Raw genomic sequence first — 70374 nt, 5'->3', positions numbered from 1 at the left:
CCACAACTAGAGAAAGCTCAAGCACCACAGCAAAGACCCCGTGCAGCCAAAAATAAAAAAGAATGCTGCCATTTGCAACAACGCGGATGGGCCTCGACAGTATTATGCTAAGTGAACTAACTCAGAGAAAGACAAATATTGTACGATTTCACTTGTGTATAGAATGTAAAAAACCAAAACAAACAAACATAACAAAGTGGAAACAAAAGTCACAAGTACAGAGGACAAGCATGGGATTGTTGGTGGGGATCGGGAAATAGATGAGGGAGGCTAATAGGTACAAACTCCCAATTACAAAATAAATGAATCACAACTATGAAATGTGCAGTGTGGGGAACATAGTCAATAATTATATAATATCTTTGTATAGCAACACATGGTAGCTAGACTTATCATGGTGATCATTTTGAAATGTATAGAAATATTGAATCATTATGTTGTGTACCAGGAACTAACCTAGTGTTGTAAGTCAATTATACTTCAAAAACAAACTCATAGAAGAAGAGATCAGAAGTAGTTACCGGAAATGGTTGAAAGGTACAGACTTCCAGTGATAAGCTAAACAATGCTAGGGATATAAAGTACAACATAATAAACATAATTAACACTGCAGTATGTTATACATGAAAGTTAACAGAGTAAATCCTAAGAGTTCTCACCACAAGGAAGAAAAATTCTCTATTTCTTTAATTTTGTATCTATATGAGATGATGGATGGTCACTAAACTTAATGTGATAACCACTTCATGAGGTTTGTATGTCAAAACATTATGCTGTATACCTTAAACAAATATTAATACAGTGTCGTGCACAAATTATATCTCAATAAAACTGGAAGACAAAAGGCATTCCCAGTTTTCCAGCTCCTCCTGACAATCCCCACAGAAAATTCCCATCACTTTGTCTGCATCTACAGAAATGAAGGAAAACAAGGGATTTCAGCTGGCAGTCGTGATAGCTTCTACCTGGGTGGGAAGGTAGGGAAGGATTGCAGAACGGTGGTAGGAAGACTGGGTGAGTGTGGAGCCAGTAGGGAACGGGCACTGGCCTCCCAGGCAGGTAGCTTACTGGATTAGATAGTTTTTCCCCATCAGACCAGTAATAAAAGTAAGAGGAGAGGGAATTCCTTAGTGTTCCAGTAGTTAGGACTCTGCTTTCACTGCCAAGGGCGAGGTTTCAGAACTGAGATTCTGGAAGCTGTGAGGCCAAAAAAAAAAAAAAGAGAGAGAGAGAAATATTTTTCTAAATCACAGATTATTAAGTAGGGAGTTCTAGGAAAGCAATATAACCTCAGAGTGAACCAACATTCATTGAAAACCTAATTTGTGGCTGGCATTAAGCTAAGCACGTCTGCATACAGCATTTTCTCATTTAATCTTATTTAAGGTTGCCATGTGTGCTCCAGATTTTGCTCTTTATTATTAGATACACTGTCTATGCCTTTGTTGGTTTTGTTTTTTTCCCCCCTCAGGAAAATATTATGACGCTCCTATAACTCTGCCTTTACCCTGGATGGAAAATCAGAAAGCCATATTGCTTGACAGTATTTTCCATTGCCCAGTGGGGCCAGAATAAATCAGCTCTATCTACTTGCCATTTTTCAGTGACTGAATTTCAAATTTCTGAACAAGATTGCTGTTTGGAGTAACTAACAAGTGCTTTGTCATCTCCCTGTTTCTCCTCTTCCCCATAATATTTATTTACCAACAGGTGGCAATGAATAAATATGCCCAAGCAGGCAAACATTAGAGAGAATCTAATAAATTATCATGACATTCCAAAGAAAGTTATGAAAATAAATGCTCATCTTAACATTCTACGAGTTAAATTAACATAGAGCCAGTTTCTTGTAAAGGGCACATAATTAAGTTTCAGAAGAGCTGGGCTTGATTTTACTTCTGTCATTCTCTCAACATGCAACATTGGATTAAATCTCCTCCTCGCTTTCAACCTCAGCGTGTACAATTTAATAATAAATACCCGGCAAGTTTGTGAATTTTGGACCAGGCAATATACATAAAAATATTTTGTCCATTGCTGAGGCCTGCATGTTAGTTATTTAGGAAAACAAGCACAACCCGCAAATGAGGACGAAGACAAAACAGAAGAAACAAAATGCAAACTCAAGTTTTCTACTGTTGTCCTTTTCTGAAGGGAAACCTGTTTTCACAACCTTCCTGTTGCAATGCCTTTCTTCATTAAAAAAATAAATAAATAAATGAAAAGCCTTTTATGCTTCTTACTAAAGAACAAATCTCAAATCTTGCACGATCTTCTTTGTAAGGTTCTGAAACTGCTGCTTTCCCTCAGAACATTCAGCAGCCCCTGCTTCATCCGAGGCTTCCTAAGGGGTCTCTCTCGTGGAATGGGCATCAAAGACTCGGACAAACTCTCCTCAAAGTTCTCTGCCAGTCTGAGAGTCCCTGTTCCTGACTCTTCTCTCTCTTTCCCAGTCACTGTGGGAGAACTTTAGACCTCTTTCTTTTCCATCAGTCTCTCTGAGAAAATGTCCAACTTCACCCTCTCTCCAAGAAACGCCTTACAGTGACTCATCAGCACCAATATGCACAAGGAAGATACCTCATTAATCCAAAAATCAACCTGATAATAACAAATTCTGCTCATATTCTGAATCTGATACGTGGGGAGAGTGGGGCAAACTCCTGGAAATCATGAAGGTGCTGCCTTTGTTAGAAGGACAGGAAAGAGGACTTCCCTGGTGCTACAGTAGATGGGAATTGACCTGCCAATGCGGAGTACACGGGTTTGAGCCCTGGTCTGGGAAGATCCCACGTGCCCAGGAGCAACTAAGCCTGAGAGCCACGACTACCGAGCCTGCGTGCTGCAACTGCTGAAGTCCATGCGCCCAAGAGCCTATGCTCTGCAGTGAGAGAAGCCACGGCAATGAGAAGGCTGCACGCTGTGACGAAGAGCACCCCTCTTGCCACAATTAGAGAAAGCCTGCACACAGCAACGACCTACCACAGCCAAAAATCAATATATAAAGTCATTTAAAAAAAAAAAAAAGAAGGACAGGTAAGAGCAGCTGATCCAGAGGAGGGCTGTCTTTCCGGAGATGGAGGGGAAGCCATGGTTCTGCATTTTCCCAGTGAACAAGAATCAGCTCTGACCCAGGCTGGGGGTTCCCTGGGAAGAAGAAAAAGTGGAACGGAAAGAGCCATCCTGCAGAGAAGTCACACTTCACACCCCAGCCAACCTGTGAGGGTTGTTCAAGCTAAATGAAGTTCCAATGTGTCTCAGTTTATTTGGTGGTTCCATTCTTAGAAATCATCATACACTAAAATTGTGCAAAAATTGATTTGTGTTTATATGCAGTGGAGTTAAGTTTTTGGCTCAGATGTTTTTCACCAACAAGGCTGTGACAGGACACCCAGAATCCTTGATGGATGGGGAAAATCATGTGTCAACTTGAACCTCAGTTGAAGTGACTTGGGGATTTATCTTTCTGGGAAAAACTGTTCTGACATGTGCACAAGACTGAAAATATAAGGATTCTCTTTACTACTTTGTTTATAATAGCAAAAACATAGAGGAAAAAATAAAAGCATAAATGTCTCCATTAAATGACTGGAGATGTTTAGGAAATTTATGCAGGCGTTGACTGTCATGATCTTTGGGGTTACTATTGGTACGGATTGGTTGGGGGCCACAACATATCTCATGCAATGAAGAATTTTCCCCATCCATCATGGATTCTGGGTGTCCTGTCACAGCCTTGTTGGTGAAAAACATCTGAGCCAAAAACTTAACTCCACTACATATAAACACAAATCAATTTTTGCACAATTTTAATAGATGATGATTTCTAAGAATGGAACCACCAAATAAACTGAGACACACTGGAACTTTGTTTAGCTTGAATCTTTACCATGAGTTGTTCACCATCTCAGAAAAATCATGAAGTCATTGGCAATGTCATCCAGGGTATTTAATTTAGCATCAAATCACACCCAAATCTGTCTGCACTCGGGACTGTAGCACTCACTTGAGTCTATAAAGAGGTACAGCATCTGTCTACTTGATGATGTCATCTGCTTCAGTGTGCCAAAGTCATTTGTATATCAAAGTAGATGTTAATTTATTATACATTGTTTTTCTTTGTATCCTTTTATTACAGTTAGAACATTATATTGCTTTTTAATCATATATTATATAACATATTACTTATGAATTTCATTTCAGGACAATACGGAGGTATTCTCCAATATTTTTATAAAAAGGGAGCATTGGTTCAGAGTATCCTTAATATGATATATTATGGAATACTCTGCAACAGTTAAGAGAATTACCACTCTAATGGCAGAGAGTGAAGAGGAGCTAAAGAGTCTTGATGACGGTAAAAGAGAGTGAAAAGGCTGGCTTGAAACTCAACATTCAAAGAACTAAGATCACGGCATCTGGTCCCACCACTTCATGGCAAATAGAAGGGGAAAAAGTGGAAGCAATGACAGATTTGCTTTTCTTGGGTTCCAAAGTCACTGCAGACGGTGATTGCAGCCATGAAATCAAAAGACGACTGCTCCTTGGAAGGAAAGCTATGACAAAATTAGACAATGTGTTATAAAGAAGAGATATCACTTTGTCGACAAAATTCTGTATAGCTGAAGCTATGGTTTTTCCAGTTGTCATGTATGGATGTGTTGTTCTTATTGTTCAGTTGCTCAGTCGTGTCTAATTCTTTGCAACCCCATGGACTGCTGCACGCCAAGCTTCCCTGTCCTTCACCATCTCCTCCTGGACAATAAAGAAGGTTGAGCACCAAATAACTGATGCTTTCAAACTGTGGCGCTGGAGAACACTCTTGAGAGTCCCTTGGACATCAAGAAGATCAAACCAGTCAATCTTAAAGGAAATCAACCCTGAATATTCATTGGAAAGACTGATGCTGAAGCTGAAGATTCAATATTTTGGCCACTTGATGTGAAAAGCCAATTCAATCGAAAAGACCCTGATGCTGGGAAAGATTCAAGGCAAAAGGAGCAGATAGTGGCAGAGGATGAGACGGTTAGTGTCACTGACTCAGTGGACATGCATTTGAGCAAACTCTGGGAGATAGTGAAGGACAGGGAAGGCTGGCATGCTGCAGTCCATGGCTTTGCAAAGAGTTGGACATGACTCCGCGACTAAACATACATATACTGATTGGAAAAACTGCTAAGGTAGTTGAGTAAAGAAAGTGTTTCAAAGAAGTTTATACAGCATGTACAGCTGATACCAATTACACAACCACACTGTGTGGGATGATATATGTATATATAGAGAAAAAATGCAAGGAGGAAACATCTGAAAGTCTATAAAACCAACTGATAATGAGGAGATGGAATCAGGAATGGTAGTCAAGGTGGATTTCCACTTTGTGAAGCTTAAAAGTGTACAGAGAGTGTATGCAGGAGTCCATTACATAATTTAAAACAGCTAAAATTAAAATTTTGTAAAGAATTTCTGGGGAAAAAGCCATGCTTGAGTTCTCAGTGTTGTCAGCCCCATGTGGTTGGCCTGAACTTCGGGAAGGCCAACAGCAGGAGTAGCCTTGGCACAGCTGGGCCATCACCCCAGGAGCCAGCCTCTAGTGTGGAGGAACTTCACCCGTGCCAGGAAATATGAAGGCTCTGTGGGTCCCTTGGCAACAGGTGGCCACATCTAGATACCTACATCTTGCACCGAAGACTGGAAGAGAAGACATTTGTCCTGGGTCCCACTCCTAGCCCAGGAGAAGCCCTCCACTGAGCCCAGCACCAGTGGGAAATGGGTGTTTCAATCCAAAGGCTTCCCCTCCAGGAAGCATCACTGCATGATCACCATCAGCCACGAAGGAGGCCCTGGCACAGGCCTCTTGGCTTTGTGGCTTTCCACACCAGAGAGTAAGGCCAACTTCATGCAGTCATCAAGAAAGGACTGAGCCAAACTGGGTTCCCTCCCTCTGTTGCAGACCAAAACTCAATGAAGCATCAGGAGATCCCAGTCGCACGACAGGAAGGGGACAAGAGCATCAGAGAAGGGTTGCAACGAACCCCCGGGCCTTCTGCCATCACCAGAGGGTCAAGGACTCAATGTCCTCTGAGAAAGAAAATGTGTACCTGATCCCACAGTTAAGTCGCTCAGTCATGTCTGACTCTGTGACCCCATGGACTGCAGCACGCCAGGCCTCCCTGTCCATCACCAACTTCCGGAGTCTACTCAAACTCATGTCCATCGAGTCAGTGATGCCATCCAGCCATCTCATCCTCTGTCATCCCCTTCTCCTCAAACCTCCAATCTTTCCCAACATCAGGGTCTTTTCAAATGAGTCAGTTCTTCGCATCAGGTGGCCAAAGTATTGGAGTCTCAGCCTCAACATCAGTCCCTCCAATGCCACGTGACTGAGTCATAATGCTTGGTGGTTATGGTCAGCACAAAGGGCCCCCTCTCTAAAGTTCACTGGGCTCACTGCCCATCCTAAACACAACGGAAAACTTGGAACTCACATTGGAAAGGCAGCTACAGCAGTAGAAGAGTACACTTAGATAGCCCATTGGGAGGAAGATGTTCTAAACATAACAGATCCATCTGCATGCAGGGTAACAGTCATTTCCCCAAGTCCTAGCCACCTGGAGCATAGATGACACATCGCAATGGCACTAGGCTCTGTGTGCCCTGCCAGCCTGCTCTGCGGATCTCCACGCCCGGCCCCTCGGGCCTCCACGCCCCCAGACAGCTGTGCAGGGTTCTGCCCCCACAGCTGTCAGGCTCCCTGCTGCTGCCGTCCATCCGGCCGCTGCTCTGCCTGCCCGTGTCCTCACCTCACCACCACACCCTGCAGTTCCCAGAGGAACGGTCCTGCCTCCAAGGAGCACGCTCTTAATTTCAACCTTCAACCTTAGACATGCTTTAAAAAGATAGCTCAGGACCAGAACACCTGAGAAAGCTTTCCTGATGGCAAGACCAGAGTGCTACGAGAGCTCACACACCTCCACCCTCTCCAAACCCCTCTGCCCTCCAAGCATCCAGTTAGGTGACATTCTTTACGGATTCTTAATTTTTTATGCATGAGTTCCCAGAACCTAGCCATCACTAACAGACTCTTCCCATAAATAAGATTCCTGGTGTCTACACAGAAAGACAAGCATTAAATGTGATTTAGAGTATGAGCGCTGGTGTCAGATCAACTGAGTTTGAAGGTCCTCTTTACCATTACTTAGCTTGAGTTAGTTAATTTCCTGGATTTCAGCTTCCTCATTTCTAAATGTGCACACCATGCAAGTTTCGTCGAAACATTAAATGGCAACATACATGGAGTGGTTAGCACAGTCCTGGTTCATATAAGACTTCTGTCCCAGGGTCACCTGGAAAAAGAGCTATGAAGCCCCCACTGCAACTATCCAACGCAGTGATGCACATTTTAGAGACCTGTATTCTGATGTATGGGCTTCTCTGATGGCTCAGTGGTAAAGAACCCACCCGGCAATGCAGGAGATGAAGGCTGGATCCCTGGGTTGGAAAGATCCCCTGGAAGAGGAAATGACAACCCTCTTCAGTATTCTTGCCTGGGAAATCCCATGGACAGAGATGCATGGTGGGCTACAGTTCGTGGGGTCACAGAGTCAGACACGACTGAGTGACTAAACAATAATAACATTCAGATATATTATCTCATTTCTTTTAACACTGTTTTCTTATCTCATAAGGCTTCCTTGGAGAGTGGGAATTCTGAAATTCTGCTGGACTTTTACTTTGTTTTGGGGACATTTGAATAAAGAATATTCATAGAATTGTGGATTTTAGTACTCCGAAAGTGTTAGAGTGGTATTTATTCCCATAGCACCTCACAGTCTAAATGGCTCTGAGGGGCCTTCAGAGATCACGTGGTCCTGCTGCTGACATCAGGTGCATGCATGCTAAGTCCCTTCAGTTGTGTCTGACTTTTTATGACCCCATGGACTGTAGCCTGCCAGTCTCCTCTGTCCATGGGATTCTTCAGGCAAAGAGTACTGGAGTGGGTTTCCATGCCCTCTTCCAGGGGATTTTCCTGGCCCGGGGATCAAATATTGGTCTCTTATGTCTCCTGCATCGACAGGTGGGTTCTTTACCACTAGCGCCAAATGGGAAGCCCCTGACTTCAGATAAGATCTCATTATCCCTACTTGAAGCCAAGAGAGCTCAAGAGACAGACCTAGAGTCTCAGAGTAAAAGATGGGGGAATTAAAGACCAAAAGAAGTCAGGATCAACCCCCCAAAATTAGGACATTTGTTCACTTCCATTGTATATGAGTGTCCATGGTTCTTGGTATCAAACCCTTAAGGCTCTAAGAAAAAAGTGGAAGTCGCTCAGTCATGTCCGCAACCCCGTGGACTGCAGCTCACCAGTCTCCTCTGTCCATGGAATTCTCTAGGCAATAATCTTGGATTGGGTAGCCATTCCCTTCTCCATGGGATCTTCCCAACCCAGGGATCAAATCTGGATCTCCCTCATTGCAGGCAGATTCTTTACCATCTGAGCCACTGGGGAAGCCCAAGAACCAAAGGCATTTCTGTATGAAAACTGTGCCTGTTCACTGCTGTCACCACAGGCCAGTTAATACAATTAGATGCTTCCTCAAGGGAATGACAATTACAATAATAACAGGTTAATGCCATTTTCCTATTTTCCTATTGGCTTTCTTTCTAATTTTGAGAATCGCAAAATGACAGTGAGGTATGTATTTCAATCTGGAAAGGTGACAAAGGAAGAGGGAACAAAAACAAATCCTCACCAGGAAGCAAAAGACAAGTGAAGGACTGAGTAAACTGTGGTGCCTCTCAGGACAAATCCCTGCTTTAGGCAGAAGGCCAGACCTATAGGGAGACTACGGAGAACCCAGTCCTAGGGAGCAAGCTGGAGGACAAAGGAGCAGGAAGACTAACTTTTGTTTTCGGCCCAGCTGGATGGCTGAGGGACGTAGAGCCACAGCCTCATAGCAGAGCAGAAGCAGGAACAGGATACATTAGCGAAAATACCAAAATGTGGCTGCAATATCCACTCACTTCATTCTCCTACCAGGATCCTGGCAGCAGAGCAAACAAAAGGCAGGTCTGCTCCTGGGCACCTGCCCTTGGCACCCTCTCCTCTGAGAAAACTAAGGTCTGAAACCAAAGCCCCATAAGACAGCTTTACTTCCACAGAGCCTCTCTGGGGAGACAGAGGAGGCGGCTGCAATCCCCACCACAGCTCACTGCACAGCCTCACAAGTGCCCACTTGAAGTATCTGGGCCGTTTTTAACCAGCGTTCTGCCCCAGAAAGGTCACTGGCACAGCCCATTAACAATTCCCAGGGGAAATAAATAGACTCTGGGTAATAAGATAAAACCTAACCTTTTTTTCCCCCTTTGTGCTTAGTCTGGTTTCACGTGCTCACAGAGGGCCAAGTGCAGAGGCCTGCAGACCAGAGTTCCTCCTGCAGAATGGCTATTGCAACACCTCAGCTAGGTGGTTTCAAAGTCCAAGATGGCAGCTGGGGCCCGTGTACAGTCTGCTCACAGCACTGCAATCCAAGATGGAGGCTGGGGGGCGTGTGCAGAGAAGCAATTCACAGCACTGCAATCCAAGATGGAGGCTGGGGGCCGTGTACAGAGTCTGCTCACGGCCCTGCAATCCAAGGTGGCGGCTGGGGCCCACGTACAGAGTCTGCTCAGGGCACTGCAATCCAAGATGGCAGCTGGGGTCCGTGTACAGAGAGGCTGCTCAGAGTTGGAGCCCTGAGCAGTACCACTACACTGGGCGGAGAACTCTGCCCGCTTCCCTCCCTTCTCTTCCCCAATGAGGAAACCCATATAAAGCAGCTCCACCCACCAGCCTGTAAGGGGAGCATGTGTACTCTAAAGCGGAACTCACATCTTTCCATTTTTGATCGGAAACTAAACTTTCCTTTGCTTCGGAACCAAACTTGGCCTCATTTTGTCAGCTCAAGAGACACCAGAGAAGAGAAACCTTGTTGGGAATGACGCAGGAGGGTAACAGAAGGTGCCTGCCACATCTCTGCTTGCTCTTTTGTTCTCCATCAAGCCACCTTTTCCCAAGACTTCTCTGGTTCCCCTTGCCACCGCCAGTCCCGTTTTTTGGTTTCTCCCGCTAGCATACCCCACTCAGCCAAACAAAATCCCACTCAATGACTCTTGGTCCAGCTATAGTTCTGCACCCAATTCCTATGTGTTTTTTTCCCACACCACCAAATGACCGCTCAACTCTGGCTAAATGTCCTACAATTCAGCTAAATGTGGACACTATCCAGCCAGGGCCAGCATCAGATTCCACAGGGTAAGGGCTCATTCCCTCCAGACCGCACCCCCCAACCCACTTCAAACAGTCGTAGCAAGTCTATAGAGCAGAGGCTTCCACAACCCCCTCCTCAGGGCAGATTAATTTGCTAGAACAGCTCAGAGACTCGGGGAAAGAATTTATTAATTAGTTTCCTGGTTTATTATCAGATCAGATCAGTCGCTCAGTCGTGTCCCACTCTTTGCGACCCCATGAATCTCAGCATGCCAGGCCTCCCTGTCCATCACCAACTCCCGGAATTCACCCAGACTCACTCCATCAAGTCAGTGATGCCATCCAGCCATCTCATCCTCTGTCGTCCCCTTCTCCTCTTGCCCCCAATCCCTCCCAGCATCAGAGTCTTTTCCAATGAGTCAACTCTTCGCATGAGGTGGCCAAAGTACTGGAGTTTCAGCTTCAGCATCATTCCTTCCAAAGAAATTCCAGGGCTGATCTCCTTCAGAATGGACTGGGTGGATCTTCTTGCAGTCCAAGGGACTCTCAAGAGTCTTCTCCAACACCACAGTTCAAAAGCATCAATTCTTCGGTGCTCAGCCTTCTTCACAGTCCAACTCTCACATCCATACATGACCACAGGAAAAACCATAGCCTTGACTAGACGGACCTTTGTTGGCAAAGGAATGTCTCTGCTTTTTAATATGCTATCTAGGTTGGTCATAACTTTCCTTCCAAGGAGTAAGCATCTTTTAATTTCATGGCTGCAGTCACCATCTGCAGTGATTTTGGAGCCCAAAAAAGTAAAGTCTGACACTGTTTCCACTGTTTCCCTATCTATTTCCCATGAAGTGATGGGACCAGATGCCATGATCTTCATTTTCTGAATGTTGAGCTTTAAGCCAACTTTTTCACTCTCCATTTTCACTTTCATCAAGAGGCTTTTGAGTTCCTCTTCACTTTCTACCATAAGGGTGGTGTCATCTACATATCTGAGGTTATTGAGATTTCTCCCGGCAATCTTGATTCCAGCCTGTGTTTCTTCCAGTCCAGCGTTTCTCATGATGTACTCTGCATATAAGTTAAATAAATAGGGTGACAATATACAGCCTTGACGTACTCCTTTTCCTATTTGGAACCAGTCTCTTGTTCCATGTCCAGTTCTAACTGTTGCTTCCTGACCTGCATACAAATTTCTCAAGAGGCAAATCAGGTGGTCTGGTATTCCCATCTCTTTCAGAATTTTCCACAGTTGATTGTGATCCACACAGTCAAAGGCTTTGGCATAGTCCATAAAGCAGAAATAGATGCTTTTCTGGAACTCTCTTGCTCTTTCCATGATCCAGCGGATGTTGGCAATTTGACCTCTGGTTCCTCTGCCTTTTCTAAAACCATGATTTTCTAAAACCGTGAACATCAGAAAGTTCACGGTTCACATATTGCTGAAGCCTGGCTTGGAGAATTTTGAGCATTACTTTACTAGCGTGTGAGATGAGTGCAATTGTGTGGTAGTTTGCAAATTTGGAAAACTCAGCAGTGGCCACAGGACTGGTTTATTATAAAAGGATACAATTCAAGAAAAGAAATCAGCATTTCCATTACCTCTCCAGGCACATTACATAGGCTCGATAAAGGACAGATATGGTATGGACCTAAGAGAAGCAGAAGATATTAAGAAGTGGCAAGAATACACAAAAGAACTGTACAAAAAAGATCTTCATGCCCCAGATAATCACAATGGGGTGATCACTCACCTAGAGCCAGACATCCTGGAATTTGAAGTCAAGTAGGCCTTAGGAAGCATCACTATGAACAAAGCTAGTGGAAGTGATGGAATTCCAGTTGAGCTATTTTAAATCTTCAAAAATGATGTTGTCATTCAGTGCTGCACTAAATATGCCAGCAAATTTGGAAAACTCAGCAGTGGCCACAGGATTGGAAAAGGTCAGTTTTCATTCCAATCCCAAAGAAAGGCAATGCCAAAGAATGCTCAAACTGCTGCACAACTGCACTCATCTCACACACTAGTAAAGTAATGCTCAAAATTCTCCAAGCCAGGCTTTAAGAGTACATGAACCGTGAACTTCCAGGTGTTCAAGATGAACTTAGAAAAGGCAAAGGAACCAGAGATAAAATTGCCAACATCCACTGGATCATCAAAAAAGCAAGAGAAGTTCCAGAAAAACATCTATTTCTGCTTTATTGACTATAACAAAGCCTTTGACTGTGTGGATTACAACAAACTGTGGACAATTCTTCAAGAGATGGGAATACCAGACCACCTGACCTGCCTCTTGAGAAACCTATATGCAGGTCAGGAAGCAACAGTTAGAACTGTACCTGAAACAACAGACCGGTTCCAAACAGGAAAAGGAGTATGTCAAGGCTGTATATTGTCACCCTGCTTATTTAAATTTACATGCAGTGTACATCATGAGAAACTCTGGACTGGATGAAGCACAAGCTGGAATCAAGATTGCTGGGAGAAATACCAATAACAGATATGCAGATGACACCATCCGTATGGCAGAGAGAAAAGAACTAAAGAGCCTCTTGAAGAAAGTGAAAAGAGGAGATAAAAAAGTTGGCTTAAAACTCAGAAACGGAAAACTAAGATTATGGCATCTGATCTCATCACTTCATGGGAAATAAATGGGGAAACAGTGGAAACAGTGACAGACTTTATTTTGGGGGGGCTCCAAAATCACCGATGGTGACTGCAGCCATAAAATTAAAAGATGCTTATTCCTTGGAAGGAAAGTTATGACCAACCTAGACAGCATATTAAAAAGCAGAGACGTAACTTTGCCAACAAAGGTCCATTTAGTTAAAGCTATGGTTTTTCTAGTAGTCATGTATGGATGTGAGAGTTGGGTTATAAAGAAAGCTGAGCGCCAAAGAACTGATTCTTTTGAACTGTGGTGTTGAATAAGACTCTTGAGAGTCCCTTGGACTGCAAGGAGATCCAACCAGTCCATCCTAAAGGAAATCAGTCCTGAACATTCATTGGAAGGACTAATGTTGAAGCTGAAGCTCCAATACTTTGGCCCCCTGATGTGAAGAACTGATTGATTTGAAAAGACCCTGATGCTGGGAAAGACTGAAGGCAGGAGGAGAAGGGGACGACAGAGGATGAGACGGTTGGTTGGCATCACTGACTCAATGGACATGAGTTTGTATAAACTGTGGGAGTTGGTGATGGATAGGGAGGCTTGGCATGCTGCGGTTCATAGGGTCGAAAAGAGTCGGACAGGACTGAGTGACTAAACTGACTAACTACTGATTGATTAAATTGTGGGCTATCAATGACTGATCCATTGACCAGCCCCTCCCTTCTCCCCACAGACTGGGGTGGGACTGTAAATTCCAACCTTCTGATCACTAGATGGGTTCTCCTGGCAACCACCCCCTCCCCCACCATGAGACTACCCTAGGGGCTTTTCACCAATTGCCTCATCAACATAACAAAAGACATTTAAATCACCCTCTGCGTAAGAAATTCCAAGAGTTTAGAAGCTTGCCAGAAGCAGGGACAAAGACCAAATGTATATTTCTTATTAAATTACAATATCACCCTGATTTATCCCCATTATCTCTAAAGCATTTAACCTGGATGGGGGGCAGAAGGAGGAGAAGAGCAGGCATTCATTCTAGCACACCTACTTCCACACTGAGATATGTTTTTTTAATCAAAAATATGCCCCTATCAATGATTATACAGTTGACCCTTAAATAATCTGAGTTTGAAGTGCCCAGATGCACTTACATGTTGATTTCTTTTTTACACTGAATATGTACTACAGTTGCAAACAGTCGGACACGACTGAGCAACTTTCACTTTCACAGTACTACACCATCTGAGGTTGGTGGAATTCTCGGGTGCAGAATCACAGGTATGCAGATCCAATCTGAAGTTATATTTGGACTTTTTGAGTGCACGGTGGGTTGGTGCCACCTAACCCCCTTGTTGTCCAAGGGTCAACTGTAAATCAGTTGGTTAACTTCCCTCACTTTGCTGTTGTTCCACTGGTGAAACATCACTCAGTCTGAACCTTATTCTTCCTAGGACCATTGTCTCTAATTCTCTGCTCCCTCTGTAGTCTTATCTCCATTAGCCACCAGAGCTCAAAACCCTGTCTGATGACGTGGCTCTTATGTACAGAACTTTGCTGCCTCCATTTTATACAGAGAAGAAAGTTCAAACTCTATAAGCTGTTCACCAAGCCAACACCATCCTGCCTTCCTGAGCTTGTCTCCCGTTTCTCCCTCCTCATCCCAGCCCAGTCCATCACAATGCATCGCGGGCCATTTCCTGGACAGAATATCATTTTCCCATACTGTACACTTACCCAGCTGCTGCCTGCCTGGACCTGAAACACCCTTGCTACACACCTGACTCTCCCCAGCACCCGAACCACCCATCAACACCCTGTCTCAAGCCCTCCCATCTCTTCCGAGAACTAAGACCAAGCCTCCTAACTTGACCCTGATTCTGCCTTTGGCCCTCCTCCTGAACCACACCCTAATCTATTCTCTGCACACGGCCCAGAGTGACTCCTTGAAGAGGTGAGCCACAGTGTTTATCTCCCTTAAAGGGAACCCTCCCATACTGATGGTGAGAATGCAAACTGCTACAACAATTATGGAGAACAGTGTGAAGGTTTCTTTAAAAACTAAAAACAGAGCTACCATATGATCCGGGCTTCCCAGGTGGCGCTAGTGGTAAAGAACTCGCCTGCCAATGCAGGAGACTTAAGAGATGCAGGTTTGATCCCTGGTTCATGCCCTGGAGAAGGGCACGGCAACCCACTCCAGTATTCTTGCCTAGAGAATTCTATGGACAGAGGAGCCTGGTGGGCTACAGTCCATAGGGTCGCAAAGAGTCGGACACAATGGAAGTGACTTAGCACAGCACTGTATGATCCAGCAATCCCACTCCTAGGCATCAGATCAGATCAGTTGCTCAGTCGTGTCCCACTCTTTGCGACCCCATGAATCGCAGCACGCCAGGCCTCCCTGGCCATCACCAACTCCCAGAGTTCACTGAGACTCATGTCCATCGAGTCAGTGATGCCATCCAGCCATCTCATCCTCTGTCGTCCCCTTCTCCTCCTGCCCCCAATCCCTCCCAGCATCAGGGTCTTTTCTAATGAGTCAACTCTTCTCATGAGGTGGCCAAAGTACTGGAGTTTCAGCTTTAGCATCATTCCTTCCAAAGAAATCCCAGGGCTGATCTCCTTCAGAATGGACTGGGTGGATCTTCTTGCAGTCCAAGGGACTCTCAAGAGTCTTCTCCAACACCACAGTTCAAAAGCATCAATTCTTCGGTGCTCAGCCTTCTTCACAGTCCAACTCTCACATCCATACATCACCACAGGAAAAACCATAGCCTTGACTAGACGGACCTTTGTTGGCCAAGTAATGTCTCTGCTTTTGAATATGCTATCTAGGTTAGTCATAACTTTCCTTCCAAGGAGTAAGCATCTTTTAATTTCATGGCTGCAGTCACCTAGTCACTCCTAGGCATATATTCAGAAAAAACTATAATCCAAAAATATATATGCGGGACTTCCCTGGTGGTCCAGTGGCTAAGACTCTGTGCTCCCAGCGCAGGGGGACCGGGCTTGATTCCTGGTCACGGAACTAGATCCCACTTACCACAACTAAAGTCATTGCCACATGCCGCAACTAAGACCTGACACAGCCAAATAAATAGAAAAGAAATCTGGCCTACCTTAAAAAAAAAAAAAAAAAACAAAGATACATGCAGCCCTGTGTTCATAGTGGGCTTCCCAGATGGCGCTAGTGGGAAAGCACCCACCTGCCAATAAAGGAGACGTAAGAGATGTGAGTTCAATCCCTGGGTTGGGAAGATCCCCTGGAAGAGGGGATGGCAAACCATTCCAGTATTCTTGCCTCGAGAATTCTATGGACAGAGAAGCCTGGAGGGCTACAGTCCATAGGGTCACAAAGAGTCGGACACGACGGAAGTGACTTAGCGCACACACATGTCCATAGCAGTACGATTCACAACAGCCAAGACACAGATACAACCTAAATGTCCATCAACAGAGGAATGGATTAAGAAACCGTGGCACGTAGACATGGTGGAGTATTATTCAGCCATGAAAAAGCTAAATGATGCCGTTTGCAGCAACACTATTTTGTGTGCATTGCCTTTCCTTCCCATCTGGATCTGTCTGGTACATTCCCTCCCTTTCTTCAGTTCTCTGTCCCAAACTCACTTATGAATATGAAATCAAGACTTTCTGGTATAACACCTATCCCCTTACCCTGTTTTAATTTTTCTCCCAGAGTTTCTTACTATCTAAAAAACGTCTATAGTTCCTTATATGTGCGCAACATGGCTTCTCCCCCGAGAGTGTGAGCTCAGTGAGGGCAGGGCAGAGTTGGTTGTTTCTGTTTCCTTGTTTACAGGCGTATCCTCAGCACCCAAAACGATGTCTTGCTCGTTATAGGAACTCCATAAATTGTTACTGACTGAATGAACACAGTGGCCTATTGAAGTCACACTGCCAGGCCCAATGCAAAGGCCACCCTTTCCCCATAGTATTCCTGTCAATATCAACATCCTGTATTCTATGGCTGTTTGCTTCTGTCTCCAACTTAGGGCTTAAGGGAGCTGCCTTCCACTTGGGGGCACCACCCGAAAAACTAAAAAAAACACACAGAGAAGTTCTCCTAGAAGGTAAAGGAGCCATATGCGTGTAAGGAAACTGAGTCTTAGAGAGGCTAAGGAAAATGCACACACACCCCTCCTTGCCTTACACCTGGGAGGCAGAATGCCAAAATTCTACTCTAGGCCAATCTGGACCTCAGTTCAGTTCAGTTGCTCAGTCGTGTCCGACTCCTTGCAACCCCAGGGACTGCAGCACGCCAGGCCTCCCTGTCCATTACCAACTCCCACAGTTCACTCAAACTCATGTGCATCGAGTCAGTGATGCCATCCAACCATCTTATCCTCTGTTGTCTCCTTCTCCTCCCACCTTCAATCTTTCCCAGTATCAAGGTCTTTTCAAATAAGTCAGCTCTCCGCATCAGGTGGCCAAAGTATTGGAGTTTCAGCTTCAACATCAGTCCCTCCAATGAACACTCAGGACTAATTTCCTTTAGGATTGAGTGGTTGGATCTCCTTATAGTCCAAGGGACTCTCAAGAGTCTCCTCCAACACCACAGTTCAAAAGCATCAATTCTTTGGCGCTCAGCTCTCCTTATAGTCCAACTCTCACATCCATACATGACCACTGGAAAAACCATAGCTTTGAGTAGACGGACCTTTGTTGGCAAAGTAACGTCTCTGCTTTTTAACAAGCTGTCTACGTTGGTCATAACTTTTCTTCCAAGGAGCAAGCGTCTTTTATTTCTGGACCTAAAGTCTACTAACTAAACATCCCATAGTCTGAATCTAAACACCCCTTCCAGTAACCCTCAGTGCCTGTCAAAAACATACAGGAATTTTTAAATTTAAGCACCCAGGATAATGAGCATAGCTCTTAACTTTGGTCTCACAAATAGCACTTTCCGAGAATTATTTGAAAATAAAGAAAGAAGGGACGGAGGGAGGAGTGGCAGAAAGAAAGAAAAGGAAAAGAAACCATGCTGCCACTTTGGCTTAGTAGGTCCTCAGTCTTGCTTCAGAGACTCGGTCCAGAGACGTCAGCTTCGCAGTAAGAAGGTGAAAGCATGGGGAAGCCTCTCTCCCCTGCTTTTATCAACAGACACTTGCAAATAATGGTCTTTCCTTCTGCCCAGCCAGCACCACCTAGACAATTTGGTTTCTGCTCTTTTGTGTGTCTTGAACTGAAGCCTGAAAGTAAGACAAGCCCCTCATCACACCACTGCGAGCCCCTCCCTTTCTTTCTTTCCCGGCTGGGTCTTACCTTCCCTCCTCTCGGAGGCCATCATTACCGGGCTGATTCGGACAAGCTAAGAAAGCTACTTTCTAGCCTAAAGCCTACCCATTATCGTTATCATAATAATTAGAACTTTTAAAAATATCACTGTCACTTTCATGTCATGTTGATGAATATTCCCAGGACGTTCTAAGATTTTATAAACAGTAATTATCTGTTGATCGCAAACTTGAAGATACAGAGGCAGTTACCCCCTTTCCTCACCAGGTGGCGCTCATATTTTATGGCCTGGGGTCTGGGTACCGTCCAAACTCAGCGATGTATTTGGAGAAGTGTGCATTAACTTTTTATAACAGAGGAGGTTGGTAACTGTACCGTTCAAACATGTGTGCTTCTGTGTGCATACATTTCTAACAGTAACTTCATAACTAGAACTTGTTAGAAGATGTTATAGATCGTCCTATTAGAATCCCTCTATTAAGAACTTCATCAAAGCAAAATTTAAAAGGAATCAAATTTGCGTTCAATTAACAGGCCCCATACTTATCAAATACTTCTTTTATAAGACAACAATAAGTATTGCCTCCAGGCCACAGGATCAATAAATGAAAAGCTTTTGACTGTCTCCAGCCCTCTCTGGAGGTTAGTTCCCCAGAAGTCCCAGCCTAGGCTAAAAGTAAAATTGGAAGCTTTGCAAAGCAACTCTGTTAACCAAATCTGATGATTTCTTTCGACCTTCTCCTTCCTACTAGCTACACAGTTTACCTCTTTCTCTTCCCTTCCTGAGGTCTAACCTGCAGACATTTTTTGACAAGGACCAACCCTATCTCTCTTCTCTCAGGGGATTCTGGTTTAACACTTGTCTCGACTTGTTCTTACTAAATTTCTGACATGCCCCAGTTCACTGAGACTCATTTGTTCTCTTCCTTTGCTCCCTCCCTCCTACCTGCCCAAGCATTCACGCAGAGTATTAACTTCTGAGGTCAGCAACACCAGTTTCTCAGGCAGCCAAGCCAACAAGGTAAGGTAGAAACAGCGCCATTTCTCATGAGACACACGTACTTATGAGTATACAAGAAATTCTGAGTCAGGGCCCCTTTGTATGACTGACCCCTCCACAAGTTCCTGTCAGTGCTCCAGAAGCCAAAGGAAATAATAGGATGATTGCGAATTGCTTTTATTTTTACTTTGGAGTGAGATCAGCTAAGCATGGGAATGAGGAAGGCGTGGTCAAGCTTGTACCTAAGTATGCACTTGGATGGAATGTATAACCCCATGAGAATTCCCATTTCACCCTCTTTGTCTCTCCCATCAGCACCAGAAACAATCCGACTTCCTTCTTGGTGGCTGCTACTATCCGTTCTTCAAGTTTGCGCTCCTCTGTGGCCCTTGCTGCAATGCGATGGAGCCTCACAGCTTCTCCACCACCTTCTTTCCTCCAAAACAAACAGAATGCTTTGAAGTTTGTTAACATTGCAAAGAGAGATAGGATTTTTTTTTTTCCCTAAGCGCAGGGAGAATTGCGACATAGCCTGAAACTGTTAGAGTGGTATTTATTCCCATAGCACCTCACAGTCTAAAGGGCTCAAGAGCAATTTCTCCCAGGTCTTTATTCTTCTCTTGCCTTTTCTTGAGATCTGAACTTCAGCCAACCATCCTTATTAATCCAGGAATTGACACTACTCAGACTCTTCCATCTTCCAGCAGACTTATCCTTTGATTCTCCCAAGTCTGTCTTGCAAATAACCCTGTATTTTTTGTTGTTGTTTTAGTCACTAAGTCATGTCCGACTCTTTTGCGACCCCATGGACTGTAGCCCGCCAGGCTTCTCTACCCATGGAGTTTCCTAGGCAAGAATACTAGAGTGGGTTGCCATTTCTGAACCAGAGGATCTTCCCAACCCAGGGATCAAACCTGTATCTCCTGCATTGGCAGGTGGATTCTTTACCAATGAGCCACCAAGAACCCCGTATAGGAGGACACAAAAATGGAAAGGAAGTGTCCTTAAGTTACATGGTGCCAAGAATAACCTTTTGTGTCCTATATCATATTTATACTCTCATTTACCGTGGGGTAGCTGTTTAGAACCAACATCATGATCACAATTTCTTCCATTTTGTAGATGAGGAAGTTGAGGCTCAGGAAAGCTAGATGATTTGCCCAAGATCACACAATTATAAGGGTTTCCCTGGTGGCTCAGTGGTAAAGAATCAGCCTGCCAATGCAGGAGACACAAGAGACTGGGGTTTGATCCCTGGAAGATCCCCTGGAGGACGGCATGGCAACCCACTCCAGTATTCTTGTCTGGAGAATCACATGGACAGAGGAGCCTGGCGGGCTACAGACCACAAGGTCAGAATGAGTTGGACATGACTGAAGGGCCTGAGCAGCACAGCACAGGACTAGGATGAGACAATGTTAGAACTTCCTAGTAGACGGCTGTGCTCCTGGCATCTCAGAGGAAACTTCAAACTGCCTTTATCGCGAAACAGTCCTACTTCTGGTACAAAGAGCTGCAGCTCCTTAAACAACATCAGGTGTTTTCCTCTTGGCAACGTGACAAGGAAGAAGGGAGGGGGTGGGGGTGGGTAGGAGGCAGAGGGGGTGACTGGGTCAGTGGTATTGCTCACAGACCACCTCTGCATGTATTTCATCAATTAAGGAGCCATGAGGCTAGTAAAACTTCTCCTTCGTAAGCGGAAGTACCTTCTGGGCAGATTAAGCCTCTCTCGGAGACACCCAGACAAGCCGGATAAACATTGGGAGTCGCCCAGTATTCAAGTGTAGTACTTTAACCACAAGTCAAGAGGTCTTCAAAAATAAGATGTTCTTGATACATGAATACCACACAGCAAGAGGGATGAACCAGCACACAACCGCATAAAGAAATCTCACAAACAGCAGAGGAAATGAAAGAACTCAGACACCAAAGAATACATATCAGATGGTTCCACCGTATGAAGCTGGCAGCAAGCAGACCTCATCCGTGGTGTTCTCAGGGGTGGAGTGGGGGATGGAGGAAAGTAAAACAATTTAGGGGTCCCCTACTTTCTCTGCTTCTGGAAACCCTGAGTAGAGGCCACGGGCCCCAGAGTCAGGCAGACCTAGGTTCAAACCCTAGCTCTGCAACTGAGTGATTTTAAACAAGGAACTTAAATCTCAGCGCCTCAGGTTTTTGCATCTATAAAATGGAACTAATAATACCTTCCTCAAAGGGTTGGTGTGAGAAGTAAATGAAATAATGTATGTGAAATGCCCTGGCAGCATGCGTAGGTGCTGTAATAAATGGTAATGATGATTATCCTGCCCCTGTTGCCTGATGGTAGAGCAGGATCAGAGAACAGATGGGGAAGAGCCCAGACACAAGCAAAGGGAAGGGCCGAACTAGCCTGGTGATCAAAGATGCGCAGAATCTGCCCGAATGCCACACAGAGAGGGCTGTTTGTTCCCTTTCCTACTGCCCACACAGTCTGTGGATCCGGCTGCAGACAAGCACAGGCCAGCCCCATGCAGCCAAAACAAAAGCTGCTTTGGTCCCATCCGTGCTGGCCCTTGCTAGGGACCTGATCCTAATCTGATAAACCAATTTGTACTGATGCTGTCACAGTGGTCGCTGGCAGCTTACTGGGTTCCCCTCGTGGTTAAACTGCATGTTTTCCAGAGCATTATGGATGTCCAAAGCCTTGACCCAGGCTGGGTGGATCTCACCTAATGCCAATGTCCCCAAGGAGCCAAATGAGCTGGTATGCAGGGAACAACTTCAGCAGGATGGTGTTAAGGTTGGGCTGTAAGACAGAAGCCAGGGCACACAAGTCCAAGGCTGTAGGGACGTGCAGACTTCCCTTCCTGATTGCAGGATGAGAACAGAGCCAGACAACTTGGGTTCCCTTCACCTGAGAGAAGGGACAGGAATCCCTCTGGGAAGGCCTAATCACTAAAAGGCCTACAGCTCCCAGGAGAACAGAGGAGGGGAACGCTGTTCGGTCTGCACATTGCAATGTTAGCTGACATCATAGGGTACCCATACAGGGAAGCATACTGCTGATGCACATAACATGCATGTCACACCGAAGGGAGAAAACCAGACTCTGGAGACTACTAGGCAAAAGGAAAGCCTGGAGCCAGAGGTGGGACTGACCGCAAAGGGCACGGATGTTTTCAGGGGAAGAAAGTGCTCCGTAACTTGACTGAGCCACTGCTTACCAGGGTATATGCATTTGTCAGAACCCATTGACCTGTACTCTCGGGTTGGGCGTAATTTATGCAAAGCATCCGCAATAAGGTTGCTTTTAAAAGAAAAGAAAAATTGATGTCTTAGTCATTGTGGTTGTTCCACTCTGGGAGTAACCTGGGAGGCAGGTAAGAGAAGGTCAGGAAAGTCCTGGCCTCCGTCATTCTCCGAGCCCAGTACTGTTTGCTCAGTACCCTCCAGTTAGCAAAGTACTTTCTCCCCTTGGGATCATCACACCCACTCTAGGAGGTGGGCATGGTTAATTGCATTTTGTAGCTAAGGAAACAGAGACACACAAGACTGAATGAGCTGGCCTTCATCTTCTGACTCTATATCCCATCGTCTTTCCTGGAAATGGTCTCAGAGATCATCTGGGTCTAAGAAAACTAAGGTCCAGAGAGTGGAAATAACTCCAAAAAGCTGCACTGTTAGTTAAGGACAGAGGCCAAAACCGAAGGCGTGCCTCCTCCCACAACAAAGGGAATGAGGAACTGTGAAGTTGGGGTTCATCCCGAATGCAGCTGGACGTGGGCTTTCCTTCCCCCTCTTCAATACTTCCAGACTCAGGACAGAGAGACAGCCCAACCACAAAAGCCAGGTTCCTCTGGACTCCACCTCTCCCTGCATGGGCAGCCCCCACCCCACCCCCCTTGAATCCCAAGGGTCTTGTAACTTTAATGAACCACACCACGGAGCACATGCATGACCTCACCGCAGTCTGGCTTATTTCCTAGCACGATTGTCCAAAGTTTGCTCCATTTCCCCCCTCTGTTGGCTGTGCACCCTTCGCCCATTCCTCCCTGCTGAAATCACAAAGCTCTGAGCTTTTGGAGCCTGCAGGAGCCTCCCCCTCCTTCCCAAAGTCCTTTACTTTAGAAAGAGGCCCCTGGTGCAGAGCCTATGTATCCTATGGCTCCCTCTGTATATTTATTCTAAAAGCATGTGTATGTGCTGGGTTGAGGGATAGGGTGGCCGTGGGGACAGAAGGAGACTAGAGAGAGGTATATGATGGTGTGTCCACAGGGGAAAGACATGAATTTGAGCAAACTCCAGGAGACAATGGAGGACAGAGGAGCCTGGCACGCCACAGTCGCAAAGAGTAGGATACAGATTCAACTTAGGGACTGAAGGACAACAACAAAACCATAGAGAAAACATCTTAGGCAAACAAGAAACAATGGATGGCGGGTAACTCTGGGCTCAGGAACTGGAGGGTGGGAAGAGAGAGGATCCTACTTTCCGTTTTGTTTCTTTTCTGTTCCATGTGAATTTTCTAACCAATGTACTTGGATTCCATTTATTTATTTATGCCAATGAGGCTAGCCTGGGCCAGGAAATTATGAGCCATTTTCCTCCTGTCCTTATCTGTATGTAAAAAAAGAAATATGAGAAGGATTCGTTTTTTGAAACAAAATAAGCACCTAAAATGCACCACCTCCCTTCCCCCCATGGTGACCAAAACATGCAACAATTCAAATGATAGAAAAACTATGAATGAGTCAGCCAGATGAGATGGAGCCAGAGAGGGCTGCAGGAAGGAGAGGCCCCAGGCATGGACTGACCACCGGTCCTCAGTAGGTGATCACTCCCTTTGGAGCCACTGTCACCCCTAATGTGTGCCTCCTGTCTGTCACTTTAGCCATCTCTGCTCTTGCTTTATGCCCCAGCCCCTGCAAACACTCCTCAGACAATAGTTTGTTTAGAGCAAGGATTCTTTTTTGAAGCTTTCAGAGCTTGCTCGCAAGCAGAGTGGAAACTGAAGAAACATGTATTGAATATACTGGGAGGCACTCTCCAACAGGGGCTTCCCAGGTGGCTCAGTGGTAAAGAATTCGCCTGCCAATGCAGGAGATGAGGGTTTGATCCCTGGGTAGGGAAGATCCCCTGGAGAAGGAAATGACAACCCGCTCAAGTATTCTTGCCTGAGAAATCCCAGGGACAGAGGAGCCTGGCAAACTACAGTCCGTGGGGTCGCAAAGAGTGGGACACGACTGAGCAACTAAAACAACAAAGTCTCCGACAGGGGAGAGGGCCGTGGGTCTACACCAGTAGCTCCTGTTACCACTGGCGTTCAGAAGCCCTCACCAGTTTCTCCCATCGCTCTGTAAAGTGCACGGCAACGTGCAAACTCCACGCGTTTACCAAGACCTTCCCTGCCTGGGCCCACACCTGCCTTTCCCGCCTGGTTCCCAGGACGAGAGTCCTGAACCCAGCAGTCAGACTGGTCCCTTACCACTCCCAGAGGCACCTTGAGGCTCCCTGCCCTCGGGCCATCGCTCATGCCTTGCCCAATCTCTGCCACCCAGAAAACCCAGCTCACCCAAGTCTCCTCCCTCAAGACTCACCTACCGAGCCCCCGCCCGGACTTGCTTCCAACCAACCTCGCCTTGCAAGATGGTCACCTAAGCCTCCCCGACGGGAACATCAAGACGCGTCTCTTTACCCTGCTTTCCCCCTGCCGGTGTCTATTACAGCGCTGGGCCCTGAAGAAAGAGAGAAGGGAGGGGACACCAGGCTGTAGTTAGGCCAAAGGCCGGTTGGAGACAGGGATGGGTTTAGGGTCCAAAGGAGCACGGAGCCAAGTCGACTCCCAATCCCACCCACTAGGCGGCGCCCGCAGTCTCGTTCCGGTCAAGGCGCCTCCGGTTTTTTTGAAGTTTATGGCCTGTTTTACAAGTTTCCTTCCTGCCCTCCTGTCCCTTTAAGAAGGTGATCCAGGTGAGGCCGGGACTCCGCCCCGGGCGCTGGCCCCGCCCCCTCCCCGCCCCCGCCCGGCCGGCCCGGCTAGCCCAGTTCTCGCGACCTGGCCCCGCCATCCGGGCCGCGGTCCCAGGTCCCGGCCCAGCGCCATGGAGCGGCGCTGGCCCCTGGGGCTCGGGCTGCTGCTGCTGCTGCTGCTCTGCGCCCCGCTGCCCCCGGGGGCGCGCGCCGAGGAAGGTACAGACCCCCGCCCCGCCCCGCCCCGCCCCACCCCCTCCTCCCCTGGGAGCCGGCATTCCAGAGAGGCCCTCTCCTCGCAGCCCCTCTCCAGCGCTCTCGTTTTGCCCGGCTGCCAGGCGATCGACTGGCCAGGCCAGTCTTTGGCCTTTAACCCCAAACAGCTGCTTTCCCGGGTCACTCACCCCTTTCCCTGCTGGCCAGCAGTTTGCTCCTGGGTGGGGTTGGGGTGGAGAGTGAGTTTCTGCTGGAAGCAGCCTCCCATCCCAGCAATCTTGGGGACTCTCCATTCCCAAGCAGTCCCAGCCTCAGGCTCCCAACCCAGAGATCTGAACCTTTGGAAGTCGGAGGTGGAAGTGCCCTTATGCCATCTTAAGCCCGGGGACAGAGGGACCTGCAGCTGGGGGTGGGTTAGGTGCAGGGGCTCCTGGCTGCAGAGGTCAAGCCTTTCCTGTGGACACTTGCATGCTCTGTGATCCTGCTATCCCCGCTTCCCAGACTCTTGGCTGTGCCTGTACCCCCACTCCACCACCTCAATGACGGGCAGGCCAGGCCCTTTGCCAGGGGAAGGCAGCCTCCCCACCCAGGATGCCCCTCCAGAGTCCCCTGTCCACATCCTACCCACTCAACGACCCCCAGCAGCCAAGCTCCTCTCTTGTCCACCGGCCCCTCCATTTCTACACCTGATGGTCCCTACCGAGTGAGAGGCTGCTCAGTGTCTCTGGGACTGCTCTTCCTGCCGTTGACTTTGGCCAAAGGTTCAGCCCTCCAACCCTTGCCCCACTCTGCCTTTCTCCCTTCACACTCGGGAGGAAGACAGACTAAGCCCTGGAGCTCTTCTTCAATCCTCCTTCCGGGGAGGTTTTCATCCCCTAAACCTCAGGAACTCACAGCTGTGAGGGTACAGGATGCTGAAGCCTCAGGGCTACGGGCCCAGGAGGAGGAATGTGAGTTGCACGTGTGGGGCCTCCCCCAGAGCTGACAGCCCCCTTTCTCTCCACCTTCAGTCACTCTAATGGATACTAGCATGTCACAGGAAGAGCTGGGCTGGCTCCTGGATCCCCCAGAGGACGGGGTGAGTGTCAGGGGGCATCTGGGGCGGCTCAAGGCTGAATGGTGAGGTGGGTGGAGGAGCAGAGGAAAGAGCTGGAAAAACTGGAAGTGTCTCCTCCGGGAGGGTGAGGGGAGGGGAGGTGAGTCAGAGCCTCCTGAATGGGACTGGGGGGGTCAGGCTTCACCCCATGGGGAAAGCTTCAATGCCTGGCTCCTCCTCCCCCTGCCCCAGCGAGGAAGGGCTCAATACTTGCGAGGACTTGGAGGAAGATGAGAGTGACAGCCCCTAGGAAGAGAATGGACCATCCCTGGGATGGTTGGGGGCTGAGACCCAAACACAGAAGAGTGTCTTCAATCTGGGGTCCATCCATCCCAGTGGAGTTGCGCAGATAGGTTTCAGGGGGTCAGGGGCCCCCATCAAAGAGTATGCAGAGTTAGGTAGCTGTATGTGGACTTTTTTTTTTTTTTTTTCTGGAAAAGGAGAGCCAGAGTTTTCATCACCTTCTTCAAAGCATCTTTGACTCTCCCAAAGTTAAAAGCTGCCCCATTAGAGAGCCCTTGGCCCTTCCGTTCTCCCCAGCCCAGGCACACCATGCATTCTAAGCCCCTTCCTTGTTGGAAGACAAGTGAACAGGGGGAGGATCCTGTGAGTTCCAGAGCCGAGCTGCCACTCAGCGGAGCTGGGCCTGGGACCACAGGAGTCTCCGCAAGCGCCACAGCCTCCAGGACTCTGGCCTCAGGCCTCTTCCTCTGAACCTGGACTCTGTTCTCTGGGTGTCCCCTCTTCTTTCCTACGGCAGTAGGAATCCAGCCTCCATTTCTGGCGCTGGGGTTACTTGATTTCTTTCCCTCTGGGTCGCAGGGTCCTGGCTGTACTCTGGGCTCTCCCGTGGAGTGGCCTGTAATTAGAATTAATAGACTAAATCATAAGGTATCCTACAGGAGGGGCTGCTCAGAAAATCCTGGAGTAGGCCAGTTCTAATAGGTGCCGCATCTCATAAACCAGCTCATCGCTCCACAGTGAGGGCTGCAGGTCCATCCGCAGGCTGCCACGGGCTGCCCCCGCTACTCCCCACCCAAATGTCTCCCCTAACTGGGCTGGAGTGGAAGCAAGGCCCCTTTTGCAGCTCAGGCTAAACAGCTTTGTACTAGGAAGGCAAGAAGACAGCAGCAGGCACATTTCCACTGTCTGCTGCGTCCCTTCCATCCTTCCCCGTCTTTTCAAAACACACACACACATTCAGATTCAGCCTCCCCAGAACAGACCTATGTAGCAGCCAGCAACCAGAGTGATAAGTGAAAGGATCCTTGCTGTGGATCCCGGGCAGCTGCTTCTCCCACATCTGTCACTGCTGGAACCAGGGGAAGCGAGTTACAGCTGGGAACATCTGCTTCTCCTGGCTCCAGCTGCAGCCCTGGCGGTCTGGCTAATGAGCTGTGCGTTAGCCACCCCACCACCTTTCCACCTGACCTCCACCCTAAGCCTTCCACTACGGCTTCCCCATCACAGCTCCGTAAGAACAGGCCCTCGCTGCCTTCCGTCGCTGTAGCTGGGACACCGCTTGTTCTATCTTTGAACCCCCTACCCTGATACAAAAATACGTGCCTCACAGTGACGTATACTTCTGTGCCTGCCCCACACCACCCCGAATTTTTAAGTTCATGGTGCTTTTCCTCGCCTTTTCTAACACTGCAAGCAGTGATTAAAACCCTCGGGAAAGTGAGCTTGCCATGGGCCTCAGTCTCTTCTTTATACAATAAGGGGGTTGCAGGCAAAATATCACTGAAATATTTTATAGAATTTGAGTGCTTCTTAAAAATTCATCTAGCAGAGAATATGCTTAAGAACGGCTGAGAATTCTTTTGAAAAAGAAGAATAATGAAATAGGAAACTTGTCCTACCAGATATCAGAACATACTATACATCAGTTATAATTAAAACATTTGGTATTGCACAAGAATATTCAGGTCAACGCAACAGAATAGAAAGTCCCCAAACAAACCTGCATACTTGAGATTTTAGTCTGTGATAACATTGGAATTGCAAATCAATGTGCAAGGTATAGCCTAGTTGATAAATTGACAATTCAGTGTCCATAATTTCTTTTTTAAAGGAAGAAAGTAAAGTTACATCTTCACACTATGTGCTCAGTCACTCAGTGCCCGACTCTTTGCTGCCCCATGGACTGTAGCCTGCCAGGCTCCTCTGTCCATAGAATTTTCCAGGCAAGAATACTGGAGTGGGTTGCCATTCCCTTCTCCAGAGGATCTTCCCAACCCAGGGATCGAACCCACGTCTCCTGCATCTCCTGCATTGGCAGGTGGGTTCTTTACCACTAGCCCTACCTGGGAAGCCCACTGTACACAAAAAAATTAATTCTAAGAAGCTTAAATCTAAACCTAAAAACCAAACCTATAAGAATGTTAGAAATATAGATCTTTATAATTTGGGATGGGAGAGCTTCCCAAGCAAAATATTTACATAACACAAAAAAAGGAAAGAAGAAAAAATGTTATTATGTAAACATTTTAAAAGACATCATTAGCAAAATTAAATGGTAAGATGGAGAAAATATATGAAATATACATTTCAAACAAATGAATAATATCTGTAATGCAAAAAAAAAAACTTATCCAAATGAATACTGAAAGGATTCAAAAGATGACAGTAGAATATTGGGCAAAGTTATAAAAACATAACTGCATAAAAATACCCATAGACAGTGAACAAAAGAAAAATGCCACAACCTCCTCCCCCAAAAAAGGTAAATTAAAATGGCCAGAAGCTGTTTTGTCCATAGGATTGGCCAAAAGTAAAAAGCTCATTAATGTCCAGTGTTAATGAAGTTTTGAGAAAATGTACCTCCTGCACTGTGGACATTGATAAAGCCCCTGTGAAGGACAATTGGCAATATATTCTTACAGGATTTATAATGTACTTGCCCTGTAATATAGCAGTTCTACAGAATCATATACATCTAAACATGTTTACTTACAATTTTTTTTAAAAAGCTAGAAGTTACCTAAATATCCAACAATAGGTAAATATATAAATTATGGTGCATCCATACAATGAGATACTATTTTATGAATTGCTGAAAAGAATTAGGTAGATCTATAAACTGTTGTCGGAGAAGGCAATGGCACCCCACTCCAGTACTCTTGCCTGGAAAATCCCATGGGTGGAGGAGCCTGATGGGCTGCAGTCCATGGGGTTGCTAAGAGTCAGCACGACTGAGCAACTTCACTTTCACTTTTCACTTTCATGCATTGGAGAAGGAAATGGCAACCCACTCCAGTGTTCTTGCCTGGAGAATCCCAGGGACGGGGGAGCCTGGTGGGCTGCCGTCTATGGGGTCGCACAGAGTGGGACACGACTGAAGCGACTTTAGCAGCAGCAGCAGCAGCATACACTGTTGTGGACATCTTTCAAAGACTATTTGTTAAAAGCAAAAAGTATGTTATAAAATGAGATGTATGTGTTCAATAAAACTTACATGAAAACCATGCACGTGAGAAAACATTCAAGTATTTCTCTAGAAGCTCTGAAAATTATCTGGGAAGCTTTATTCCAAGTTGTTAAGAATGGGTGGATGCACGAGAAGAATTTCACTTTTTATTTTATGTAGGTTTTTACTCTTTGGCTTTTTGTAATAAGCACATAGAAACATGATGATTAAGAGCATAAACTCTGGAGCCTAGAATCCCTGGGTGCACCTCCCAGCTCCTCCTCTTAATAGCTGATGCCTTGAGCAAGTAAGTCCTTTCACCTAACTATTACTCAGCTTCTTCATCCAAAATGCATAGAATAGTGACTGGCCCATGATAAGCACTCTATTAGTGCTGGCCATCATTATTATCACTAAGATTAAACATTTTTTTTAATGTTGAAAGAGTGAAGGAAGGTGAACCGGATGATGTCTAGGAGTCCAACCAGCTCTTTGCATTGTTGATTTTGATAGTGGCCTTAACTGGAAGGAACATTGGAGAGGGTGAGATTCCCTCATATAGAAGAGTTCTATGCTTGCTCTTGCCCTCCGAAAGTCAGGAGCCTTCACGTCATACGTAGTCTCCCCTCCTCTGAACAAATAGGCAGAAAGATTCTGTGAATGAGCTTTTGCTACCAAAATCTGCCTTTGGGGTATCTGACAGCTTTGCTGAAGAAATAGGTGAAAATGGTGCTCATACTCTTAGAGTTGGAGTGGGCTCACTGAAGGGGCCAGGACTGGCTGGCCAGGATTGTTAAGCAGGTGTTGTCTTGCACACGTGCTAAGCCCCTTCAGTCATGTCTGACTCTTTTCAACCCTTTGGACCATAGTCCGCCAGGCTCTTCTGTCCATGGGATTTTCCAAGCAAGAATACTGGAGTGGTTGTCAGGAGATCTTCCTGACCCAGGAATCGAACCTGCATCTCTTGCATCTCCTGCATTGGCAGGCGAGTTCTTTACCACTGGCACCACCTGGGAAGCCTGTTGTCTCGCTTATGCTATATCCAAATAAGTCCCCAGTCTTAAGCAGTTACCTTACTATCCGGGTGCTTGGGGGTTGAGAGAAAGCAGGACAAGAAGTGTGAACCTGTGGAGCTCTGACACCAGCTTCCTCGCCTCCACTCTAGAAAGTGAGTATCTGGGGAGTTGGTGATGATGACTTGGAGGCTGACTCTGATTTTCCTCTCACAGTGGAGTGAGGTGCAGCAGATACTGAACGGGACACCCCTGTACATGTACCAGGACTGCCCTGTGCAAGAAGGCAGAGACACTGACCACTGGCTTCGCACCAATTGGATCTACCGGGGAGAGGAGGCCTCTCGCGTCCACTTGGAGTTGCAGTTTACCGTGCGGGACTGCAAGAGTTTCCCCGGGGAAGGAGGGCCTTTGGGCTGCAAGGAGACCTTCAACCTCCTGTACATGGAGAGTGACCAGGACGTGGGCATTCAGCTCCGGCGGCCCCTGTTCCAGAAGGTGCTCCTGCCCCTCGTGGCCGTTTCAGCCCTGATGCTCATCCTTGCCCCGCTCCGTTCCATGACCCTGCTCTGCTCAGAGAGAGAGAAGGTGGCAAAAACAGGAAGAGGGTGTAGGTGTGGAATAACAAAAAAGAATATGGGACTAGAAATCAGAAGGGCTGGATTCGAGTACCTTTTCAGCTGTGTCCTGACACAGGGAGTGTCACTTAACCTCTCTGAGCTTTTCCTTGTCTTGAAGTGGTGATAAAAATATTTTATTATTATTAATGAGTGCCAGCCTCATCTATTTTAGAGGCCTTTATGAGCATCCATTGAGATAAGAGCATGGCATGGTGGGGGCAGGAGAGAGGTATTTGGACTTTTTACATCGGTGCTCACCACAGCTGTGTGTGACACACTCACGAGTATACCTAGAGTTGTGTAAGAAGACCACACTCTCTAATCTTTTCCCTTTCTTTCCTACCCAAGAAAACATACTGGAATGCGAAAGAAAAGGGAGCATATTATTATAGGATGTACTCTCATTTTTTTCCCAAGGAGCAGCTGTTGTAAAGTTGGTTATTAGTAATAAATGAACGATGACACACTTTATAACTGATCACCTCATTGCCACTGAGGTTGGGAACACCTGTGAATAGTGGGAAGTAGCAGAGCTGTAGCGTCCTAAAGCCTGTGTTCCCATCCCAGCCCTACCAGGTGGTAGCTGGGTGATTTTATCCAGCTTTCTTCTACTTCTCTTGGCTTTAATTTCTTCATCTGTCACATGGGGAGGTGATCCATTCCACCTTGCAGGATTAATGCATATAAAAATGCTTGGTTCAGTAGCTGCCACATAATCAGCCCTCCGCTGACGGCTGTATAAATTGTGAAGTGTCAAGCAAGCAGTCGCTTCTGTGATGTGGGAATGAAGCACGACTTTGCCTTGTTCCCTCATGCCCTACCTCCTTCCCAGGTAACCACGGTGGCCGCCGACCAGAGCTTCACCATCCGAGACCTTGCATCCAGAGCCGTGAAGATGAACGTGGAACGCTGCTCCTTGGGCCGCCTGACCCGCCGAGGCCTCTACCTCGCTTTCCACAACCCGGGTGCCTGCGTGGCCCTGGTGTCCGTCCGGGTCTTCTACCAGCGCTGCCCTGAGACTGTGCATGGCTTGGCCCGATTCCCCAATACTCTGCCTGGACCTGGGGGGTTGGCCGAAGTGGCAGGGACCTGCCTGCCCCATGCGGACATCAGCCCTGGCCCCTCGGGCGCACCTCGCATGCACTGCAGCCCCGATGGCGAGTGGTTGGTACCGGTGGGGCGGTGCCACTGTGAGCCTGGGTATGAGGAGGGCAGCAGTGATGTTGAGGAATGCCTTGGTAAGAAGACTTGAGGACGTGAGGAGAACCTGCAGGGGCCCCTTGTGGGAGGGACTCCCGGGTGCCAAGGGCTGGAGGGAAGCCGACGCTCCATCTCAGTTGACTTTTACACTGAGTGTCCAAAGGCCCTAGGGAGACACGTGCCGGGGTGTTTCTAGCACAAAGGATTGGAGGGAGGGATATGATTCTGCCTGTAAAATGCTGGACAATCTTGCCTCTGTGGTGTTTTCTCTCCAGCCTGCCCGAGCGGCTCCTATCGGAGTGATGTGGACGCACCCCAGTGTCTCAGGTGCCCCCAACATAGCACAGCCGAGGCTGAAGGGGCCACAGAGTGTGCCTGTGAGAGTGAGCACTACCGAGCTCCTGGGGAGGGCCCCCATGCTGCGTGCACACGTGAGTCGGGGCCAGGGCCTGGCGGTCTGTGAGGGGGTGCAGGACTGTGGCTGAGCCTGTGTTGGAGTCAGAACTTTCCAGAGCCTATAAGATACTGGGGACCATCCAGGGTACCAGCCACTTAATGCCCTCAGCCCGCACCCCTGCTCTCCTAGAAGAGCACAGAGATGCAGTTAAGCTACCTTTTCCTCACTAGGAATCAAATCTCTTGGCAGGACCTTCGGAGGACTTCGAGAATCAGGGTGTTGGGAGGAAGCTGGGAGCCAGCAACTTGGGGAGAGAGCAACGCTGGCCCCTACTGATAGCCTGTCTTTTCCCACAGGTCCCCCCTCAATCCCCCGAAATCTGAGCTTCTCCGTTTCAGGGACTCAGCTCTCCCTGCGCTGGGAGCCCCCAGCAGACCTGGGGGAACGTGAAGATGTCACATACAATGTGGAGTGTTCTCAGTGTCAGGGAGCAGCCCTGGACGGGGGGCCCTGCCAGCCCTGCGGGGCAGGTGTGCGCTTCTCTGCAGGCCCTAGCGGGCTGACCGCATGCTCCGTGCGTGTGGACGGCCTCGATCCCCACGCCAACTACACCTTCAACGTGGAAGCCCAGAATGGAGTGTCGGGGTTGGGTGCCTCCAGGCCCGCCAGCGCCTCACTCAGCATCAACATGGGGTCTGCAGGTGAGGGGCTTGGGGGCCAGCAAGGCCTGGAGAAGATGGGGGGTGGGGGAGCATAGGACCATGGGGACAAGTTGATGGGTGAGAAGCCAGCAGAAGCTACTTAAGTGATTTCCTCCCTCTGAAGCAGAGTCCCTGTCAGGCTTGTCCCTGAGACTGGTGAAGAAGGCACCACGGCAGCTGGAGCTGACCTGGGCGGGGTCCCGGCCCCGCAGCCCCGGGGGGAACCTCAGCTACGAGCTGCACGTGCTGAACCAGGTGAGAAGGCGACTAAACATCTCCAGTGTCCGTGCCTGGACGCACCCGACATTTCCTAGCCTGGGGTGCAGGATGGGAAAGGACGGCCCACAGTGACCTGTGTGGCTGTCTCAGGACAGAACCCCATCAAGAGCCCTGCCCTGACCATTCCCCAGCCTCCCCTCCCACATGTTCCCAGGACTGCCCATCTCCTCCACCAGGTCTGGTATGGCACAGCCCAGATAACATGAGCCCCCACATCCGCAGGACGAAGAGCGGTACCAGATGGTTCTAGAGCCCAGGGTCCTGCTGACGGAACTGCAGCCCGACACCACGTACATCGTCAGAGTCCGCATGGTGACCCCTCTGGGACCCGGCCCCTTCTCCGCTGACCACGAGTTTCGGACCAGCCCACCAGGTCAGTGGGTTACTCTGTGTTCTGTCCCAGGCACACACGCACCTGTCATCCCCCTGAGGCTTCTCAGACCCTGTTCTGGTTAGTGACCTCCTTCCTGTATACACATACACACACACACGCACACACACACACACACGCGCACGCACACACAGAAGCTTCCTGGGTGGACAGCTCCATACAGACTCACACCGCACCTCCTTCTCAGACATACATCCTAATGCCATATACTGCCAGCCAGCATCCGGTCCAGTCTCCTAACCTCTCAGGTCAGGGTCCACTGGCTGGCAGCCCAAGCTGATGGTCCCTGGATGGGGCCCTTCCCACAGGCTTTCTCATCCACACCTGCACCCATCTCCCTGGTTGGGGGACACATACCCCCCTGCATGTTCCCCTTTAGCCTCCATCATCCCTGGGGGCCCTAAGCACCCCCAGACTTCTTCACCCCATGTGCCTGCAGTTTCCAGGGTCCTGACTGGAGGCGAGATCGTGGCCATCATCTTCGGGCTGCTGCTGGGTGTAGCTCTGCTGCTCGGGATGCTGCTCTTCCATTCCAGGTGTTTCTCCTGTGCCCTCAACCCCGCTCCCCACCCTGGGTCCCCCGTGCCCGAGCAGAAGCTCCTGAATGCAGTCCCAACAGCCTTCCCACCCACTAGTCCCAGAACTCCTGAGTCCCCCCAACCCCCTGTTGTTTCTGAGGAGAGCTCAGCTGAAGAGCATTTGGGCCCCTGAGGTGGTCCTAGGTCCCTGAAGACCCTGGTCCCCACCCCAACAGGAGAGCTCAGCGGCGGCGGCACCAGAGGCAGCAGAGGCAGCGAGATCGCGTCGCTGATGGAGACCGAGGTGAGCCGGGAGCACCTGTGTGCACACGTTTGTGTGCGCATGCGTGTTGGGAGGTGCCCCTAGGACGGGACCCAGGGACCCAGATTTGCTAGCGCAGCTCTGGGGGCACGAGTGGGCTCTCCTGTCTCCGGGGCTGTGGTGTTTCGCTCCTTAATTAACTTTGGTTAATTAATTCTGTACTAATAGTCCCCCAGAGGCTCTGTGCAATTACCTGTGAGCTGTCGGAGCTACCGTACGGAAATGTCCAGGCTCTGGGCCGCCTTCCTTGCCCTGCCTGGCCAGGTCTGTGGGCTGAGGCTGGGAGGGAGGAAAAGGCTCCTTCCAGGCATGTGGTCTTCCTGCTGGTCACCTCGTTAGGTGCCCCACCAAAAGGGGAGTCTGGGGCCCATCCAGGTCACGGGGCAGAAGCCAGGCTTGTCTGGGAATGTGAATGAGCTGTGAGTGACTGGAGCAGGGTGGTGAGTTGCAGGGAGGAGGGAGGCAAGGACTTAGGGTCAAGGAGCCTCAGGAAGATTGGGTCACTCGAGGCCGTGAACACATTTCGGGTCTGGCTTCCTGCCTGCTGCTCTGGGCCCTGGGAGGTGAGGACACACGAGCTTTGCATACAGACACAGGAGGAGTGACTGGGCTATGGAGGCTTCATTGCTGAGGGAGGAGACTATCTTTCACTTCAGCCAGGACAGGGCTCCTCAGGGGTCAGAAGAGCCAGGACTCTGGGGTCTGCTGGCCCTCCTGAACCAGTACTCCTGAGCCCCTGGAGTTGGGCTGAGTCCACCCTGTTCTGCCTGCAGAGGACAAGCTGTGGCTGAAGCCTTACGTCGACCTCCAGGCGTATGAAGACCCTGCCCAGGGAGCCCTGGACTTCACCCAGGAGCTCGACCCGGCCTGGCTGGTCGTGGACACCGTCATAGGGGAAGGTGAGCCCTGTGGTCCCCTCTATGTGGCAGTGCAGAGCTGCCAGCAGGCCCCTTCCTTCCGGCCCTTCCCTACGGAGCCCAGCTGGCCTCTCCTCTGGCCCAGGAGCTCCCAGATGAGTTTCCTCCCCATTGTACCCTGTGTCCTGAAACCACTGTGTTCACGTTGTAACCCCCTTATCAGGTGTCCTGGAGCAGCCCCCACCTCCTGCACCATCTGTCTCTGTGATTGTGGAATTTCTGATAAAGAGCATTTGACACATCATCTCTGTCAAGAGAGAGGGTCACTGTGCCCCGGCTCAGGCTCTTCTCAGAGGGTTCCCAAATGTGGGAGGTATTCGGGGCCTCCCGCATTCCACCCCACTGGGGGCCCAGTGTCCTTGGGCTGCCCTGATCCCTTGGGTCACCAAGGGAAATGGATCTGAACAGAGAACAAAGCTCGGCAGTGTCTTGGCTGATTGTGTGGCCAAGCTGGCCGAGTTGTGACCGGAGGAGCTTGCGGAAGAGAGGCGGCAGTGGTCAGCCTCCCCGGTCACCTGTGTACTGACCCTGACCAGCCTGCCCTTCGTGAACACAGTCCAGCCCCACCGCATGGTCCCCCCTTGCCCAGTGTCTCCTGAGCACCGGAACTGTGCTAGGTGGGGAGGCAGTGCTCAGTAGTTTACAGAGCTGCCCTCCTGTTCCAGGCTGCCGGCCCCCCGGCCCTGGGAAGTACAGCCAAGCCCTGACTCGGGGAGGAGGGTACACCATGTTTCTGATCCTCTGGGCCAGAGAAGAAAAGGGAACTGGAGGACTGGGGAGGTCGCTGCCTGTTCCCCTCGGGAGCCTGACAGTGTATCTGGCCGTGACCCTGTTTTCTTGCCACCCAGGAGAGTTTGGGGAAGTGTATCGGGGGTCCCTGAGACTTCCCAGCCAGGATGGCAAGATTGTGGCTATTAAGACCTTGAAAGATACATCTCCGGAAGGCCAGTGGTGGAACTTCCTTCGCGAGGCGACTATCATGGGCCAGTTCAACCACCCGCACATTCTGCACCTGGAGGGCGTGGTCACAAAGAGTATGAGGGGTGGGGTCCAAGAGGGCCGCAGGGGCCCGGGCGGGGGTAGGAGAGGAGGGCTGAGGCCACTGGAAGTGGAGGGAGGCTGCGCTCTCAGAGGCAGGAAGCCTGGTTCTGGGTGCAGAAGGGGTGGAGGCTGCTGGGGTGATGTGTGCTTTGTGTCTCAGGAAAACCCATCATGATCATCACGGAGTTTATGGAGAATGGAGCCTTGGATGCCTTCCTAAGGGTGAGGAGGGTACAGGACCAGCTGGGAAAGGGGACTGGCCACAGAGCCCCGCCTGGGCATGGACCCCGGTTCTGGGAAGAGGAGACCAGGCTCAGCCCCTGACTTTGCCCACTCCCTGCTGCAGGAGCGGGAGGACCAGCTAGTGCCTGGGCAGCTGGTGGCCATGCTGCAGGGCATAGCATCCGGCATGAACTACCTCAGTGACCACAATTATGTCCACCGGGACCTGGCCGCCAGGAACATCTTGGTGAGTCAGAACCTGTGCTGCAAGGTGTCTGACTTTGGCCTGACCCGCCTCCTGGACAACTTTGATGGCACCTATGAAACCCAGGTTAGAGCTTTATATGCGTATCACATACACATTCACACCCACAACTACACGCTATACATATAGCAGTCAGTACATACAGAACACAAGAGGCATGGTCATGGGGACACAGTAGCTTCCCATGCCCTTCAGTACTGAGACTCCTCAGCTTTCTGCCCCACGTGCCCCGTTAGGGAGGGAAGATCCCCATCCGTTGGACAGCCCCAGAAGCCATCGCCCACCGGATCTTCACCACGGCCAGCGACGTGTGGAGCTTTGGGATCGTGATGTGGGAGGTGCTCAGCTTCGGGGACAAGCCCTATGGAGACATGAGCAATCAGGAGGTGAGCCTGGTGTTTCTCACACCTCCCGTCCCCTCCCCAAATCCTCCATGGCCCTTTCCTGCAAATACCCTGATTTCTTCTTTCTGACCCTTTATCTGCATTCCTGTCCTCTCTGGTCCCCTTCACCTCATGCCCTGTTGTCTTGACCATGCCTACCCTGGTCAGAGGGTTCAGAGGCTCTGTGGCAATGATCTTGTGTGCACAGAGGTATTCCTCCTGGGCTGTCAGGCTAGCTTCCTACCCTCCTCGCTGTAGGTAATGAAGAGCATTGAGGATGGGTACCGGCTGCCCCCGCCCGTGGACTGCCCTGCCCCCCTCTATGAACTCATGAAGAACTGCTGGGCCTACGACCGTGTCCGCCGGCCCACCTTCCATCGCCTGAAGGCACAGCTGGAGCATCTGCATGCCAACCCCCACTCCCTGCGAACCATTGCCAACTTTGATCCCAGGTAACCAAGCTGGGTGGGGAGGGCAGGTCTGGGAGAATGGAAACAGCCACATGCACCAAGCGCTGGGCCCATGGAGCTCCCAAGAGTCAGGCATAGAGGCAGGATTCCAGTCTGCACTTTTGAGAAGAGTCTGCTCTGATGGAGGAGGTGCAGTGTCTCAGCCATGATAGCTCTGGTTTGATGGAGGCTTCCCTGGTGGCTCAGGTGGCAAAGAATCTGCCTGCCAATGCAGGAGACCTGGGTTCGATCCCTGGGTTGGGGGTATCCCATGGAGGAGGGCATGGCAACCCACTCCAGTATTCTTGCCTGGAGAATCCCCATGGACAGAGGAGCCTGGTGGGCTACAGTCCACAGGGTTGCAGAGTCCGACATGACTGAGTGACTAAGGACAGCACAGGAAGCAAGCACACTGAGATAGAGAGTATATGCTAGGGGCTGCCAACCTGCTACCTGCTCCAGGGGCCTTGGTCCCTGAGAATGGGGAAAGGAAGACAGAGAAACCGACAAGAGCCAGCGGGGGGATGCGTGTCCTGACTGAGAGAGGCAACCTTGTGGGGTCTGGGAAGGCTCCCAGGTCATGCAGACAGCAAGGGTTGGGGAGCTGACGGTGTGCCAGTTGCAAATAATGCAGGGTGCAGAGAAGTTTGGACTTGATCCTGACCAATTTTTTTTTTAAACTGTCCACGGGAGGGACATGGTCAGAAATGCATTTCACCGAAAACAGTGCCAGAATACAGAGAATCGACTGGTTGAGGGGGTGAGTTGGGAGAGACGGGCATGGCTTCAAATGCTTTATCGGGTAAAGCAACTCTGGTGTGCTGGCCTCTGTATCAGACCGCCATATATAACCTTGTTTCTGGGAGAAAACGTGCTCCCAGTTCCAACTTTTGAAACTATCTTTTTGGAGCACAACTCCCTCGTGCACTGGAGACCGCATGTGCTAATCTTTCTGGAATGTTGGATATTTTTCCCCCAGCAGATTTACTTTGCTAATGGTTTTTGGCCCCGGCTGGCTTCAGAACAGGAACACTCATTGTATTGTGGGGTCAGAATGCAAGAATAACAGCCACGGTTGGAGGTGGCAAGCTGGGGGCTGCTCCCAGAACTCCCAGGGGCCACCCTGAGAAAAGGCGAGGCCACATCCATCTTCCGGGGCCTCTGTTCTCCTCCTCCTGCTTCCTCTCAACCAGGATACTTGATCCTCGCATCTTAACAGGCCCCCATCAGTTGCCCAGAGCTGGCCACTGCATTGCCTGCGGGCCGGTGGTCCCTTGTCTGGACCTCCAAAACTGCCTCTTGTCCCCAGGTCTGTCAGTGCCGCACGACTGTCAGCCTGCCCTGTGGCTGTTGCCAGGCAACAGGCCAGGAAATGGGTTCAGAGACAATGGCCGGGCTAACCCACAAAGTCCTGTGTCAGACGCCTGGCTTGCACCAGCAGCACAGGCACGGAGGCTGAGCCCCAGTTTCAGAAAAGCCCTGCATCTCCCATTGTGTGAGACTAAGGGGTCCCCCCGACGCCCACAGGGTGACCCTTCGCCTGCCCAGCTTGAGCGGCTCCGACGGGATCCCCTACCGAAGTGTGGCCGAGTGGCTGGAGTCCATCCGAATGAAGCGCTACATCCTGCACTTCCGCTCCGCCGGGCTGGACACCATGGAGTGCGTGCTGGACCTGACAGCCGAGTGAGGACCCTGGGGGCCTGGGCAGGGCAGGGCTGCTGGGGATCAAGCCCTGGCACTCACCCAGCCCCTCTCCTTGCCCACAGGGACCTGGTGCAGATGGGGATCACGCTCCCGGGCCACCAGAAGCGCATTCTTTACAGTATTCAGGGCTTCAAGGACTGAGCCTTCCCCTCCCCGACCCTGTCCTCAGGGAGCAACGATGGGCCCCAAGTCCCTCAACCTGCCAGACACAGGACGTTGGTGCTGCTCTTGCTTGCTTTCCGAGGAACTGCCTCTGAAGCTCTCTGAAGTCTCTTTGTTTTAAAAAGGGAGGTTGGGTAGAAGTACAAAAGTGAATTGTGGGAGTTGGGGGAGGGCTTAATATATATTATATACATATACATATATATTTTTGTTAATAAACAGAAACTTCACCCCAGGTTTTTGTGTGTGTTTTTTTTTAATCCCTCTGTCTCCTCCATCTGGGGCTTCCCAGGTGGCTCAGTGGTAAAGAATCCACCTGTCAACGCAGGGGACGTGGGTTCAACCCCTGGATCTGGGAGATTCCCCCTGGAGGAGGGCATGGCAACCCGCTCCAGTGTTCTTGCCTGGAGAATCCCATGGACAGAGGAGCCTGGTGGGCTGCAGTCCATGGGCTCACAAAGAGTCAGACACAACTTAGCAACTCAGATGGTAAAGAGTCTGCCTGCAATGAGGGAGACCTGGGTTCGATCCCTGGAGAAGGAAATGGCTACCCACTCCAGTCTTCTTGCCTGGGAAATTCCGTGGACAGATCCATGGACAGAGGAGCCTGGCGGGCTACAGTCCATGGGGTCACAGAGTCAGTCGACACGACTGAGCAATTAAACATCTCCTCCATCTCATCCTCAAGGGCTGTAGGTACAAAAGAGTCAACTACTAAGCCTTCTGGAAAACACTGTCTTTTATTTGTAGCTGTAGCCACAACCTGGCAGCACAGGGGCTGGGGCTGGGGGTGTGGGGAACGTCCAGGCTGGCGAGCCCAGCCCAGCCTTCCAGAAGGTCGGATGTGGGCATCTCCTGGCCCTTAGCAAGCAGAGGACAGGGCTGCTCAGGGCAGGCTGAGGGCGTCGGTGCAGCAGTGCAAGCAGCAGTGCTCAGCCCGGTGCCCCTCAGGCGGGGTTACCTGGACGATGGTGGGTGGTCCCTGCAGGATTGGGGAGACTGGACCCCAGGGCTGGGACTCTGCAGCCCCGAGGCCACATAAGGGCACGAGGGAGACTGGGGTGGGGTTTGGTATGGAGGGAGGGGCTGGACGTCAAAAAATAACTGTGGGGAGGGTGAAGGGGATGTGGTCTCAACGTGAGCGGTCCGCTGATGGGGGAATGGGCTTGCGGTCAGAGAAGGGGGCCAGTCCTCACTCAGTCTAGGCTCTGGCGGTGTGGCATTTCCGGCAGAGCACGTGGCCATCCAAAGGGAAGCAGCCGTTGTCATCCGCCTCAATGGAGAGGGGCTTCCCACAGTCCTGGGAGGAGCAGAGAGAGTGCTAGCTCGAGGCTCCCCACCCACATGCCCCACCTCCATCTTTATATCGGGAGGCCAGACGCTTCACGGCTCAGCCCTGTTCTCTCTGCATTGGCCCATCCACAGCCCCCCCAACTCCTATCCCCACCTCTCTCACCCACAGTTTTGTGCCCGAGGACTCTCCCCCAGGATGGACAGTGGTTGCTTCCAGTGGGGCGTCTCCCACCTGCCTCACCTCTCTTCCAACTCCTTTAACGTTGCAGAGACCCCCAACCGCCCATGACAAAGCCGCACCCTTCCCTCCCGGTGGGTCGGCCCCCTTTCCTTGCTGTATCACTCAGTGACCTCACAAAGAACCCCACACCGCCATCCTGAAGCCAAGGACGCATCTTCGCGGGGCGGGTGTGGGCGCCTCCACTGCCCACCCTCAAAATTGCAGCACCCGGGTCCTGCAAGCCAGCACCGTCCACCGCCTGACCCGTGAGCAGCGTCCCACCAGCCTCCCATCCCTGAGGGGCTCGGGGCGGGGGTGCAGCCGACCTCGCACTTGTAGCACTTCATGTGGAAGTTCTTGTCCAGAGCAACCACGCGCACGGTCTCCTCGCGCCCAGGCTCCGGCATGATGGGCTCCGCGCACACAGAGCATCTGGGGGCGTATTGCCTGCGGGGCGGAAAGCCGGTGTGCGTCAGGACGGGGCGCCGGGCGCTGACCCCCGCCCACACGCAGGGAGATGAGACGGCAGGCTGCTTTGTACATCTCGCCCCCACAAGCCTCGGTGGAGGAGGCTCAAAAGAAAGGCCGAAGGCTGGCTGCTTATCGGAAGGTCCCACCTCTCCCCAGGAACCGCTGCCAAGTCCTTCCCCACCCCCACCACGCACACTGCAGCCCCTGCCCAAAGCACTCCCAGAGGACCCAATATCCGGGACCCCAATCCAGACCCCTGGCCCTCACTAACCCCTGTCACATGCGTGCCTTGGCCTGGTTCCTGGTTGGGGGGAGAGGGGGGTTGCACAGAAGGATACGAAGCCCTGGAAACCTACACCCCACTCACACTCGGAGGTGGGGGTCCGAGCTTGCAGCTTTCCCGCCCTTTGGTTCCATCATGGGAACCTTGCCGCTGGCCTCAGAAAGCAGCTACCATGTAAACACTGTTTCTAAGGGGAAACCCCGAGCTCCAAACAGCTGATCTCCAAAGGCAGAATGCAGCCTACGTGTGAAAAGAAGTCACTCGGGGGCCAGCGCTGAACGCAAGACCACACCCAAAAGAAAGCTCTGAGAGCTAGCCCCGGGCTGGGGAAGGGGATGAACCGGAGGGGAAGGCCAGAGGCCACTGGACAGCCAAGTCCAGATGAACCAGTCCCTGCTATCCACAGACAGGAGGTGGGGACAGCAAGCAAGCCCCAGAGATTGAAGAGCGGTCTTGGGGTTGGGGGCAGCCTGGCTCCCAGACAAACAAACCGTCACTGGCACCCAGAGAAAGGCCCGGAGGTGGGCAGGGGGTCCTCACTTGTGGTAGTCGGGGACACAGTGGGGCCGGTTGGCCTGGTCCACAATGAAGGAGGTGCCCTCCAGGGGGCAGGCGCAGACCACACAGGTGAAGCACTGCGGGTGGTAGGCCTTGCCTGTGGCCCTCAGCATGCGGTCAGTGATCGGCTGCCCACAGGTGCTGCACTTCTCCAGGGTGTCCTGCGGAGGGGGCGGGCAGCAGCTGGAGGCGGGCAGGGAACCGGCACCCCAGGGCCAGACATCTGCCCCGTGCCCGCCCCAACCCTGGCTGAGCCCCAGGTGCCGACTCCCCCTCCCCCGTACCCCCGACCCCGGCACTCACGGTGTAGCAGCCCTCACAGTACGGAGCCCCCTCCAGGCTGTAGAACTGCTGGCCTTGGAGCTGCTGCTCACACTGGCGGCAGGTGAAGCAGGTGATGTGGAAGAGCTGCCCCAGAGCGCGAACCGCGGGCTGCGAACGTGCCAGGGGCTGATGACACCGGCCACAGGACTCTGGGAAGGCCAGAGAGGATGGAGATGAAACAGGAGAAATGGCAAAAAAAGAGCTTGCAAGGGGTCAGCTGGCATCAGACAGACAGGGCCGGGAGCTGCAGGCCTGGAAACGGCCCGGAAACGGAGGGGCCGTCCCTCCAGGCGGGGCGGTGGGCTCTCACCGTTGACGGGCACACTCTGCTTCTGAGGATGCTCCATGTCCTGCATCAGCTTCTGCGTCAGCTGCTCCAGCTCCTCCACCTCTTTCAGTGTCAGAGGCCCCGGGGCCCCAGCGGGGCGCACCTGAAATCCCAACACTTTCTTCATGCCCTCTCTCTCTCTCAAGGGTCACCACCCTCCAAGAACCCACCCCAGCTGCCTTCTCTGCTTTCTCCCCGAAAAGGACGAATCCCGCCCCCCGCCCTCTCTCCTGTTTTCCAGACACTCAGGACCCCCAAAAGCTCCTCAACTCCCCTCCCCGACCCCCCAGCACCACACAAATCAGGGGATGAAGACCCTGCCACCCGCTTTGCCCGAAGACACAGACAGGCCGGAACGACTGAGCGGACGGAGGCCACGCACACAGCAGCTCAGGTCACGGAAGCACCAAGCACGCCAGGCCACGCATTAACCCCACAGAGCATGCTGGGACACGGCCCCCACGGAGAGACCGGCGCACGGTGGCGGGTGCAGCCCACGCACACACACCTACCCGTCCCGCCGGCTGCCCGGCAGCCCCTGTCAGCGTGAGGGTACAACACAGCGGGAGTCAGGTTAAACCCCAGTGCCCAGCTCCCACACAGATGTCCCAGGGTCCCTCCCTCGAGGGGCATTCCTGGACCACCTGGCTGACCCCAGGCCCTCCCCAGAAGGCTTCAGAGAAGGGCCACTCTCCAGTGGCCCCTCTCCGGCCAGCCCGCCCCTCCTGTTCAGGGGGTCCTGAGACAGCTGCAGATTGGGGGTGGGGGTGAAGTTGGGGGGTCGGCAGTGCCAGTAACCCTGAGACATCCCTGGAGGAGGCCCCACGGGGGCTGTCCGACCTGTAACAGCATCTCCATGACATGGTCCCCCAGGAATGCTGCATGGGTCTCCACTGCTAAATCCACCCAGGACTGCGGCCCCACCACTGAACGCTCTACCTGACAATGCCTTCAGTCCCTAACACGGAGAACCTCAAAGCCACCCAGTTCCCTCTTCCCGCGGTCACCTTGCCCCCAGCCCTGGCTCCACCACCCTCACACCTGTCTGCATCAAGAGCTGCATCCGCTGTAGACGTTCCAGCTCTCAGCCATTTTCCCCGGCCTCCTCCTGTCTTCAGCTGACTGTGGGAGTCTCCTGCAAGCCCCTTCTTCTACGTGAGCTTCACCTTTTCCGCTCCCAATCTTCCCCTCCCAACATCTTGGGGACAGAGGAAGAGGACACAGCCAGCCCTTGCTCTCTGGTGCCACTTAGATGCCTCTTCCATTCTTTGGAAGTATCAGCTCCCCTTGGGTATCCATGCTCCTCCATGACACAATCCAGCCGCTATTTCCCCCTCTCTGCCTGCCATCACCGACGTCCCAGGTGCATCATGCATGGCACTCACGCCTCTTCAACTCCAACAGCTCCAAACGTCCCTCCGGCTCAGTCACCTTCCACGGTGGGACCCCTCGGACCTGAGATTTACTGGTTGCCACCTCCAAGACCCTGGGCTCGACCTCCCGACCATCACATCCTCCCCGTTTCCCATTCTCACCTCCTGAAGGAACCTGCTCGGAAAAGCCTTTGCGCCTCTGATTCCCAACCCTCTCCCACATGCCTTCTGCATCCGCTCCTTCCGTCTGGCCTCCCCGCAGGCCCGGTTCCCTTGACCATTGATTTCCACAAGGCGCTCACAGCCACCCTTGCCACCATTCGGCTACCGTTGCTTATCTAGTCCGATCTCAATCAACCCTGGGCCCAGGCCACCGCCTGCTTCCTGTTTCTGCCTCCCAGCTGCAGAAAGTAGGTGGGGAGACGACTGCAGAGGGAGTTCACCAAACACCGCAGGGCCCTCGCACCCTCCATCCAGGCGCAGCTGGGTGGTATTTGGCTGCTGCGGGTTCCCAGTCTTGCTTGCCCCAGAGCAGCTGTTCCAAACCTTTCCATCGCCTCCAGCCCCCCGCGGCCTTGCCCCCTCGCTCTCAGATGACCTCACCTCCTACGTGACCCAGGAGCTGGAAGCCAGCCAGCCTGAGCTCCCTCATCACAAAAGCCTGCTTGAGGCCACTCCGTCCAAAGTCTCTAGGCTGGAAATGCCCCGAGGGTGGAGCTGGCACCAACAGTGCACCCAGCTCTCAGGGACCCCAACCTGTCTCTTCCACAGGCTTCTTCCTCCTGGTTCACACACACACACCTGAGCCTTCCTCCCCTAATGTCAACCCTACACACACACACGCACGCACGCACACACGTCTTCCCTCGGTGTTTCTCTGCCAACCTCTAAGAACAGGCTACTTGGGCAACTCCCAAGTTTCTCACCACCCCCTCAAAAGGACACAGCTTCTGAATCCTGAATCGTCCAATCCCTGGCCTTTAGCCCTCACCCCCCTTGGAGCCCCAGCGATGGGGCTCCTCGGCCACGGAGATGCCACCCTGATTCGTGACTCTCCTCCTCCTGTCATTCTTCTCGCGCTTCCCAGGTGCACAGGAGCATCACCCAGGTTCCTTCCCAGCCCTTCCGGTGTGAGCCGCCCCTGGGCTGCAGTTGTCACCGCCCACGACCAACCACGACCGCCCTGCGTTCACACACCTCGCCCTGGCCCTCTCCTGCCACCCGTCCCCCCATTTCTGACTGAATGACAGTTCAGCTGAAAGGAGATCCTCCTGGAACCCGTTGCTCAACATGCTAACAGCCGGACCCTCCCCTTCCCGTCCACACCATTTCCCCTTCTGGACTTCTCTATTTTGTCAGCAACGCTGTCATTCCCCAACACATCCGGGCTTTTTTTTTCTGTTTAACTCCTCTCCCATCCTCTTCCAACTCCTTATCAGCCAGTAAGCCTGGAGGCGCTTCCTTTATAAGAGCTCTCTGATCTGGGCCATATTTCTCATTTCTGCCAATGTTACCATCACCCAGGAGCGCACCCCCATGCGTCATTGACCTTTGCATCTAGTCCACACCTCTGCTGGAAAAACTTGCCCCAAAACCTCCAGACGCAGCCACACCTCTGCTCAGACAACACTCCTGCCTCTCCAGGACCCCCAGGCTTCCTGGGTGCACTATTTCATCCTTGCTGCCCCCCCGCAAATCCCCACCCACCTCTAAGTACAGCTCTAAAATTTCCCCCCAGGGGCCTTCCACGTTCTGTCCTCCAGACACCCCTGGTATATCTGTGCCCTTGAGTTTTGCTCATGCTGTTCCCACTGGAATGCCCTTCCCTCTCCTCTCTGGATTCTAAAATCCTGCCATCATTAAAGGCATACCAGCACCCGATGCCTTTTCCTAATGTGCCAGCCTCCACACTGGCTCCCTGTTTGGAGTTCCTGTAACAACCAAATTCTGCAAAACTCATTGGCACTTGGCATCTCTTCCTACACTGTGCCTTGCACACACACACACACACACACACACACACACAGAAATCCATGCTGTCAGTTAACTTCATGGATGTTTGGACCAGGTATCTGGCAAGACACCTTAAACCCAGAAGATCAGTCTCCTGAACTGCAAGGCAGGAATGGTCAGACAGGAGTGATAACTTTTCTACCTTGAGCATTCATGTGCTTGATGCAGACCCCCAGCATCAGCTCTGGCTCAGGTAATCCTCATCACCTTTGTGAAGGTAGATAGCGAACAGAGGCTCAAAGTTCACCTAACTTGCCTGGGGTCTTGTGAGCGAGGAATGGTTACAGGTCCACTGACTCCCTTAGGCTCAAGCTCTCTGGCACTGAGCAGTAGCTGGCTGCCTCAGCCAGTGTTTACCAGCGTTTATTGCCAGTGGCTCTTATCACCAGATGGGCCCTCGGGCAGGGAAAGCGCGTAGCAGAGCAGAGATTAACTCAAGAATCCAAGAAAGGGGAATATCTGAAGTTGGACCGCTGATGATCTCATCCCTCTCTTTAACTTTCTGGGGCAGGGCACAGGGGAAGGTGCACAAAATCCTCCCCCTAACTCAGAGTCTGTGCTGCTCACCTCACTCCCAGTCAGGCCCCACCCAGCCTCAGACCCTGCCAGGCTCTTCCCCCAAAAGCACTTTCTCCACCATCCAACCCTAGAGGCTGAAAAGGATCTCACCACCCCTCACCCGACTCAGGCTCAGGATCCTGGACTTAGCCCAGCCTCCAGCCCCCAGGGCTCAGACCGGTCTTCCCGACTCCCTGGCCTCCAGCCCCTGGGGAATCAGCCCATTCTCCCTGCATCCCTCACCTGGTTTTGGTTTTGAGTCGGTGGGGGCACTGGGTGCTGCTTCTCCTGCACTTGGGGCTTCTCCTTCTGCTGAGCATAGGTAAAGCTTGGGGGCTGAGGGGAGCCGGTGCCAGTGGAAGAGGGAGCTTCAGGGGGCCCCAGCTTCTGATGGGGCTGGGACCCGGGTCCACCTGGGGCTCCAGGGCTGAACTTGGAAGCCACAGGGGTAAACTTGGGAGTCACCGGGGAAAACTTAGGGGCTGGAGATGGAGCTAGGGGCCCTCGAGGCTGGGTGGTGGCCAAAGGCACAGGCTGGGGAGGGGCCTGGGGTTTGGCCTGGGGCTGGGACTGGACATGGAACTGTGTCTGGCTCTGAGGTTGAGCCTGGGACACAGGCTGGGAGCTAGAAGGGGACTTCCAGGGAGGCAGGGGTGCGGTGCCCCCCGTTGAAGGCTTAGTATTGGACTTGGAAATGAATGGAGTGGTGACCGGCGGGGGTACATATCCAGATGACACCTGCGAAGGGAGGCAGAGGGAAGAGAAGTGCCTTAGAGGAGGCTGTGGCCCTGGGCGGGAGTTCCAGCCCCACGCCCTTCCTCCCTGGCCTGCCTTCCCTGCTCTCCAGCCCCTTACCCGGGCTTTGAAGGGATCGTTCTTGGTCATGTCATCCAGCAGCGAAGACAAGGAGTCGATCTCCAGATCAATACTGCTCACCTTCTCCCTGGGCTAGAGGGGCAGGGGTCAGAGCGCCCCATCCCAGTTCCCCACCGCCACCCCGCCATCCCGGAGGGCAGAGATGCCGCCAAAGTCGACGGAAAAGGACCCTCCTTCTTCTTCCCTGGGGATGTGACCGCTGAGGCTGCCCCTCCCGGGCCTGCGTACCTGCGATGGGAACTGGGTGGGAGCCTCGGGACCTCCCTCCTCCACTAGCGGGGGCGGTGGGGAAGGGAAGATCTCCTCCTCCAAAGGCGCGGGGGGAAACGGTTCGTCGATCGGGGGCGGCGGAGGTGGGAAGGCACCTCCCAGGGCGCCCTCGGCGTCGTCTGCCTCCCCGACCACCGGAGGAGGCGGTAAGGGAAAGTCTGGGATTGGAAGGAGACGGAGGGCGGTCAGCAGGGGCCCCCCGACCCTTCATCAAGTTCCCCTCCTTGAAGAAGCGGTTCTAACCCCTAACCTCTAACCCAAGAAGTCTCTCGAAGGTCCCGAAGCATACGGGAAAGAAAGTAAAGGGGGTGGGGGGCAGTGCTCGCAGGGCGCCCTGAGAGCCCCGGGTCGGGAAAGGAGGGGTGCTTCTCCCATTTCACTTCGGAAAACGGACCCAGAGGGGAACATTCGTGCCCCACATTCCCGCCTCCCACCCCCAGGCGAGGGGACTTGGAACTGTCCCAGGAGCCCTGGCTCCCAGCCACGAGCTCGGCGATGAGCTAAGAACATCTGCTCGGGACTGGGTGTCTGCGCCCAGCCCCCTCCGCCGCAACCTTTCCAGACATCCCCCGAATTCCCGAAACCCCTCCCCCCTTAGGCCGGCGCCCGCCGAGGTCCAGTCCCCAAGCTCGGCCACCTACCTTCTGGGGGCGGCGGGGGGATCTCGCCCACCCGGCCCATCTGTGCGCGCTGGGCCCCAGCGGCCGGAGGCGGCTCGCTGTCGCCGGGCCGGAAAGGATTCACTTTGGGCTTCGGGGCCACCACCGGGGCGAACTTCTTCTGCGGGGCGTAAAACACCGGAGCCGAGACGGAGATCGCGCGAGGCGGGCGGGGGGCCGCCATGGCCAGGCCGGGCTGCGGGGGGCGGGGGGTGCCGGGGTTACGCAGCGCCGAGCCCGGCAGAGGACCGAACCCCCCGCCCGCGGCGCCGCGGCCCGGCTCCCCTAGGCGCCCCGGCTCCCCGACCCCGTGGGCGGCCGCCGGGCGGCTCCCCGCGCCTCACCGCGGGCCGGAGCGTGCGCGCCGCGTCTGCCAGGGGCCGCCTCGCAGCCGAGTCCGCGGACTCTGCGTCCCGGTCCAGCCGGGCGGGGAGGGACGCAGGGAAGACGGAGGGAGGGAGAGGGCGGGGAGAGCGCGGCGCGCAGACCATACAAGGAGCGGCCCGGAGAGGGGGCGGGGAGAGACGGGGAGGCGGCCGCGGCGGGAAACTCCCCCAGGAAGGGGCCCTGCTCCGGCCCCCGAGCCGCGGGCTTCGCCTAGGTCCTCCCGCCCCCGCTCCCACCCCCCGCCCCGGCCACCTCCCCTCCAGGCGGGCACCACCGCCCCCGTCGCCCCGGCCGGGCACAGACCACCCCCTCCCCAAACACAGGCCTCTGATGTCATTTCCTGACTTGCCCTCCTTCCCCGCCCGACCCGCGGGTGCCGGAGATCTGACTCACCGTCCCTACTCCGGGCTAAGCCGGCGGAGGTCGGGCGGCTGCCCCAGAGGTGCCCAAGCGGCCCGGAGGTGCCTCCGCCCCGGCCCGGCCCCCTCCTCGCCCGGCCTGCCGTTACCTGCCACCTCCAGCTGTTCCTCCGCCTTCCCACCCAGCCGCCAGCCCTGCGCTCCAAATCCCCTCCGGCTCAGCCCAGACTGGCAGGACTGGGATGGGACTGGCCTTCTAGGTGGACGGGGAGAGGCGTTTTCCCTGCCTTCGTCCACCCCCCACCCCAGACCCCAGGCCCTCTGTGACCTGGGGAGGGGGGGGAGGGGGCGGGTGAGTGCGCACCTCAGCGATCCTTTGGGGGATCCTAACTTCACATCCCGGGCAGCTACTTCAGGCTTCTAGGAATTCGCATCACCCGCGCCCCCGCCAGCGGATCGGAGTCCAGGGGGGCGAGGCAGGGCCGTGGAGGTAGGGGGAGCGGGGCGGATGCCCGGGCGGCCCCCGCACACTTGGTGCTGGGAGGACGGACGTGGACGCGGGCGACTCCTCTTCGCCGGTTCTTCAGCGCCCACCAGGACTGACCCTCTAGGAAGCTGCGCGAGGTTGGGGCGGCCCTCAGGGGATTCGCAGAATACGCTCGGTGGAGCCCCCCATTGGTCCGACGGGATTTCTCAGCCTTCTTGTGCCCCAGGTCCTAGGAAAGGGACAGACCTGGGTTCCTTCTTTTTTTTTTTCAACTGAACGTGTAAACTTAACCAAATCGCCAACTGAATTCTACCACACTCACTACCTGCAAACGCGATTCGCGAGGCGCTTTGGCTTGCGAGTCCAGTGCCTCACCCTGGACTCTGTGTTCCCAGCCTTTACTGCCATCTAAGGCAGTCCCCGTTTGCACACGCTCCTCAGTATTTACAGTCCCTGGCCCTCCGAATTGGCTACACCCTACTGTCAGCCAGCCTCTGGGCTACACTCTAGAGATTGTCCAGACCCACCCCTTACATTTACTGGAGAAAACAGGCTGGGAACTTAAGACTTCGGCCCAGGGTCATGCCCAGTAGACAGCAAGAGATAGACTAGAACTGGGTCTCTTTGAGGGCTCTGATGTCTGATCTTATTTCTTACCCACTATATCCACGTGGCGTAACCCTGGATACAGGAGAGCAGAATGAGGCCATGGGGCCCGAGACCCAGCTGGAGGGCCCCAACTAAGGGACAAGTCTTTTCCTTCTCTTCACATAATTTTCTCCACGGGAAAAAAAAAAAAAAAAGTGATGATACTTAATCCCACCACTCATTGCATTACACCACTGAAGCAACTTAGCACAGCACAGCATGCATTATTATACGGAAGTGAAAGTGAAGGTGTCAGTTGCTCTGTCATGTCCAACTGAGACCTATGGATTGTGGGCCGCCAGTCTCCTCTGTCCATGGAATTCTCCAGGCAAGGATACTGGAGTGGGTTGCCATTCCCTTCTCCAGGGGATCTACCTGACCCAGGGATCAAACCGGGGTCTCCTGCATTGCAGGCAGATTCTTGATTGTCTGAGCCACTGGGGAAGCCCATTATATGGAAAAATAAATATCATATCTGAAAGTGCTGTATCATACCCAGTATTGTTATTCAAGTCCCGGTTCTGACAGGTTACCTTAATGCCATTTCCCCCATGGGTCCCCTCCCGGTTTGCCAGGTACATCTCTTATGGGCCTTGGTATGTGCATGCCTTCACCTTCCTTCAATCTTACCAAATATTTGATTCTACCTAAGGACTACATCTCTGTCTCCTCAGATCCCACTGAGCTTTCTTTTCTCTGGTGTCTTACTGCCTTTGTCACTGGTATTCCTCACAGCCACAAGCATGTGTTGCTGCTGCTGCTGCTAAGTCGCTTCAGTCGTGTCCGACTCTGTGCGACCCCATAGACGGCAGCCCACCAGGCTCCCCCGTCCCTGGGATTCTCCAGGCAAGAACACTGGAGTGGGTTGCCATTTCCTTCTCCAATGCATGAAAGTGTGAAGTCACTCAGTCATGTCCGACTCTTAGCGACCCCATGGACTGCAGCCTACCAGGTTCCTCCATCTATGGGATTTTCCAGGCAAGAGTACTGGAGTGGGGTGCCATTGCCTTCTCCAACAACCATGTTTAGCCATGACCTCTGTGCTGCAGAGAAGTAGTGCAGACCTTCTCTGATCAGCATAAGCTGGTCCTGGCCTGTCCCTGTGAAGATTTGCTAGAAATTGGATACTAGACTTCCTGTGAGAGCAAAAGTCTCCTTGCCAATCCTTCAAAACATACACACTTAGGAAAGTTAGGAGGATGGTTTCCAGATAGCATCATAAAAGCCATCTGCCCTCTATCTCCTTAAGGAATGTGCATGTTGCAAAATATAGTCTATTTAATTGTTAGGCAGCTGAACCTATTTATAAATCAAGAATAGAAGAGTGCGTAGGCAGGCTCAGTTTTACTGACAACTAAGAGCATTCGGGATGCAGAATATTAAAGCCAAGAGTTTTAAGCCAGGCATTCTAAATACAAGGAGTAAACAGAGTATCTCAGAAGGACAGAGTCACCAGGTCAGGATGTCTCAAATGGAGCCGCAAGGTCAATGCTTTTAAAATGTACACAACCTAAATAAATAAAATGTACACAATGAGTAGGAGCAGCACTAATGAGTTTCAGGTATTTTTCTTAAGTAAGCAATTCTAATTGATCTCCTCTGGTAGCATGTGTAACAGTGTAGTGAGTAAGTAGATGTTGTTGTTGTCCAGTCATAAGTTGTGTCCAACTCTTTGCAACCCCATGGACTGCAAGGTGCCAGGCTCCCCTGTCCTTCACTGTCTCCCAGAGTTTGCTCCAATTCATGCCATTGAGTCAGTGATGCTATCCAACCATATCTTCCTCTGACACCCCCTCCTCCTCCTGCTTTCAATCTTTCCCAGCATCAGAGTCTTTTCCAGAGTCAGGTCTTCACATCAAATGGCCAAAGTATTAGAGCTTCAGCTTCAACAACAGTCCTTCCTTTGGCAAGTAAGTAGATATTCCCACCTAATCATTTCCAACAGCTTGGAGCCAGGCAAGAGAGAGGAAGTAAGAAAATGGGCAGGCACCTTTACTATTTAAATATCTCCACACACCTCCAAGGATGTATATCCATCAGGTGCCAGAAAGTTTTCTTCAAGGTCTCACAACATAAAGTAAGAACAACCCACTCCAGTGTTCTTGCCTGGAGAATCCCATGGACAGAGGAACCTGGTGGGCCACAGTCCATGGGGTCGAAAAGTGTCAGACACGACTGAGGGACTTCACTTCACTTTCTATAAGCAGTAAAGAAAAAAAAAAAAAAAGGAATAAGGACAATGGAAAAAGAAAAAGAAATTCCTAAATGAAAAGAGGAATGCAATCACAAGGTTCTTACTACAGATGGACAGAGAATCAAGCATGTGCCGAGCATTGTGCTAGGCCTGCAAGAACAGCAACCACCGTAACAACAGCAACAGCACATACTGAGATAAAGTTTAGGAGGGGTGCTGGGCACAATACCTGTAACCCCACGTAATCTTCACAATAAACCTGTGAGGAATGTACCTTACTGTCCCATTTTTCAGGTAAGGAGACTGAGGCCAGCTGGATGTTAGATTTCCCACTTCCTAAACTGCAAAAAATTTTTTGCAATGCCAGTATATAATTATTTGAATACACCCTGCACCCTGCTTACACCCTTGCGGTACATCACTTGCTCCCTGGGGAGCCCCAGCCTGGTACATGGACAACCTCTTCAGGTCATCCTCCAACTCCATCCTCCACTTCAGTTCCCTGAGCCACCATTTTCTTCTCCCATGAAATTGTATCTGTCTGTCAATCCGTCATCTGCATGTGTTTATACACACATGTTATGTATATGTGAGATATGTATATATTTGTATGATATATATTATCAGTTCAGTTCAGTTCAGTTTCTCGGTCGTGTCCGACTCTTTTCGACCCCATGAATTGCAGCACACCATGCCTCCCTGTCCATCACCAACTCCTGAAGTTCACTCAAACTCATGTCCATCAAGTCAGTGATGCTATCCAGCCATCTCATCCTCTGTCGTCCCCTTCTCCTCCTGCCTCCAATCCCTCCCAGCATCACAGTCTTTTCCAATGAGTCAACTCTTCACATAAGGTGGCCAAAGTACTGGAGTTTCAGCTTTAGCATCATTCCTTCTAAAGAAATCCCAGGGCTGATCTCCTTCAGAATGGACTGGCTGGATCTCCTTGCAGTCCAAGGGACTCTCAAGGGTCTTCTCCAACACCACAGTTCAAAAGCATCAATTCTTCAGCACTCAGCCTTCTTCACAGTCCAACTCTCACATCCATACATGACCACTGGAAAAACCATAGCCTTGACTAGACGGACCTTTGCTGGCAAAGGAATGTCTCTGCTTTTGAATATGCTATCTAGGTTGGTCATAACTTTCCTTCCAAGGAGTAAGCGTCTTTTAATTTCATGGCTGCAGTCACCATCTGCAGTGATTTTGGAGCCCCCAAAAATAAAGTCTGACACTGTTTCCCCATCTATTTCCCATGAAGTGATGGGACCAGATGTCATGATCTTAGTTTTCTGAATGTTGAACTTTAAGCCAACTTTTTCACTCTCCTCTTTCACTTTCATCAAGAGGCTTTTGAGTTCCTCTTCACTTTCTGCCATAAGGGTGGTATCATCTGCATATCTGAGGTTATTGATATTTCTCCCAGCAATCTTGATTCCAGCTTGTGCTTCTTCCAGCCATATATACATATATATTTGTATGATATATTTATATAATAGTATATTATACAATATATAATTATATATCATACAAATATATATTTGTATAATAGAACATTTCTAGCTCCTTCTCAAAGAGTTGTTAACATTAGTTGGTGTTAGGATATAGAAGTGGAAGAAGGCAGAAGGTTTTGGGCTTCCCAGGTAAAAGTGAAAGTATTAGTTATTCAGCCATGTCCAACTCTTTGCAACTCCACGGACTGTAGCACGCAAGGCTCTTCCATCCATGGGATTCTCCAGGCAAGATACTGGAATGGGTTGCCATTCCCTTTTCCAGGGGATCTTCCCAACCCAGGGATCAAACCCAGGTCTCCCGCATTGCAGGCAGATTCTTTACCATATGAGCCATCAGGGAAGCCCCTGCCAAGCAGGAGACTTGGGTTTGATCCCTGGGTTGGGAAGATCCCCTGGAAAAGGGAATGGCAACCCACTCCAGCATTCTTGCCTGGAGAATCCCATAGACAGAGGAGCTGGTGGGCTACAGTCCACAGGGTCAAAAAAGTTGGACACAACTGAGTGACTAAACAACAACAGAAGGTTTTGATGACTGTCCTTTTCTCCATGAACAAGTATTACTTTCCATTTTAAAAAAGGAAAAGAAAGAAGAGAAATGACAGAGCCATCATCCCTTTTTGCTTATGTCACAGTGTTTCCTCCCACTGAATACTGGGTACTGTGGTCAGCAGCTTTCCCACTTCCTCCCAAACTTACTCCTCTTTTGGTCCCACTTGCATTTGCTTGTCAGGACAAAAGAATCCGTCATCCGTGGGGCTTCAGGCATGATGGAGGGTAGTAGGGTGGGAGGATGGGGGAGGGTGAAGCCCCCAGAAACACCCAGGATCTTTGTGGCAAAGCCAAGGAAGAGCAGCTTCCTGCTGTGCCCAGGGGCACCCTCACCCCACATCCCCTACCCTACCCCCACCTTCCGCCACGGAAGGGATGAACTTAAAACCACAAATACCCCGCTTTTCCTCCTTTCTTCCGGACATCAGAACATCAGCCTCTGTGCACTTTTCTCTTCTATTCCCCAACTTCAGTTCAACCAACATTTACCAATAACATCTTTATTACAGGACACAGGATATGAAGATAAATAAGCCCAGTCCCTACCTTCAAGGCATTCTTCATTTAGAGTAGAAACACTTAAGTAGATATTTTAGCATAATCAAGTGTTAAGATTAGATTACAAAGTTTTCATCCACCCATTTGGGCCAGCTTCACATGGCTACACCAATTGTAATAGCTGAGTGGCCACCTCACTGTTTAAACCTCATTGTTATTATTATCCCACCTGTTATTATTATCTGAGCAGCAGGGAGGATTCCAGGACCAGGGGAGCCAAGCCTGCATAGGGTGTTTAGGAAACAGAGGTCAGAGGAGGCATGGAAGTCTCCATACATCCCCAGGTCTGAGCCAGATGGGCACCCAGAGACTCTGCAAGCATCAGCCAGCCAGAAATATGTGGTGGTTGTGGGGGGCAGAGCAAAGCAGATGGTCAGATGGCGAAGAGTCAGCAGCTGAGGGAGCTGGGAAGGGCAGACAGGAAAAGAGACCCAGGGCACCCACAGCAGCACAGGCAGGTTGCTGGCACCGAGAACCCAGGGAGAGCCAACATTCAGAGAGAGCCAGGGTGAGAAGCTCGATTGTTTATCACTGAAAATAGCCGACGAAGTCACTACAGGAAATAAACATGTCAGCAAGTGGGAAGGTTAAATATAGACAGACAACCTTGCTGCTTGAGATGAGAAGTCCTTAGCTTTCTCCAGTGGCTCTGCCACCTGGCCGCACTCCCTTTAATACGGTGGTCCTAATGTAAAGAAACCCACCAGGCCGGCCTGATGCGGGAAGTGAGTGCCCTTGAGCCAACCCTTAGAGCTTGCAAGAGCTTCCTCGGGCACCTTGCCACCCTTTTAATTATTACTGCCCTTGTCATCCAGACATGTGGTGAGTGTGCCAAATGGACCCTCAGTTTCAGAAAAAAAAAGGGAAGGAGATCCACCTAGAGCAGCAGATGGCTTCCTACCAAAGCTTCCCAACATGCTTGAGAAAGCTGGAGACAGGCCTTTGTCGCCCAAGTGTGAGATGCTTCCAGAAGACATTCATGCCACGGAGAAACCTACTCAGTCCAGGCAGTTTAGGAGGTCTGGCAGATTGCCTACCACCAAGCCTGGACCTCATATACATTTTCTGACTGAAACAGATTTTCAGAACCATTGAAATCTCATATTAGATCAAGGGAGACCCTGCATTTGGTAAAGTTTAAAGGCTTTTTTGGAAAAGGAAATGGCACCCCACTCCAGTACCGTTGCCTGGAAAATCCCATGGACAGAGGAGCCTCGTAGACTACAGTCCATGGTGTCACAAAGAGTCGGACACAACTGAGCGACTTCACTTTCTTTAAAGGCTTTTTAGAACATCTTGGATCATTCACTTGTTCACTCAACAAGTATTTATTGAGGATCTACTATGTGTGGGACACTTTGTTAGGTGCTGGAGATAGAATACTGAGCAAAACCAGAATACAATCGTAATCTCTCATGAAGGGTCCATGCCCTTGGGGAGCTGACCAGGAGAGATGTTAACCAAATAATCACAGCAAAATGTAAAACTGCCAAGGCCCTCAGGGGAAAGATAGATGATGTAAGTGATAGAGCACATAACTGGGAGATGTGTCATGGTTGGGGAGCTCAAGGAAGGGATGTCCAAGCTGAGATCTGCAAGATAAGGAAGAGCTGACCAGACAGAGGGGGAGGGGGCAGCACTTGAGAACCCTGTGATGGCTGTGAGCACAACCTGCCCCGTGCTTACATGGAGGGAGGCAAGTGTGACCTGGGTGTCTGAGAATGAGGTACAAGCATGCGCTGCCAGAGAGCCGGAGGGGTGGCTGGCTGTGCAGAGAAACGGGTCATGCTGAAGGATTTTGTCTTTGTTCTGAGAAGAGTGAGGCGCTGCTGCAGAGTTTCAGGTTGAAAAGAAATGGCATGAAAAGGTTTGAGAGCTTTGAAAACCTCCCAAGGCTGGATATCTTGGGACAATGTGGAAAATAACAGGAAGGTCCAGTGCAGATGTGGACAGGCCAGTTCGGAGGCTACGGTAGAGCTCCAGGTGCAATGGGCAGGTTTGTGGAGATGGACAAGGTGGATAGATAGAGGGCTATTTAGGACATGAAATCATCACTGAAATCTGGTGATACCTCAACAAACGATGACCAGTAGAAATATGGTGTGAGCCCCATGTGAAGTGAAAGGCACTCAGTTGTGTCCGACTCTTTGCCACCCCATGGACTGTAGCCCGCCAGGCTCCTCTATCCATGGAATTCTCCAGGCCAGAATACTGGAGTGGGTTGCCATGCCCTCTCCAGGGGATCTTCTCGACCCAGGGATTGAAACTGGGTCTCCTGCATTGTAGGTAGATTCTTTACCAGGGAGCCCCATATGTAATTTTGAAAGAAACTGAAAAAGAAACTATGAATTTTAATAGAATAGTTTAAGTCATGTATAGATGTGAGAGTTGGACTGTAAAAAAACTTGGACTATAAAAAAAGCTGAGTGTGAAGAATTGATGCTTTTGAACTGTGGTGTTGGAGAAGACTCTTGAGAGTCCCTTGGATTGCAAGGAGATCCAACCAGTCCATTCTAAAGGAAATCAGTCCTGAATATTCACTGGAAGGACTGATGCTGAAGCTGAAACTCTAATACTCTGGTCATCTGATGCGAAGAGCCGACTCTTTGGTAAAGACCCTGATGCTGGGAAAGGTTGAAGGCAGGAGGAGAAGGGGATGACAGAGGATGAGATGGTTGGATGGCATCACTGACTCAATGGATATGAGTTTGAGCAAGCTCTGGGAGTTGGTGATGGACAGGGAGGCTTGGCATGCTGCAGTCCATGGGGTGGCAAAGAGTTGGACACAACTGAGTGACTGAACTGAACTGAACTCAATATATCCAAAATATTATCATTTTAATATATAATCAGTATCTTTAAATTATCGATAAAATACGTCACTGTCTTTGGCACTAAGTCTCGGGAATTCAGTATGAACTTTACCATAAGTGCATCCCAGTTTGGATGAGTCACATGTTGCTAGTGGCTACTGCACTGGTCCCAGTTCTAGACAGATCTCGCACCACTCCTTCACAATCTTAACTTTAAGTAACCTTCTCCCCAACCAACTCCTTCTGTCTTTCCAGTTCACTCCCTTCCTTTACTTTAACCCTAATAACCTTTAGATCCAGTGAGACCTACACTTCATATCACCTTCTCTCTCTCTCCCTGCCCCATCATGTTCTCCTTACCCAGTTTAAATTCCTTAGGCAGTCAGGAGACTCATCCCCCTACCCCCGCCTCCCTTGAATCTGTTCTAAGCTCCTTTGTGCCTCTCTCTCACTCTTTGGTACTTACTGGACCAAAGTCAAACCTGGGTTCAACTCCAGTCTACCAACCCCACACCTGCACCGAGGCAGCTCAACGGGCTGGAGGAAAACACACAGACCTCCTGACCAGGCTCATTTGAAATTCATGATGAGTTTCAGGTGCCACCCAGAAAGTCTACTTCTGGTAAACATACCAATTTCTCCTGTCCACTCATTTCCCACTCTTTCGAAAGACTTCTCTCTTTTCAACTTCTCCTTCCTCACACACAGCTGACGATCTTGCCTCCTGTCACATTGGAAAAATTGAAGGAATTGAGAAGACTGCCTGGGCTCCCCTGACATTACCCCTCCCACCTGCCCTTTGTCTTTCTTCCTGTTAGTGCAGAATAAGGAACTGCCTATATTCCTATTTAAAGCCTTCCCTGCCACCCTTGTATTAGATTCTGTTCCTTCTCACCTGTTTTAGGAGGTTGCTCCAGCAATTAATGCACTGCTTTGAATTTCAGTCTTCCCTCTTTACTGGATCCTTCTCATCAGTATACTGATAAGCTATCTTTTTGTTGTTGTTCAGTCGCTAAGTTGTGTTTAACTCTTTGTAACCCAATGAACTGAAGCACACCAGGCCTCCCTGTCCTTCCCTATCTCCCGAAATTGTCTCAGACCCATGTCCATTGAGTCGGTGATACCATCCAACAATCTCATCTTCTGTCATCTCCATCTCCTGCCTTCAGTCTTTCCCAGCATCAGGGTCTTTTCCAAAGAGTTGGCTCTTCGTATCAGGTGGCCAAAGTATTGGAGCTTCAGCTTCAGTGTCAGTCTTTCCAATGAATATTCAGGGTTGATTTCCTTTAGGATGGACAGGTTGGATCTCCTTACTGTCCACGGGACTCTCAAGAGTCTTCTCCAGCAACACACTTTGAAAACATCAATTCTTCAGCACTCAGCCTTCTTTATGGTCCAGCTCTCACATGCGCACATGTGCACATGAGTAGTGGAAAAACCATAGTTTTGACTGTACAGACCTTTGTTGGCAAAGTGATGCCTCTGCTTTTTAATACACTGTCTAGGTTTGTCATAGCTTTCCTTCCAAGGAGCAAGCATCTTTTAATTTTGTCTTTTAATATTCTTTTATTTTAAATGTGTCATTTAATTTAATACTATTGTTTGCCCCACCATAAAAAAAAATTTCCTCTCCAGCTACCACTCCATTTCTCTGCTCATTTTTGCAGCAAAACTTCTTGAGTATTCTATACTTGCTACTTCTAATTTATCTTCTATTTTCTCTTAATTTGTTGTGGTCATCTTTTACCCCTACTACTTCACCAGAATTACTCTTCTCAAGGTCAGCAATGACCTCCATATTGCTAAACTCAATGGAAAACTCTCAGTTCTCACTTTTCTTGACATATCAGCTGTATTTGATTCAATTGGCTGCTCTCTCCTTTGTGAAACATTTGTTGCCTGACTTTCTGCATGTCTTATACTCATACTTTTTTTCTCAGTCTCCTTGGTCCATATTTCTCAGTCTCTTTGCTTGACTCCAGCTTATCTGCTCAGCCTGATGTCCCTGGGCCCATCAGGACAGAACCCTGGCCTGGCTTTTCTCATCGGGGTGTTTGGATAGTACCCTGAATCTCAAGTGATTCTGTTTCAGACTTTCCCGCAGTCCTGTTTCTCCAAGAAAGGACAGGGCAAATGCATTCCCTTGATAATCTAAAGAAGAGACCAGGAGAGTCACCAGGGAAGCATTTGTTCAAGCATTCTTTTCCTCTGAATGGGAACCACAGGATCCTTCCTGTGTAACAAGGATGCAGTCATGCTGATCTGCCCGTGGAAGCTCTGGCTCATGCACAGAGGTATGCGTCTGGGGACAGCACCAAGGTGGGCAGGAGTGAGTGGGGAGTTTGCCATCATTGCCCATGCTACTAAGCTTCTTTATCATCCTCCATGCCAGAATGAGCTCACCTTAAAATCCCTAACACTTTGCAAAGGTTTGAAACCTCACCTAGAAGTCAAACTCACAATGACCTGTGCTGATGTTAAAGGTTTTATCTTTCTCGATGTCCAACAAAGCTGAGATTGGTCAAATAAGGCCTTTGGGCTCATTTGAAAATAGAGCATTTCTGCTATGGACTATGTTATTATATATAACTAGCTGCCCTGAGAAGTCCTTCCTTCCTCAGCAAACTTACTCTGTCCAGGAAAACCCTGCCCCAGCACAACAGCCAGGAACCTCATCTACTGATGATACTGGCGATCCAGGGATGGGGGCGTGAGAAAGAGAGTACCACTGACCACCAGCACAGATTCTGTGGCCACTTCCTACTCTGTGGAAACACAGCTGACACACTACCAACACTCCTTCCTGTTCACTGGGTCTTGAGGAAATTAATCCCTTTTAAATGAATCCAGACTTCCATGGATGTGAGAGCTGGACTATAAAGAAAGCTGAGTGCTGAGGAACTGATGCTTCTGAACTGTGGTATTGCAGAAGACTCTTGAGAGTCCCTTGGATTGCAAGGAGATCCAACCAGTCCATCCTAAAGGAAATCAGTCCTGAATATTCATTGGAAGGACTGATGTTGAAGCTGAAACTCCAATACTTTGGCCACCTGATGTGAAGACTGACTCATTGGAAAAGACCCTGATGCTGGTAAAGATTGAGGGCAGGAAGAGAAGGGGTTGACAGAGGATGAGATGGTTGAATGGCATCACCAACTCAACGGACATGAGTTTGAGCAAGCTCCAGGAGTTGGTGATGGACAGGGAGGCCTGGCGTACCGCAGTCCATGGGGTGGCAAAGAGTCGGACATGACTGAGCAACTGAACTGACTGAGACTTCCATCGCCTGCCTCAGAGTCTTTAGATTTCCACCCAGACCCCTTGCTATTCCAGGTAAGCTCTGCCAAACAATCCACCCCAGCCCTTTAACCAAGTTTTCCCAGAACCAGCATGCCTACATCTGGTGTCTTAAGCAAATAGGGCCTCCTGTGAGCCACTAAGGGCTGCCCTCAAGTTGAGTAAATTTGATGGTAGTTTGAATCACCTCCTTGTTGCCTCCAGATACAGACTCAGATGTGATACACAGGGGTAATAAGAACCGAGTTGCTCCTGTCACCACTACTTTGTGACAGTACCAAGACCTGTAGCAGGGGCTGCAAGGCACCCTGAGGAACACTCATTGCATTTTGCACCTTAGGAATGTAGATAAATGTATCCCTCTCTTTAGCTAATGGCCCCACCTTAAAAAAGAAAGATGAGTGAAAAAAAGTATATCAAATAAAAGTCCCAGAATCAAGTCACACTACCTATTTTTTAAAAAATGAGTAAACACATAGACAAACCTTTTTCCTATGGCCTCCAGGATGAATTTTCCATCCAAGATCAGATCAGATCAGATCAGTCACTCAGTCGTGTCCAACTCTTTGTGAACGCATGAATCGAAGCACGACAGGCCTCCCTGTCCATCACCAACTCCTGAAGTTCACTCAGACTCATGTCCATCAAGTAAGTGATGCCATCCAGCCATCTCATCCTCAGTCGTCCCCTTCTCCTCTTGCCCCCAATCCCTCCCAGCATCACAGTCTTTTCCAATGAGTCAACTCTTTGCATGAAGTAGCCAAAGTACTGGGGTTTCAGCTTTAGCATCATTCCTTCCAAAGAAATCCCAGGGCTGATCTCCTTCAGAATGGACTGGTTGGATCTCCTTGCAGTCCAAGAGACTCTCAAGAGTCTTCTCCAACACCACAGTTCAAAAGCATCAATTCTTTGGCGCTCAGCCTTCTTCACAGTCCAACTCTCACATCCATACACGACCACAGGAAAAACCATAGCCTTGACTAGATGGACCTTTGTTGGCAAAGTAACGTCTCTGCTTTTGAATATGCTATCTAGGTTGGTCATAACTTTCCTTCCAAGGAGTAAGCGTCTTTTAATTTCATGGCTGCAGTCACCATCTGCAGTGATTTTGGAGCCCAGAAAAATAAAGTCTGACACGGTTTCCACTGTCTCCCCATCTATTTCCCATGAAGTGATGGGACTGGATGCCATGATCTTTGTTTTCTGAATGTTGAGTTTTAAGCCAACTTTTTCACTCTCCACTTTCACCTTCATCAAGAGGCTTTTTAGTTCCTCCTCACTTTCTGCCATAAGGGTGGTGTCATCTACATATCTGAGGTTATTGAGATTTCTCCCGGCAATCTTGATTCCAGCTTGTGCTTCTTCCAGTCCAGCGTTTCTCATGATGTACTCTGCATATAAGTTAAATAAACAGGGTGACAATATACAGGCTTGACGTACTCCTTTTCCTATTTGGAACCAGTCTGTTGTTCCATGTCCAGTTCTAACTGTTGCTTCCTGACCTGCATACAAATTTCTCAAGAGGCAGATCAGGTGGTCTGGTATTCCCATCTCTTTCAGAATTTTCCACAGTTTACTGTGATCCACACAGTCAGAGGCTTTGGCATAGTCAATAAAGCAGAAATAGATGTTTTTCTGGAACTCTCTTGCTTTTTCCATGATCCAGCAGATGTTGGCAATTTGATCTCTGGTTCCTCTGCCTTTTCTAAAACCAGTTTGAACATCAGAAAGTTCACGGTTCACATATTGCTGAAGCCTGGCTTGGAAGGGGCTGAGTTTAAGCTCTAGATCCTTCTCTTTGCAGCTGGGTAATCCTGGGGGAAAGAAAGTGAATTGGCCTCTAACCCCAGTTTTCTGAACTGCAAGGCAAAGATAGTGGTTTCCTTATTGGACTGTTGTCATAAGAGACTGAAAACTCTTTGTCAAGTGTAAAGTAATATTCGTATATTATTGATTATTATTTTATTCTGTATCTCCTCCATCCCTAGATCCTACTTTCTATTTCTCAGAGTAAACAGACACCATCAGAGAGAGACCCCTCATTTCCCAACATCAAACACACAACCTACCAGCATCTGCTTCAACCTTCTTTCCAGAAAAGAGCAGGACACCTCCATCTAAGCCTAATCTTTCTCCCTGAACTTTGCTTATATCCCTGTGGCTGCCTTAGGAATTCTTGCTCAGTATCAATTAATCTTCCTCTCTGATATGTTGACCCTCTCCTCTTGCTCAGACCTCTTCATAACCCCTCAATTAGGATCTAATGTCTCCCATGAAAACGAAAGCAGCACTTTATTAAGCTGTCAAGTTTTAGAGCTGCCTCTCTGCATTTGTTGGGAGCAAGCATGTCTTTGATGTGTCTCAGTCCTGCAGATAAAAGGGACATATCTTTGTCTTGAAGACATGGTCTTCAAAATGGGATCTCTAAGTATCTTGCTTGGTCCTTTAAGTTTTTTACTATTAACAGGACTGTTTAGCTCTGCAGGATTAGAGACCCCCACCGCCACTATTGGGCTTCCCTGGTGGCTCAGATGGTGAAGAGTCCACCTGCAATGCAGGAGACCCAGGTTTGATCCCCGGCTTGGGAAGATCCCGGAGAAGAGAATGGCTACCCACTCCAGTATTCTTGCCTGGAGAATTCCATGGACGGAGGAGCCTGGTGGGCTACAGCCCGTGAGGTCACAAAGAGCAGGACACGACTGAGTGACTAACACTTTCACTTTCACCACCACTATCACCACCACTTGTCTGAGGCTCAGGCTCTAAAGAATCTGCTTGTGGGTTTCCCTGGTGGCTCAGTGGTCAAGAAGCCACCTGCCAATGCAGGAGACTCTGGTTTGATTCCTTGTCTGAGACGATCCCACATGCCTTGGAGCAACTAAGCCTTTGTGCAACAATTACTGAGTCTGTCCTCTAGAGCTCGGGAACCGCAACTACTGAGCCCAATTGCCACAACTACTGAAGCCCGAGTGCCCTGGAGCATGTGCTCCATTACCAGAGTAGCTGCCACAATGAGAAGCCCACACACCACAACTGGAGACCAGCCTCAGCTCGCCAAAACTAGAGAAAAGCCCGCACGACAACAAAGACGCAGCACAGCCAAAACGAAATAAATAAATAAAATTGTAAAAGAATCTTCTTGCAATGCAGGAGACCTGAGTTGGATCCCTGGGTTGGGAAGAGCCCCTGGAAAAGGGAATGGCCACCCACTCCAGTATTCTTGCCTGGAGAATTCCATGGACAGAGGAGCCTGGTAGGCTACAGTCCATTAGGTTGCAAAGAGTTGGACACGACTAAGTGACTTTCACTTTCATAACCACCAAACATGTATTTAGAGGCTCAGGAGTTCTTAAACATTTTTGTGCCCTGGATCCCTTGGCAATCTGGAAAAGACATGGTTTCAGTCTCAGAATAATATTAAATGTGTAAAACAAAATATAGATTACTAAGGGAACCACTTATATAAAACACAGTTATGATAAAATTGTGATATAATGTAGTGAAAGTGAAGTCGCTCAGTCGTGTCTGACTATTGGCAACCCCATGGACTGTAGCCTATCAGGGTCCTCCGTACATGGGATTTTCCAAGCAAGAGTGCTGGAGTAGATTGCCATTTCCTTCTCCAGGGGATCTTCCTGATCCAGGAATCGAACCCAGGTCTCCCGCATTGCAGGCAGACACTTTTACCATCTGAGCCAAGTATTAAATAAGGAAACATAGAGGCAGGTTCAATACTACTATAATTTCAAAGTAGTGATGAATGTAAAGGATATTGTAAAAAAAAATCTGCAACAAGCATTGTGTTATAGTGTCAACTGAAAAAGACGCACAATGTGAGAGTTTCAAGTTACTTGGGGCAAAATGAGGACTGCAGCCCAGGACAGCGCCTCAGATTGCTCTGAGAAACTGTTTCAGAAGGTAGTTGTACCCAGTGGGTATAACTGTTTCAAAATATATTTCAAAATCAATATATTTGATTTGGGGGAAGGGGGAGTTCACACAATAAGTATATATCTTACAGAAGGTTTTCTGCTAATCACGAAGAGCTGATGTCACCAAGAAGGGATTTAGTGCTTTTCTAGATACAAGGAGATGCAAGGATTGGGATCATGAAATCAGTTCTTAAAATATCTAACTATCTAAGGACCTGTTCCACCAGTTTCCCTGGAGCACAGAGTGCCTCATTCTCCACCCGGAACTCCCTTCAGGGCGGGTCGAAGGTCAACAGCTGCAGCAGCACAGGGTTCAGTCTCCGTAGAGGCAGATGGCAAGTGCCCCTGCATGATTGCCTACTCAGTTGCGTCAGGCGTTGTCTGACTCTGTGTGACCCCAGGGACTGTAGCCCGCCAGGCTCCACTGTCCATGGGATATTTCTGGCAAGAATACTGGATTGGGTTGCCATGCCTTCCTCCAGGGGATCTTCCCCACCCAGAATTAAACCAGTCTCCTGCACTGCAGGTGGATTGTTTACCCCTGAGCCACCTGGGAAGCCCCAGATGCCATTGGCAAGTGCCAATTTGTAGTTGACAGGGCCCCCTCATGGTTATAAATTTGACCATACGCTGGAAAGCTTTTCATGACCATTCTGTCCCACACTGCTAGGAAGGCTCCTTCCTAGTTCTGGAGAAGATTTTGCCGATAGGTCATTCAATGTGCTATTACTGGACTACGTTTTAATAACCAGAGATCTCTGGACATCTATCTTCTAGTTATGGGTCAGAAAAACATTCTCTATTATTGCATCTTCCCATATCTGCTGCTGCTGCTGCTAAGTCGATAGAGTTACACTATTACAGTCATTGATTGTATACAGAACAATATATTTCATCAACTGCTCCAAGTCACCTAGTCATTATGTTCACTGGAGTCTCCATTACATATTTGGTAATTGAAATAAACAACAATCTTGTAAAACTGGCAAAAAAGTAACATAACTGACAGTATTATTAAAGTCATAAGTGAGAATTTAGCCAAGAACTTCCATTACGTGTAGCCCAGTATATCCTTAGATCATTTTACTTAGTGTATTCTGTACCAATCTTTATTGTTTTTAGGAAAAGTATATATTGGCACTGTTCATAAAACACTCAGTTTAATTTCCTAGTGTTATTAGGCTGATTATCCTTAGCATAATTTAACTGTTCCCAAGATAAAGAGGGAGTCTTAAAATTCAAACAACCACAGCCTGGTGTAAACCATACAGATCCATCCCATTATTATGGGAGTTTTCCTTTAAATAGATGAAAGGTTACAGTCTTTGACTGAGACTTAGTTTGATTGAGTTTGAGTGACCTTAAAAGAAAATATAAATCTATGGCCAGGGTCAGAGCAGGTATTATTAATTGGCCAGGTGGGAGGATCCCATTTAATAATATCATGAGTAGACAAAACAGGATGGAACAGTCTTTCTTCTAAAATAAATTTCCTAAGGGCTATCCAATAAGAGGCTGAGAGGAAAGAAATCCATCAAGGCAACCCAGAAGTACTAGACATAGGTAATTGGCCACAAACCCAACAATTGGGTTGATTTTTTAAAACTAACATAGGATCCTGTCCATGATAGAAAACATTTTATTTATGTGCAAAGGTCAAAAAAGTCAAGAAAACATTATAAATGATCATAAAAATCAGGTCCAGCATCTTGGCTAAGCTGTCTACTTCTGATGTCATCTTCTTCTCTTTCTAGTATGGTGCAGTTTCTTCTGTTTGAGTGTCATTTTAAGGTGAGTTTGAGGTCAGCAGTCCTCTCTATAGACCAGTCCGGTGCAGGGACCTTTAGAAGTAAGAATTAATCCAACAGTCAAATTCCCTTCAATTTCACTGTGCATGAGCTAGTTAAGAGTAGATATAAAGGTCTTTCCATTCTGGTTGGAGTCTTGGTTGCAGGTCGTGAGGCACCTGATCTTCATCCAAAGATTACTGAGATAAGCTTCAGAAACAAACTTAGAGTGTCCTTTAATAATTTAATCAAAAATTTACATTAATATACAATAACAGGGCTTCCCCAGTGGCTCAGCAGTTTAAAAATATGCCTACAATGCGGGAGACCCAGGTTCTATCCCTGACCTGGGAAGATCCCCTGGAGAAGGAAATGGCAACCCATTCCAGTATTCTTGCCTGGAGAATCCCAGGGACGGGGGAGCCTGTTGGGCTGCCGTCTATAGGGTCGCACAGAGTCGGACATGACTGACGGGACTTAGCAGCAGCAGCACAATGCAGGAGACCCAGGTTGATCCCTGGGTTGGGAAGATCCTCTGGAGGAGGGCATGGCAACCCACTTCAGTATTCTTGTTTGAAGAATCCCATGGACAGAGGAGTCTGGCTGGCTACAGTTCCTAGGGTCACAGAGTCAGACATGACTAATGTGACTGAGCACACACATACCATAGGAGCAAAGAACTACCCAGGAAATGAGTCCTAGTAGATATACACCTCCATTAACAAACTGGGATTTAACATGCTTTAAAACATCTTTTCTTCCTAAAATTACCCTTGTTTTTACCAAATATCACCAAATTAAGACTAGTTTGTGTGCTAAATGTCTGGTTTCAATAAACTCAACCTGATGATTTACATAACTATATTTGATCATAGACCTTTTTTTTTCTTTGCTTTGCTGAAACTTTTATAAAGAAGTTCGGACTAAACTTAAAAAAAAAAAAAAAAAAAACAACTCTCAGAGCTAGGAAAATAATGCCAAGGGCTTTTGTCTAACAGATCTAGGTGAACTCCTCCCTTCTCAAGGTCTCCAAAATTCCTTGAGATCTCTGTGGCTGTTAGTGAAATGGCCTTCCTAACTTATAGATATCCTAACTTAAAGCTACTGGAAACCTAACAGTTTTCAATCTCTGGACAGATAAGGTAGAGAGAAAAGATAAATGTTTCAATTTTGCTTACAAAAGTATAAGTTACCAAATTTCTATAAGTTATAATTAAATTGAGAAGACTTTATTACACTTGAAAAACACAGATTCAAACCAGTAATTTTTCAGATAGAAACTATGAAAGTTATAAGCATATTCACCAGTTCATTCAGTCCTTTTGTTAATCTTTGTGAAGCCATCAGGTTTTCCATTAATTTTTTATTTCTTACCTAGTTCAGCATTATGGTCTGAAAGTCAGAAACCTGTATTTATCCAAAGGTCCTTTCTATAAATCTTCTAAAAGAGGAAGCATTTTTGCAAAAACATCAGAACAAAACCATAATTGTCAATAATGACAAAAGACTTAAGAAGGCATGTTTTAAAAATCTGATTACAATGCAATTGACAAAGAAACTTGATTATGACTGTGACAACAGTTTAAGATAGTAACTAGAATTATGACTGATAACATTCTACCAGGATATATTAGAATTCTAGGAATTCCATATGATTTCTAGGGTATCTATATTAGTAACATTTATCATACTATATAACCTGAGGAGATTTATTACTCATTTCACAATACTTCCCATGCAATTCAACATACCAAATTAACCTAATTAGTTTAATATCTCTCTTTGGAATGTTTCAGAGGCCCTTTGAAGCATACCAATCTTAGCTAGAGGTCAAAAGTACTTCATTAGAATTTAATTAAGGAAGTTTTGTCAATAAATATCAAAAGAGTTTAGGACACTCAGATAGGAGCATGGGTCATTGTGAGAAATAGTTATTCATTTAACCAAAGTAACAATAAATGATTTCAAAGGCAAATACAGAACCAATCATTTAAGAAGTAAAGAAACTTAAAAACCTGTTATCAATGGCAATTTAAAGTCTTGTCTCTTTTTAACAGAGAGAAAAGCCAAATTGAAGTTTTGTACCAGCTTACTTTTAAAGTTCATTTACTCAATTAAACTTATTTTAAACTTATCACTTAATTAGCCCAATTTTAACTTTCGATTTGTTGAATATCTGGAGAGATCCTAAAATGTAATTATTTCTAAAAGTTCACCTAAAGCTCTTATTTGTATTTTCTTTCCTTAAA

The 70374-nt window shown here is 49.7% G+C and overlaps 2 protein-coding genes across 6 annotated transcripts; one reads left to right on the top strand and one right to left on the bottom strand.

Annotated features, from left to right (window-relative positions):
- Positions 1-25124: 25124 nt before the first annotated feature.
- Positions 25125-40609, top strand: EPHA1 (EPH receptor A1). 4 transcript variants are annotated; one of them, XM_070788307.1, is made up of 19 exons: positions 25125-25288; positions 26296-26363; positions 31020-31301; positions 32256-32661; positions 32899-33054; positions 33377-33721; positions 33849-33976; positions 34223-34373; positions 34831-34927; positions 35146-35213; positions 35400-35495; positions 36005-36130; positions 36997-37182; positions 37350-37411; positions 37536-37742; positions 37913-38062; positions 38318-38511; positions 40036-40191; positions 40275-40609. In XM_070788307.1, exons 1-19 carry the CDS (start codon positions 25201-25203, stop codon positions 40351-40353), a joined length of 3045 nt encoding a protein of 1014 aa, XP_070644408.1. In that variant the 5' UTR covers positions 25125-25200; the 3' UTR covers positions 40354-40609. The 4 variants fall into 4 exon arrangements, with proteins under 4 accessions (XP_070644408.1, XP_070644410.1, XP_070644409.1 ...); XM_070788310.1 differs by having other exon boundaries at positions 25127-25288; positions 33846-33976; XM_070788309.1 differs by lacking the exon at positions 35400-35495 and having other exon boundaries at positions 25126-25288.
- Positions 40610-41095: 486 nt separating this feature from the next.
- ZYX (zyxin) lies at positions 41096-50734 on the bottom strand. 2 transcript variants are annotated; one of them, XM_019959230.2, is made up of 10 exons: positions 50711-50734; positions 49583-49796; positions 48900-49099; positions 48651-48743; positions 48039-48533; positions 43834-43954; positions 43503-43672; positions 43182-43360; positions 42214-42334; positions 41096-41674 (listed from the first exon to the last, which is right to left on the bottom strand). In XM_019959230.2, the coding sequence occupies exons 2-10, from the start codon at positions 49782-49784 to the stop codon at positions 41576-41578; spliced, it is 1680 nt and encodes a 559-aa protein (XP_019814789.2). In that variant the 5' UTR covers positions 49785-49796; positions 50711-50734; the 3' UTR covers positions 41096-41575. The 2 variants fall into 2 exon arrangements, with proteins under 2 accessions (XP_019814789.2, XP_019814788.2); XM_019959229.2 differs by lacking the exon at positions 50711-50734 and adding an exon at positions 49945-50101.
- Positions 50735-70374: the final 19640 nt, after the last annotated feature.

Source organism: Bos indicus, chromosome 4 (assembly GCF_029378745.1).
Source record: "Bos indicus isolate NIAB-ARS_2022 breed Sahiwal x Tharparkar chromosome 4, NIAB-ARS_B.indTharparkar_mat_pri_1.0, whole genome shotgun sequence".
In the NCBI taxonomy this organism is placed as follows: Eukaryota; Metazoa; Chordata; class Mammalia; order Artiodactyla; family Bovidae; genus Bos; species Bos indicus.
Note: the sequence above shows the minus strand (reverse complement) of the source record. Positions and strands in the feature narration are given on the sequence as shown.

What these genes read in the sequence shown, in the direction of transcription:
- ZYX (XM_019959229.2), bottom strand. Translation starts at nt 50,091, where the DNA reads ATGGTCTGCGCGCCGCGCTCTCCCCGCCCTCTCCCTCCCTCCGTCTTC. An exon ending in GCAGAGTGTGCCCGTCAACG is followed by an intron (nt 43,673 to 43,833) that starts GTGAGAGCCCAC and finishes TGGCCTTCCCAG; the next exon opens with AGTCCTGTGGCCGGTGTCAT. An exon ending in ACTGTGAGGGCTGCTACACC is followed by an intron (nt 43,361 to 43,502) that starts GTGAGTGCCGGG and finishes CCCCCTCCGCAG; the next exon opens with GACACCCTGGAGAAGTGCAG.
- EPHA1 (XM_070788310.1), top strand. Translation starts at nt 25,201, where the DNA reads ATGGAGCGGCGCTGGCCCCTGGGGCTCGGGCTGCTGCTGCTGCTGCTG. An exon ending in GTTTCGGACCAGCCCACCAG is followed by an intron (nt 34,374 to 34,830) that starts GTCAGTGGGTTA and finishes ATGTGCCTGCAG; the next exon opens with TTTCCAGGGTCCTGACTGGA. An exon ending in GTGCTGGACCTGACAGCCGA is followed by an intron (nt 40,192 to 40,274) that starts GTGAGGACCCTG and finishes CCTTGCCCACAG; the next exon opens with GGACCTGGTGCAGATGGGGA.